At 48.0% G+C, this 70,119-nt stretch overlaps 1 protein-coding gene across 1 annotated transcript; it reads right to left on the reverse strand.

The window, feature by feature from the left end:
• Positions 1–14,358: 14,358 nt before the first annotated feature.
• Positions 14,359–23,555, reverse strand: GPR78 (G protein-coupled receptor 78). Its single transcript, XM_064151621.1, has 3 exons — positions 21,508–23,555; positions 20,927–21,040; positions 14,359–16,572 (listed from the first exon to the last, which is right to left on the reverse strand). The coding sequence occupies exons 1-3, from the start codon at positions 22,173–22,175 to the stop codon at positions 16,335–16,337; spliced, it is 1,020 nt and encodes a 339-aa protein (XP_064007691.1). The 5' UTR covers positions 22,176–23,555; the 3' UTR covers positions 14,359–16,334.
• Positions 23,556–70,119: the final 46,564 nt, after the last annotated feature.

Genomic DNA, 70,119 nt, shown 5'->3' on the forward strand with positions numbered 1-70,119 from the left:
ACCTTAGAGCACACTCTCACCATTTTGTCTTCACTCTCGGGCTGGGCTCTGGCTGAGCTGCATCTCTCTATCCTCACCTGCCACTCACCTTTGCTTCTTAACCTCTTGTCTGAACCTCCATTCTTCCTTAGGACTGGGGTAAGGTTGAGAGGGGCAGGGGGAAGGTGCAGAGGTGGTTGTGAGCCCCTGCTGGGGACTCAGGTTTCTGGGAGGGCTGCTGTGTTTCTGTATTGCTTTTAACGTGTGTGTTTCTGTATATAACTGTGTATACTGTAAATACCTGCTTGTATATTGTGCTAGCTGTAAATAAATAGCTCCATTTATATTCCCAGAGCTGGCTGAGACTAATTGGGTACTTCTAAAGTGTGTGTGTGGGGTTAACACCCAAACCATCACACTCTGGAAATTGAATGAGGCTTCTATTTACAGCTTAGATCAATATCCAAGCAGATATTTGCAGTATATACAGGTGTAGACAGAAATAGACAAGGGGAAAGGTTATACATAAACACAGCAGCCCTCCCAGAAACCTGAGACCCCAGGAGGGGCTCCCAGTTGCCCCTTTACCTTCCCCCACCTCTCTCAACCTTACCCCAGTCCCAAGGAAGTACAGCAGTTTGGCTAGGGGGTTAGGAAGCCAAGTGGATTAGTCAGAGAAACAGAGGGTGAGGTTGGAGAGAGAGATGCAGCTCCCCAGCAGGATTGGTGAGATACCTATGTTCTGGTTCTCTTTCTTACAGATCTCAGCAAGCCTCTGAGGGAAATAAACACCATCACTGTTTTCCTTTCACAGCCTGTCATCTGGTTTTTCCCACCAAAACTTCAAACTAGCACTACAGGTAAGTGTCTTCGTTTGGAAAAGGAGCAGTAAGGTAAGAAAATAAAAGAGCATTCCTTTCATGGGAGCTCAAAAATTGGATGTTGCAATCTGGCTCAGCTACATGAGGCTAAGAAGTGAAAAGGCTGACAGTAAAACGCTAATTTCAACTCAACTAATGGGAAATTTGAAGTTGTTTCTGAAGCAGGCTTAAGAAAGGAATTCCTCACTTCAAGTATTGCACTTACCTTTGTTCAAAGTCCCCTTGCAGCTTTTCTTTACAGCCCCGTTAGCTACTAGAAAGCTCCTCTCAGGTCTCTCAGGAGCTTTCTGTTTCCCAGGCTGAGCAATTCCAGCCCTCAACTGTTACCTGCAGAGAAAGCTTTCCAGACGTCTGCTCACAACGCACTTCTCATCTCTATCTGGAGCCAGCAGAATCCCTCCCCCAGACTTTGCAAGTGGTCACATGGACAGACCTCTCCACTGGAGCCCCAGGGTAAGCTTTTATAACATACCAGGAACCAGAGCCACCTGCGGCTCGTTGTCTGCACGCCTTAAAAACGGCAGCCAGCAGAGCAGAGCCACAGCAGCTTCGAGCTGCAGCTCCTCTTCTACTCTCCCCTCTCCCACCTCTTTCATACCCAATCTTTGCTTCATTCCTTCTTCTCTATTTCATCTATTATATACTCTATATCCTTCCTTCCTTCCTTCCTTCCTTCCTTCCTTCCTTCCTTCCTTCCTTCCTTCCTTCCTTCCTTCCTTCCTTCCTTCCTTCCTTCCTTCCTTCCTTCCTTCCTTCCTTCCTTCCTTCCTTCCTTCCTTCCTTCCTTCCTTCCTTCCTTCCTTCCTTCCTTCCTTCCTTCCTTCCTTCCTTCCTTCCTTCCTTCCTTCCTTCCTTCCTTCCTTCCTTCCTTCCTTCCTTCCTTCCTTCCTTCCTTCCTTCCTTCCTTCCTTCCTTCCTTCCTTCCTTCCTTCCTTCCTTCCTTCCTTCCTTCCTTCCTTCCTTCCTTCCTTCCTTCCTTCCTTCCTTCCTTCCTTCCTTCCTTCCTTCCTTCCTTCCTTCCTTCCTTCCTTCCTTCCTTCCTTCCTTCCTTCCTTCCTTCCTTCCTTCCTTCCTTCCTTCCTTCCTTCCTTCCTTCCTTCCTTCCTTCCTTCCTTCCTTCCTTCCTTCCTTCCTTCCTTCCTTCCTTCCTTCCTTCCTTCCTTCCTTCCTTCCTTCCTTCCTTCCTTCCTTCCTTCCTTCCTTCCTTCCTTCCTTCCTTCCTTCCTTCCTTCCTTCCTTCCTTCCTTCCTTCCTTCCTTCCTTCCTTCCTTCCTTCCTTCCTTCCTTCCTTCCTTCCTTCCTTCCTTCCTTCCTTCCTTCCTTCCTTCCTTCCTTCCTTCCTTCCTTCCTTCCTTCCTTCCTTCCTTCCTTCCTTCCTTCCTTCCTTCCTTCCTTCCTTCCTTCCTTCCTTCCTTCCTTCCTTCCTTCCTTCCTTCCTTCCTTCCTTCCTTCCTTCCTTCCTTCCTTCCTTCCTTCCTTCCTTCCTTCCTTCCTTCCTTCCTTCCTTCCTTCCTTCCTTCCTTCCTTCCTTCCTTCCTTCCTTCCTTCCTTCCTTCCTTCCTTCCTTCCTTCCTTCCTTCCTTCCTTCCTTCCTTCCTTCCTTCCTTCCTTCCTTCCTTCCTTCCTTCCTTCCTTCCTTCCTTCCTTCCTTCCTTCCTTCCTTCCTTCCTTCCTTCCTTCCTTCCTTCCTTCCTTCCTTCCTTCCTTCCTTCCTTCCTTCCTTCCTTCCTTCCTTCCTTCCTTCCTTCCTTCCTTCCTTCCTTCCTTCCTTCCTTCCTTCCTTCCTTCCTTCCTTCCTTCCTTCCTTCCTTCCTTCCTTCCTTCCTTCCTTCCTTCCTTCCTTCCTTCCTTCCTTCCTTCCTTCCTTCCTTCCTTCCTTCCTTCCTTCCTTCCTTCCTTCCTTCCTTCCTTCCTTCCTTCCTTCCTTCCTTCCTTCCTTCCTTCCTTCCTTCCTTCCTTCCTTCCTTCCTTCCTTCCTTCCTTCCTTCCTTCCTTCCTTCCTTCCTTCCTTCCTTCCTTCCTTCCTTCCTTCCTTCCTTCCTTCCTTCCTTCCTTCCTTCCTTCCTTCCTTCCTTCCTTCCTTCCTTCCTTCCTTCCTTCCTTCCTTCCTTCCTTCCTTCCTTCCTTCCTTCCTTCCTTCCTTCCTTCCTTCCTTCCTTCCTTCCTTCCTTCCTTCCTTCCTTCCTTCCTTCCTTCCTTCCTTCCTTCCTTCCTTCCTTCCTTCCTTCCTTCCTTCCTTCCTTCCTTCCTTCCTTCCTTCCTTCCTTCCTTCCTTCCTTCCTTCCTTCCTTCCTTCCTTCCTTCCTTCCTTCCTTCCTTCCTTCCTTCCTTCCTTCCTTCCTTCCTTCCTTCCTTCCTTCCTTCCTTCCTTCCTTCCTTCCTTCCTTCCTTCCTTCCTTCCTTCCTTCCTTCCTTCCTTCCTTCCTTCCTTCCTTCCTTCCTTCCTTCCTTCCTTCCTTCCTTCCTTCCTTCCTTCCTTCCTTCCTTCCTTCCTTCCTTCCTTCCTTCCTTCCTTCCTTCCTTCCTTCCTTCCTTCCTTCCTTCCTTCCTTCCTTCCTTCCTTCCTTCCTTCCTTCCTTCCTTCCTTCCTTCCTTCCTTCCTTCCTTCCTTCCTTCCTTCCTTCCTTCCTTCCTTCCTTCCTTCCTTCCTTCCTTCCTTCCTTCCTTCCTTCCTTCCTTCCTTCCTTCCTTCCTTCCTTCCTTCCTTCCTTCCTTCCTTCCTTCCTTCCTTCCTTCCTTCCTTCCTTCCTTCCTTCCTTCCTTCCTTCCTTCCTTCCTTCCTTCCTTCCTTCCTTCCTTCCTTCCTTCCTTCCTTCCTTCCTTCCTTCCTTCCTTCCTTCCTTCCTTCCTTCCTTCCTTCCTTCCTTCCTTCCTTCCTTCCTTCCTTCCTTCCTTCCTTCCTTCCTTCCTTCCTTCCTTCCTTCCTTCCTTCCTTCCTTCCTTCCTTCCTTCCTTCCTTCCTTCCTTCCTTCCTTCCTTCCTTCCTTCCTTCCTTCCTTCCTTCCTTCCTTCCTTCCTTCCTTCCTTCCTTCCTTCCTTCCTTCCTTCCTTCCTTCCTTCCTTCCTTCCTTCCTTCCTTCCTTCCTTCCTTCCTTCCTTCCTTCCTTCCTTCCTTCCTTCCTTCCTTCCTTCCTTCCTTCCTTCCTTCCTTCCTTCCTTCCTTCCTTCCTTCCTTCCTTCCTTCCTTCCTTCCTTCCTTCCTTCCTTCCTTCCTTCCTTCCTTCCTTCCTTCCTTCCTTCCTTCCTTCCTTCCTTCCTTCCTTCCTTCCTTCCTTCCTTCCTTCCTTCCTTCCTTCCTTCCTTCCTTCCTTCCTTCCTTCCTTCCTTCCTTCCTTCCTTCCTTCCTTCCTTCCTTCCTTCCTTCCTTCCTTCCTTCCTTCCTTCCTTCCTTCCTTCCTTCCTTCCTTCCTTCCTTCCTTCCTTCCTTCCTTCCTTCCTTCCTTCCTTCCTTCCTTCCTTCCTTCCTTCCTTCCTTCCTTCCTTCCTTCCTTCCTTCCTTCCTTCCTTCCTTCCTTCCTTCCTTCCTTCCTTCCTTCCTTCCTTCCTTCCTTCCTTCCTTCCTTCCTTCCTTCCTTCCTTCCTTCCTTCCTTCCTTCCTTCCTTCCTTCCTTCCTTCCTTCCTTCCTTCCTTCCTTCCTTCCTTCCTTCCTTCCTTCCTTCCTTCCTTCCTTCCTTCCTTCCTTCCTTCCTTCCTTCCTTCCTTCCTTCCTTCCTTCCTTCCTTCCTTCCTTCCTTCCTTCCTTCCTTCCTTCCTTCCTTCCTTCCTTCCTTCCTTCCTTCCTTCCTTCCTTCCTTCCTTCCTTCCTTCCTTCCTTCCTTCCTTCCTTCCTTCCTTCCTTCCTTCCTTCCTTCCTTCCTTCCTTCCTTCCTTCCTTCCTTCCTTCCTTCCTTCCTTCCTTCCTTCCTTCCTTCCTTCCTTCCTTCCTTCCTTCCTTCCTTCCTTCCTTCCTTCCTTCCTTCCTTCCTTCCTTCCTTCCTTCCTTCCTTCCTTCCTTCCTTCCTTCCTTCCTTCCTTCCTTCCTTCCTTCCTTCCTTCCTTCCTTCCTTCCTTCCTTCCTTCCTTCCTTCCTTCCTTCCTTCCTTCCTTCCTTCCTTCCTTCCTTCCTTCCTTCCTTCCTTCCTTCCTTCCTTCCTTCCTTCCTTCCTTCCTTCCTTCCTTCCTTCCTTCCTTCCTTCCTTCCTTCCTTCCTTCCTTCCTTCCTTCCTTCCTTCCTTCCTTCCTTCCTTCCTTCCTTCCTTCCTTCCTTCCTTCCTTCCTTCCTTCCTTCCTTCCTTCCTTCCTTCCTTCCTTCCTTCCTTCCTTCCTTCCTTCCTTCCTTCCTTCCTTCCTTCCTTCCTTCCTTCCTTCCTTCCTTCCTTCCTTCCTTCCTTCCTTCCTTCCTTCCTTCCTTCCTTCCTTCCTTCCTTCCTTCCTTCCTTCCTTCCTTCCTTCCTTCCTTCCTTCCTTCCTTCCTTCCTTCCTTCCTTCCTTCCTTCCTTCCTTCCTTCCTTCCTTCCTTCCTTCCTTCCTTCCTTCCTTCCTTCCTTCCTTCCTTCCTTCCTTCCTTCCTTCCTTCCTTCCTTCCTTCCTTCCTTCCTTCCTTCCTTCCTTCCTTCCTTCCTTCCTTCCTTCCTTCCTTCCTTCCTTCCTTCCTTCCTTCCTTCCTTCCTTCCTTCCTTCCTTCCTTCCTTCCTTCCTTCCTTCCTTCCTTCCTTCCTTCCTTCCTTCCTTCCTTCCTTCCTTCCTTCCTTCCTTCCTTCCTTCCTTCCTTCCTTCCTTCCTTCCTTCCTTCCTTCCTTCCTTCCTTCCTTCCTTCCTTCCTTCCTTCCTTCCTTCCTTCCTTCCTTCCTTCCTTCCTTCCTTCCTTCCTTCCTTCCTTCCTTCCTTCCTTCCTTCCTTCCTTCCTTCCTTCCTTCCTTCCTTCCTTCCTTCCTTCCTTCCTTCCTTCCTTCCTTCCTTCCTTCCTTCCTTCCTTCCTTCCTTCCTTCCTTCCTTCCTTCCTTCCTTCCTTCCTTCCTTCCTTCCTTCCTTCCTTCCTTCCTTCCTTCCTTCCTTCCTTCCTTCCTTCCTTCCTTCCTTCCTTCCTTCCTTCCTTCCTTCCTTCCTTCCTTCCTTCCTTCCTTCCTTCCTTCCTTCCTTCCTTCCTTCCTTCCTTCCTTCCTTCCTTCCTTCCTTCCTTCCTTCCTTCCTTCCTTCCTTCCTTCCTTCCTTCCTTCCTTCCTTCCTTCCTTCCTTCCTTCCTTCCTTCCTTCCTTCCTTCCTTCCTTCCTTCCTTCCTTCCTTCCTTCCTTCCTTCCTTCCTTCCTTCCTTCCTTCCTTCCTTCCTTCCTTCCTTCCTTCCTTCCTTCCTTCCTTCCTTCCTTCCTTCCTTCCTTCCTTCCTTCCTTCCTTCCTTCCTTCCTTCCTTCCTTCCTTCCTTCCTTCCTTCCTTCCTTCCTTCCTTCCTTCCTTCCTTCCTTCCTTCCTTCCTTCCTTCCTTCCTTCCTTCCTTCCTTCCTTCCTTCCTTCCTTCCTTCCTTCCTTCCTTCCTTCCTTCCTTCCTTCCTTCCTTCCTTCCTTCCTTCCTTCCTTCCTTCCTTCCTTCCTTCCTTCCTTCCTTCCTTCCTTCCTTCCTTCCTTTCCTTCCTTCCTTCCTTCCTTCCTTCCTTCCTTCCTTCCTTCCTTCCTTCCTTCCTTCCTTCCTTCCTTCCTTCCTTCCTTCCTTCCTTCCTTCCTTCCTTCCTTCCTTCCTTCCTTCCTTCCTTCCTTCCTTCCTTCCTTCCTTCCTTCCTTCCTTCCTTCCTTCCTTCCTTCCTTCCTTCCTTCCTTCCTTCCTTCCTTCCTTCCTTCCTTCCTTCCTTCCTTCCTTCCTTCCTTCCTTCCTTCCTTCCTTCCTTCCTTCCTTCCTTCCTTCCTTCCTTCCTTCCTTCCTTCCTTCCTTCCTTCCTTCCTTCCTTCCTTCCTTCCTTCCTTCCTTCCTTCCTTCCTTCCTTCCTTCCTTCCTTCCTTCCTTCCTTCCTTCCTTCCTTCCTTCCTTCCTTCCTTCCTTCCTTCCTTCCTTCCTTCCTTCCTTCCTTCCTTCCTTCCTTCCTTCCTTCCTTCCTTCCTTCCTTCCTTCCTTCCTTCCTTCCTTCCTTCCTTCCTTCCTTCCTTCCTTCCTTCCTTCCTTCCTTCCTTCCTTCCTTCCTTCCTTCCTTCCTTCCTTCCTTCCTTCCTTCCTTCCTTCCTTCCTTCCTTCCTTCCTTCCTTCCTTCCTTCCTTCCTTCCTTCCTTCCTTCCTTCCTTCCTTCCTTCCTTCCTTCCTTCCTTCCTTCCTTCCTTCCTTCCTTCCTTCCTTCCTTCCTTCCTTCCTTCCTTCCTTCCTTCCTTCCTTCCTTCCTTCCTTCCTTCCTTCCTTCCTTCCTTCCTTCCTTCCTTCCTTCCTTCCTTCCTTCCTTCCTTCCTTCCTTCCTTCCTTCCTTCCTTCCTTCCTTCCTTCCTTCCTTCCTTCCTTCCTTCCTTCCTTCCTTCCTTCCTTCTTCCTTCCTTCCTTCCTTCCTTCCTTCCTTCCTTCCTTCCTTCCTTCCTTCCTTCCTTCCTTCCTTCCTTCCTTCCTTCCTTCCTTCCTTCCTTCCTTCCTTCCTTCCTTCCTTCCTTCCTTCCTTCCTTCCTTCCTTCCTTCCTTCCTTCCTTCCTTCCTTCCTTCCTTCCTTCCTTCCTTCCTTCCTTCCTTCCTTCCTTCCTTCCTTCCTTCCTTCCTTCCTTCCTTCCTTCCTTCCTTCCTTCCTTCCTTCCTTCCTTCCTTCCTTCCTTCCTTCCTTCCTTCCTTCCTTCCTTCCTTCCTTCCTTCCTTCCTTCCTTCCTTCCTTCCTTCCTTCCTTCCTTCCTTCCTTCCTTCCTTCCTTCCTTCCTTCCTTCCTTCCTTCCTTCCTTCCTTCCTTCCTTCCTTCCTTCCTTCCTTCCTTCCTTCCTTCCTTCCTTCCTTCCTTCCTTCCTTCCTTCCTTCCTTCCTTCCTTCCTTCCTTCCTTCCTTCCTTCCTTCCTTCCTTCCTTCCTTCCTTCCTTCCTTCCTTCCTTCCTTCCTTCCTTCCTTCCTTCCTTCCTTCCTTCCTTCCTTCCTTCCTTCCTTCCTTCCTTCCTTCCTTCCTTCCTTCCTTCCTTCCTTCCTTCCTTCCTTCCTTCCTTCCTTCCTTCCTTCCTTCCTTCCTTCCTTCCTTCCTTCCTTCCTTCCTTCCTTCCTTCCTTCCTTCCTTCCTTCCTTCCTTCCTTCCTTCCTTCCTTCCTTCCTTCCTTCCTTCCTTCCTTCCTTCCTTCCTTCCTTCCTTCCTTCCTTCCTTCCTTCCTTCCTTCCTTCCTTCCTTCCTTCCTTCCTTCCTTCCTTCCTTCCTTCCTTCCTTCCTTCCTTCCTTCCTTCCTTCCTTCCTTCCTTCCTTCCTTCCTTCCTTCCTTCCTTCCTTCCTTCCTTCCTTCCTTCCTTCCTTCCTTCCTTCCTTCCTTCCTTCCTTCCTTCCTTCCTTCCTTCCTTCCTTCCTTCCTTCCTTCCTTCCTTCCTTCCTTCCTTCCTTCCTTCCTTCCTTCCTTCCTTCCTTCCTTCCTTCCTTCCTTCCTTCCTTCCTTCCTTCCTTCCTTCCTTCCTTCCTTCCTTCCTTCCTTCCTTCCTTCCTTCCTTCCTTCCTTCCTTCCTTCCTTCCTTCCTTCCTTCCTTCCTTCCTTCCTTCCTTCCTTCCTTCCTTCCTTCCTTCCTTCCTTCCTTCCTTCCTTCCTTCCTTCCTTCCTTCCTTCCTTCCTTCCTTCCTTCCTTCCTTCCTTCCTTCCTTCCTTCCTTCCTTCCTTCCTTCCTTCCTTCCTTCCTTCCTTCCTTCCTTCCTTCCTTCCTTCCTTCCTTCCTTCCTTCCTTCCTTCCTTCCTTCCTTCCTTCCTTCCTTCCTTCCTTCCTTCCTTCCTTCCTTCCTTCCTTCCTTCCTTCCTTCCTTCCTTCCTTCCTTCCTTCCTTCCTTCCTTCCTTCCTTCCTTCCTTCCTTCCTTCCTTCCTTCCTTCCTTCCTTCCTTCCTTCCTTCCTTCCTTCCTTCCTTCCTTCCTTCCTTCCTTCCTTCCTTCCTTCCTTCCTTCCTTCCTTCCTTCCTTCCTTCCTTCCTTCCTTCCTTCCTTCCTTCCTTCCTTCCTTCCTTCCTTCCTTCCTTCCTTCCTTCCTTCCTTCCTTCCTTCCTTCCTTCCTTCCTTCCTTCCTTCCTTCCTTCCTTCCTTCCTTCCTTCCTTCCTTCCTTCCTTCCTTCCTTCCTTCCTTCCTTCCTTCCTTCCTTCCTTCCTTCCTTCCTTCCTTCCTTCCTTCCTTCCTTCCTTCCTTCCTTCCTTCCTTCCTTCCTTCCTTCCTTCCTTCCTTCCTTCCTTCCTTCCTTCCTTCCTTCCTTCCTTCCTTCCTTCCTTCCTTCCTTCCTTCCTTCCTTCCTTCCTTCCTTCCTTCCTTCCTTCCTTCCTTCCTTCCTTCCTTCCTTCCTTCCTTCCTTCCTTCCTTCCTTCCTTCCTTCCTTCCTTCCTTCCTTCCTTCCTTCCTTCCTTCCTTCCTTCCTTCCTTCCTTCCTTCCTTCCTTCCTTCCTTCCTTCCTTCCTTCCTTCCTTCCTTCCTTCCTTCCTTCCTTCCTTCCTTCCTTCCTTCCTTCCTTCCTTCCTTCCTTCCTTCCTTCCTTCCTTCCTTCCTTCCTTCCTTCCTTCCTTCCTTCCTTCCTTCCTTCCTTCCTTCCTTCCTTCCTTCCTTCCTTCCTTCCTTCCTTCCTTCCTTCCTTCCTTCCTTCCTTCCTTCCTTCCTTCCTTCCTTCCTTCCTTCCTTCCTTCCTTCCTTCCTTCCTTCCTTCCTTCCTTCCTTCCTTCCTTCCTTCCTTCCTTCCTTCCTTCCTTCCTTCCTTCCTTCCTTCCTTCCTTCCTTCCTTCCTTCCTTCCTTCCTTCCTTCCTTCCTTCCTTCCTTCCTTCCTTCCTTCCTTCCTTCCTTCCTTCCTTCCTTCCTTCCTTCCTTCCTTCCTTCCTTCCTTCCTTCCTTCCTTCCTTCCTTCCTTCCTTCCTTCCTTCCTTCCTTCCTTCCTTCCTTCCTTCCTTCCTTCCTTCCTTCCTTCCTTCCTTCCTTCCTTCCTTCCTTCCTTCCTTCCTTCCTTCCTTCCTTCCTTCCTTCCTTCCTTCCTTCCTTCCTTCCTTCCTTCCTTCCTTCCTTCCTTCCTTCCTTCCTTCCTTCCTTCCTTCCTTCCTTCCTTCCTTCCTTCCTTCCTTCCTTCCTTCCTTCCTTCCTTCCTTCCTTCCTTCCTTCCTTCCTTCCTTCCTTCCTTCCTTCCTTCCTTCCTTCCTTCCTTCCTTCCTTCCTTCCTTCCTTCCTTCCTTCCTTCCTTCCTTCCTTCCTTCCTTCCTTCCTTCCTTCCTTCCTTCCTTCCTTCCTTCCTTCCTTCCTTCCTTCCTTCCTTCCTTCCTTCCTTCCTTCCTTCCTTCCTTCCTTCCTTCCTTCCCTTATTCTCCACCCTCTCTTATTGTCTCTAACTTCCACCTGCTCCTACATATTTTATTGAAGGCATCTAACTTAATTGCCTTCAGCTGTACCCTGTTAATGATGGTTTATAAAGCAGAGCTGGCCTAATTGCTTTTGTTTGTTCCTATGACACCTGACCTCGTGCTGTGCTTTCAGATCAGCCTAGAGGAGAGAGTCTTGAGCAGACCTCAGAGCCTACAAGAAAAGTGTGCCTGCAAGAAACCTGTTACAAGGGTAAGTGCAAAAATGTATTTCTGTACACTGGAGGTTCATTTTTCAACCTCCTCTTACTTCAGTTATTTTGGGGAGGAATACTAAGAAAATTTGAAGCACACTAAGTACATTCTAGAAATTTTGGTTATCTGATAAAATGCCACCTCTCCTAGATTCCTGTTTCTGGCATGTAGTATAAAGCTGCTCTGCTCTGATTTGAAGCCAGTGTCCCTTGTCCTATCACCCCAAGTCCTCTGGAGCACAATACTCCAGGTGAGGTGGCTCCCCGCTGCTCTTTTCCTTTCTGGGTGTATGGGGGGGGATTCTTCCTGCCTTCTAAGTTTGTCACATACACTCAACACTTCCCAAGAAGCTCATACATTAATGCTTCTTAATTAAGCATATTACTTAACCCTGGCAAAGGTGAGAATGGGTAATAATCTATTACATTAGGATAAACAATTTTTATGGTTCCTTGCAGAGAAAAATACATCTGAAAACTCTAAATCTGTAGTAACTGCAAAGCCTGGGTGGACTGAAATGCTGAGGAGCTACCAGCTGAGCAGTTTCACTTGTTGCTGCTGTTGTTGTTGTTTTAATTATCACCTCCTGCCTCTGCTTCTATATTTTATCATACCTCTGCTCCCTTATTTTTTTCCATCTGAGAAGTAATGTGTAAAATTTCCATTCAGGATCAGAAGTACTACTAAATGTAAGAAGGTGCAAACAAAGCTGCCTGGGAGAAGACAATGAGTGAAAATTGCCAACAGTGCATGCATTAATTGGGCTGCAAAAACTCTTCAGAGTTAGCTCTGGTACAGCTCATTGCAAAGTTGCCCATATTATAGCTGCTTTTTCAATGCTAACACTGCTAAGCTTTCAGCTTTCTTTTTGGTTTGACCATTTCAAAAGCAGGTGGGATAAGTTGTCTGCTACGTGGCAGGCTGTGAACTTCAGAATGCTATTTTTTTTGTACACTTGCCTTTCACCTGTAGTTTTACAGCTCTTGTATCTGGCCAGTCACCTCTTTGGCTGCTGTGCTCTGGGCAATAAAATGTCAGGTGGATGTCCCTGCAGCTCGCTCTGCTATTCAACACAGAATATTACCTTCAGCATTGCATTTCAACAGTGTGAGATACCTTCAATTAGTGCTGTGTGCCATAGGGGAAATATCAATGACCTGTGGTAGACTCAGAGGTTCTTCCTTCCTGAAAGAAACACGTGGCTACTTGTGAGTTATTCTGGATGAATTGCAGTTAGTAGGATCAGTTGTCTTTACCAGCAGTAGAAAACATATCACAGTATCATCAGGGTTGGAAGAGACCTCACAGATCATCAAGTCCAACCCTTTACCACAGAGCTCAAGGCTAGACCATGGCACCAAGTGCCACGTCCAACCATTCAGAGTGTTGGCTTAAATATTTTCAGAGCCTGAAAAAGTTGAGCTCTTACAGTTCTGGTTTCACAATCCTTTAAAGCTGTAATATAAAAGAAGTACACATGAAGTGCTTAATGCCATTAATAACTAAGTTTGTGCACAAGTCTGTTAAGGAGAGTGAGAGAAGCAGGATAAATCTCCCTCAGCCTTGCCCAAAGTGGATGGGTTGATTTGTTTTCTTGTTGGGAGTGTCCTTGCAGTGAGCTGTGCTTGTGTGCTTGTGATGGTGAATGGGAATCAGAACTGAAGATGATTTAGTTATGCTTTATTTCATTTCTGAAGGCATCTGGTTAAAAACCTGATGAGCATGGGCTAGAGTGATTAGCAGTTCTCAACACTCAGAAACCACATTTAACCATCTGTGCCCTGTGACAGATCACACACTCCCCCCAACACGCTCTGCAACGTGTTCCCTTAGCATAGGGAACATACAAGAAGCCTGCCTGCAACCAACACGTGGTGCATGCATTGCTGACTTATGGCAAAGAAGCCCTTAGTTTGTGTCCTGCACCCTCCTGAAGCCTGAGGTCAAAGAGAGGAGAAGCAGGGATCCACAGAACGGATCTGTGTCACCTTCCTAAGCCACAGGGATTGTCAGCTCAGAGGAGGAGCTGGTGGCCTGTACAACGCCAGCTGACATTTTGCTCTCCCCTTTTTTTGGCACTGAAACTTATTAATGTGTTTCAGCCTTTCTTAAGGTGATCTCTGCCATTAAATATTAATTGCTTGCCTGAAATAGAAGGCAGAACCTACCTCTAATTTACTTGTGTCATTAACACCTCCCACAAACCAGGTGTCCTTCTGAACCGCACTGAACGGGCGGTTTGCTCTTCCTGGCCCTGAAATATGCTTTGTGCTTTGGAGATAGACACACAGTAGCTTCTTCACTCTGTGTGCACAAGTGTACATAATTATTTGGAGCAGGGGAAAGCTTATTTCAGTAGAGGATTATTACCTTTAGGTTGTTCCCTTGTTTTTAACATAGTTTGTTTTTTTTCTTTCTTAACATTTATTAAGCTTTCCTTTTTCTATTACGAGTTGAAGACCATTTCAGTTTATAGCCTTTTCTCACATGCATAACAAAAAGAAACCAACCCACTCCTTTCCCCCCCTCCAACCATCACCACCAACTCTTTTCCTTCATCAGCTCCTCAGCTGGCAGTGTTAGTGTCATAAGAGTTTGTTGCTCTTCTTCTTGTTCCAGCTGAATGATTTCTAACTGTTATGTTTTGCTGACTTCACTATGATAATGTAATAATGTCCATCACTGTTGGTTCTTGTCTAGTTCACATTGACAGAGCTATGGATAGGGCTGGGTGATAGGTTGGACTGGATGAGTGTGGAGGTCTCTCCCAACCTGTGTGATTCTATTCTATAGCTTGATCCTATTCTATGGTTCTATTCTATTCTATAGACAATATGTTCTCCAGGTGATGTGGTCAAACCTCCTCACCCATGCAGGACATTGCCTTTGGTTTGGGCTGTTTAGGGCTTTGAAAGCACTTTATCTAGATGGGTTTGTGCAGCTTGTCACAGGTAATTTCATTCAACAAAGCTCAGTGCTGCTAATTTTTTCCAGAGGGCTCAGATTGTAACTCATGTTTGTCAGGAGCGGGCTCGCTCTACAGTTCTGGTGCCATGGTCTAGTTGACTGAATAGGGCTGGGTGCTAGGTTGGACTGGCTGAGCTTGGAGGTCTCTTCCAATCTGGTTGATTCTATGATTCTATATGAGTGCTTGCATGGAAGAACTTTGGTTACCACCTGCTTAATCCATGTAATAAGCCTAACATTGTAATCAGTTCCAAAATGAAGTTCACTGCTAGGGTTACTCACATGAGGGCAGAGTAAATATGTCTTCAGCAATCACTGAAGACATATTTACTCTCAGCAGGTTTGTTTGTAGGATTTACCCACCTCATCACTTGCCAGCTTTTTGGTGAGGCTAAAGAATTTGTGGAGTCCAAGTCCACAGAACCTAAGGTGCTTCTCACCACCCACCCTTGCAGAGGGGCACCTTCCACTAGCCCAGGTAGCTGGAGGCCTCATTGGATCCTGGAGGGGGCATCTGCAACCTCCCTGGGCAGCCTGTTCCACTGCCCTCAGTGTAAGGAATTGCTCTGAATCTCCAGGCTAAATCTCCCCTCCTTGGGCTTCAATGCATTCCCTCTCATCCTATTACTACAACTCCTTGTAAAAAAATCCCTCCCCATCTTTCCTGTAGCTCCCTTCAGGTACCAGAAGGCTGCTCCGAGGTCTCCCCAGAGCCTTGTCATCTTCAGGCTGATCAGCTCCAACTCCCACAGCTTGCTGAAATGCAAAACTGGGACAGGAGGTTCCGTAGGGGTGAGGTGTGTGAAGGGAGTCGTGAAGGCAGCGAAGAGGAAATGATTCCACAGACAACTTTTTCTTTTTTTCCCCCCCTGAAATACTGTATTTACACAAAATTGGAGTACAAATACTTTACCAAGAAGACAAAACCGTTGTAGTACATTCAATTTAAACACAGGCAGAACTAGAGATGCAAAACACAGAGGCTAAAGGTACTTGCGTGGGGAAGAAAAAAAGGGCGAGGTGAGGAACCTAAAAAAGGGAGGAGGGAAGAAAGGCATCAGAAAGGCCTCAGAGATTAAAAGCAGGAGATAAGAGAACATTGTGTTTGGCAGGCAGCAGCACCTTGCCATGCCTTCTGTGGGACTGCTCGTTGTGGAAGGTGGATAAAACCTTCTGGATGTGCTGACTGCTCAGCACAGACGTAACGAAACGCTTCTGTGTGGAGCTTTTTGTGTGGGGCTACGGCTGCCAAATATAAAGGTGATGACGTTTGTGTCTAACTGCACGCTTGTATGTTTGGTTTCAACCAGGAACAGACTTCTCTCAACGCTTCACAGGGTCAAGTCCATTGATAGATAAAAAATAACTCTTTTTTTTTCTTACATCTTGTCCCACCCTCTCTTAAAATATACCTTTAGAATCGCTTTCATTTCCCACTCAGTTACAAAATAGCAGCTTCTGGAATGTCAGAGACTATTTGGATTCACATCTTCTATAAGCAAAAGGAATACTGTTCAAAAAAATAATTCCCACTTTTTTTTTTCTCCCAAAATAAATAAATAATTTATTCCCAAATAAATAAAAGAGGAAAAAAATATCTATAATGACTTGATTAATATTAATAGATAAAGCAGCTTTGAGTTTCTGGGTGTCTAACAGGTCTCGGTCACCTCTTGGTCTCGGTTAAAAGGGCCAGGTTCACTGCGAGAGAAAAGATTGTACTGGAGTATGACAATCCACCAAATCTAGCCCATGCATGAAATATTTTACACCTTATGTATCCCTTGGAAATAATTCAACTGTTTTTAGCCTGCTCCTTGCAAACAGATAGCTTCTGAAGCCGTAGATGTTAACCGCGGCGGTGTCTGTGGCTTCTCCCGACGGATTGGTTTTCAGTTGTTTAGCTTGTCTGGGGAGGCTCGCTAGCTCAGAGATGGAACTACTCTGCTACTTAATGAAACTCCATGGAGGTCTTTGTTGGGTTTGCTGCAAGTGTTGTCATCACATACCACGGAAGAGCTAAAGATTAGTAACTCAGATATGTGGGCTTTGGTTATGCTTGCTAGAATACTGGCATGTCAAATGGATGTACCGCTTCCTACAGGCTATGTTACAATCATGATGCTTAGTAAGAAATAATCAGGACCACAACCTCAGATTCAAAGTGCTGACTCACTTGAGGCACCGATACAAGAAACCGATCGATTCGCAGAATGGTAGAATGGGAAGGGTTGGAAGGGACCTCCAAGGGTCTGCTGGTCCTACCACCCCCACCACCAGAGCAGGGTCACCCAGGGCAGGTCACACATAAACACATCCAGGAGGGTTTTGAAAGTCTTCAGAGAGGGAGACTCCACAACCTCTCTGGGCAGCCTGTTCCAATTAAAATGCTTATTTGTAATGTGCCAACCTATCAGAGCAGATCCTGGGCTGCCAAGTTGCACAGACAGCAGGGAGGACTCTGAACCTCTCCTTCCGACCTGGGGATTCTTGTGGTCCCAGAAGACGCCGGAACATCACGTTTGATGTGGAATGCTCCGAGACATATGAAGTCTTCGGCTGTGAAACTCTAAAAGCTCTCTAAGCTTCTCTAAAGCCTCCGAAGGCTTTACTTGACCCTTCGGGCCTACTCCATCCACTCGGGATCAAGGCTTTGCTGAAGACCAAGGAAGAGCCTTTTGTGGAAGTCCACGATGAACTGCGCCCCATCGATGCGGCATTCACCCCCTGGAGGCACTGTCACCGCTGTCAGCATGAGAGGGAAGAGGCAGCTTTCCAGCAGCAGCAAAGACTGGTGTCTGTTGCAGGAGAATGTTTTGCATGTTGTTAGTTTGTTCTGTGCAAGCAGTAATCATTCTCGGTGTCTAGGGAGCTGTTGTAGCCCGAGGATGGATACAGGTCCCTCTTCAGGATCCTGTTGACCATGTTGATCAGAACTTTCTTGTACTGCTGACGTAGAAGCGAGTAAACAAACGGATCTGAGGCAGCCTTACTGTAGGTGAGGCACTTGCTTATAATTCCCCAGTAGTAATTTATGGTAACGAAAGGAAGGAGCTCTATCAACCTGTTAAACATTAAAGAGAGGAAACACTTCAGTGTCAGATTCACGCTGAGCCTGGCGCTCAGCTTGAGCTTCATCAAACATTAAAGCAGCACTTATTTGCCTACAGCATGCGGTCCCTGCAGGAAAAGAGCCCTGTTCTTACTCCTGGGATTCACTAAAGGCAAAGGCCGCTTGGAGATGATCTGTGAGGTCTCTTCCAACCCTGATGATACTGTGATACTGTGAGATAAGAATTGTTCCCTCTATGGCAAGAGAGAGAGGGGGTCTGTTTTCAGTGTCAGCAGTCTCCTGCACCAAAGGAAAGAGTGCTGCAGTTTCTTGCTCCTTCGCTGAACTCCAAGAGTTGTGCCGGTAAGCGGTCAAAAGTCAAAGTCTTGGTGGCAAAGTTTGCTACCCCTCTCTTATGGCAAGCTTGCCACACATACACGTGACCGAGGGCACCCAGGATCAGTCAACTGAGCTTCCCAAGTACTACTGTCCGGTGATGCTCGAGATGTTTCGGCGCAAGCCTCTTGGTATCAGACTGCTCCTCTCTGAAGCTGTGGGGCTCCTCTAGGTCCTGTATTGGATCTGCCCCACCCATGTGGAGGTTTTGGATACTAAGCAACGTCTTGAATGTCACCAGAAACCTGATTCTAGATCGCTGAACTGCCCCCTCAGATACAGACCCTGCGTTACAGCGCTGCTGTGAATGCTCACATGTGCAAAGAGGATTGAGGTTAGACCACCACAGCATGAAGAATGACACAGAAGTGCCTTGGAGATCTCTGGGTAGCCCCTGCAATGCCATAGTGTGCCTAGGAGCTCAACTCTATCTACTTACCTGCAAACACATCAGTGTGCACTTAGCTAACTGCTGGTGTGGCCAAAGAAAACAAGGAGATGATGCTTTTATCATCATTACAGGACCAGGCAGCTCTCTCCAGACCTGCGTTTCCTGGCCTGTGCTTCACGGATAATTAGTGGCTTCAGCACCTCAGTCGAGATGAGTGCATTAATCATGGGGTGGGGGGAAGAACTGCAAGTAAGCTAAAGCTTTTTCCACAGAAGTCAAAACAAACCCTTTAGACTCTTCCAGCATAGAGCTGACATATGACTCTGCAGTGGGCAATGGGAGGAACGGGGTGAGAAGTTCTGTTACCTGCACATCTTTTGCAAAGCCTTTTTGCAGCAACAAGAACATTACTACTTTGCTATATTCATGCCTGAAGAAAACAAAAGTTCCATGAGACAAAATGACTCTTTTCTGTACCCTAAACTGTTGCTGTTTGAAGATCTAAGGCCAGAAGCTTTCTCAAGGCTTGAACAACCCTCTGGCCTCTTTCCAGAGCTCTCAACTTGCAGAATGTTGACTTCTGAAGCTGTTCTATTCCCTTTGCACAGGAAAACCACCCTAGAGCCACTAGAACTGACTGTGTGCGTGTCAAAGTGAAATCCTTCCTATGGCGAGTGCACTTAAAAACCAGAAGACTTCTGTTTGAAGCTGCTGAGATTCAAACCAGAGAGAACAGGAGATAATAAATAAATAAGAGAGTAAAGATAATGTAAGAGAATAAATAAATGCACAAGAAATGGCACTTCTTGAATGGTTGCTGAAGTTTCTCCCGACCTGTGTGTCACCCTAGTACAAGAAATGTACATTTGCTATGTACAGGACTGATGCTTTTATAAAGTCACTGAACAAGAAGAGTAAAGGATCTCTGAGCCATGAAAACAGATGCATTGCTGTGCATTCCCTTTAATGTATTATGGGCCCAAATATAATTGTGCTGAAGCCAAGAGAAGACAAATTACAGAGATTTTAAGAAGATAAAGAGCCTGGCCAAATCAAGGCAGCCTTAGAAATATCCATCTGAGTGCAGCTTGATGTTGTTGTCTTGTTTTCAGTGCTGCTACAAAAAAGAAAGAAAAAAAAGGAGATGAAATTCATCTGTCAGCTCCTAGTGAGCAGATGAATCTGTTGTTAATGATCACAGATGAAGCTCTTGGTAACGATCACAATTTCATTCACGTTTTGCAATGAGGAGCTCACAGCACAACCTGAGTCACCAGGCCAAAGAGTGAGAAAACAGGGAAGATATCATTCAAGTAGAGATTGCTTCAGTTCAAGCCCCATAAAGAGTAGAGTAAGGGAGGAGTGGAGAAGTGGACGCAAGCCCTAACCTCACCTCCACCGTCACCTTTAATCTGGCGCTGCCTGAACACGCTCTTGCCTTTGGGCCAAAGAGCCTCTGAGGATGTCCTCTCCAGATGCCCCCCATTTTACTGCCACTGAGCTGATTCAGTGCTTGTGATGGAGACAGAAGCTGCACCTTGACACACACATTTCATAGACTCACAGAACTGCTTGGGTTGGAAAGGACCTCCGGGATCACCGAGTCCAACTGTCAACCCGACTCCACTGTGCCCACTGAACTGTGTCTCCAGTGCCATGTACTTGTTCTTTGGACACCTCTAGGGGTGATGACTCCACTGCCTCCCTAGGCAGCCTGTTCCAATCCCTGAATGCTCTTTTGGTGAAGATTTTTTTCCTGATAGCCAGCCTAAACCTCCCCTGTTGCAACTTGAGGCCATTGGCCCTTGTTACTTGGGAAAAGAGACCCTTGTTACTTGGGAAAAGAGACCAAACTCCCACCTCGCTCCAACCTCCTTTCAGGTAGTTTTAAAGAGTGAGAAGATCTCCCTTTAGCCTTCTCTCCTCCAGACAAAACAACCCCAGTTTCCTTAGGCAGTTTACATAAGCCAAGGCTCACCCTTCTCCCTAGTGCCACATGAAGTACCAGTTGGTCACACGGAGAAGATGCTCCATCTGACATTTGCCAGATGCAAGGTCTGAAGAAGGAAGCCACTGTTATTTTAGAAACTCATGAGGAATATCTCTGCTCTGAAAGCTGTGGCAGTGCTGGGATTTGCTGAGCTTGGTGATGTTTAGATGGAAAGAAGATGGGAAAATCCGCTTTGCTTGATTATATCCGGATTAGGACAAAAGAGAAGAGCAAATTACCCTCCGTGTGCTGAAGAGTGGTCAATTAACCTTTTAGCTCTGTGATGTAATGTTAATATTTGTAATAATCCTTTTGACTACAGGGAACACCTGGAAAAAAGCAGTTATCCAGGCAAACAGTTGGGAATTCCTTTCAACATACAAGTGGCAACCGATCCTAAAGGCCAAAGGAAGGCTGCCAGTTTTCTGCAGTGGCCTAAAGTTGTCCCCCTACCTAAGAAAAAGACAGTGATAATGATCATCAATGACCTCCACCTATGTGACTGTGTAAGATCAGTACCCTAAAGCTGGCTGGTTTCTGTAAACTGCTGTAGCTGCAAACCTCACCTATTTGGTATCAAGCTTGGGAAAACCCCGCCCAAGGTGGTTCTGCAGACAAGTGCACCTTTCTCAGCAGGAGCCAGTGCTCTTCGAGGGTGTCTTGAGCACACTCTGAAGTGGGAAGTATTTTAAAGTCACTTGTGGAAGAGATAGCCTGGTTTGGCTTAGAGATGAAAGGCTGAATCTTGAGGTGTTGTGTGATTCAGTGAAGTTACTCTGGCTTCCAGCTCAGTCATTTATGCGAGATGTAAAAATAATAACCATGTGCTGTCTAAAGACTGGCAAGTGAGGAAGGAGAATGCTGCCTGACTGCTTCAAAAGGTGCAAACCACCAGAAGTGGGTGGCAGTGATGCCGGCCAGTTGAGGAGCATGCTGTTTCCTATACATTCCCTAAGTCTAATTGCTGCTTTTTCTCCTGGGAGGCAACTCTTGTGCCTCACCACAAAGCCATGCTGTACCGTTAGCAATTTATTTACAGCCATTGATGTTCCCAGACACAGAGATTACCTGACAAATCACCAGCCTGGATTCATTTAAGTTATGGCACCTCACTTTCAAACAGCAGCAAGCTTGGTCTTATGCCCTAAAAACCAAGACTACACAAACAAACCCTCAGGGGGAAAAAAGACAGAAAACAACCAAAACCACAACAAAACAACAAAAAGAACAGAAAAGCTGTCTGCTTTCCTCTCTACTCCTCAAGTCGTGCTCATAAGGAAGGGTGGCAAGTCTTTTAAACTGCTTTCATCTCCCACTGGCATGTAATTAATTCCTGGTACTTGTCCTAAAAGCCTCTTGCACTTGGCAGCGGCACCCAGACCTGGCTGCAAGGAGGAAGGGAGAGCCAAAGACTGTTTAGGTCAGGATGTGTTTTTGTGTGTATGTGTGTGCTCTGCCCCACAGAATCACCCCCAGGTCCTCATCAGGCTCTGTATCAGCTGTAGCCCTCTCTCTCCCTCACTGAGCATCTGTGCATCAAGGGACATACCAGTTTGGGAAAGTCCCCCACCCCAACAGAAGATACTGACCTGGTGATAATGTAAGGACCGAAACAGATCACGAAGGACCCTATAAAAATGCTGATCTTCTTGGTTGCCCGCTGCCGCCTCCGCTTCTGCTCGTTCAGACAGCGCTGCTTCACGCTGCGAGGGGAGAAGAGCAGCCCCTGGGTTAAGGCAAGGAACCGGGAGGCGAGATCCCAGCCCGAGGGAGAGACGAAGGACTCGCTGCCAACCCGAGAGTCTCCGCCCCGGGAGAGGGGAGGACAGCCCCGGCCTCCGAGCGTAGCTGTTCCCACGGGAGGACGGCCCCAACCCCACCGAGCCTGCGGATAATCTCGCTCGCCAAAGCGGCAGCCACCTGTCAAAGGGAGCTCGGACAGGCGGGAGCGCCCGGCGAGTGGGGCTAGCGCTTAAATAAGGCAGGCTACAAAGGCACGAGGCACCTGGCACTACGAGCAGCGTTTGAGACTAGAGGCAGAAGCGCTCGGCCTGCGGCTGGGACAGGCGGGAGAGCAGGCAAGGTCGGTGGGGAGGCAGGGACATCCTCCCTGCCCCGGGTACCTGCCGCGCCTGTCCCGGGGCTGCGAACACAAACACGCACGCCTTACCTGGGGTGGATATCCACCAGCAAAACCAGAGTCTGCATGGTGATAATGTCTATCCTCTTGCAGTGGAACCGGGCAACTTTCAACACCTTTAAATAGGTGAAACACAAGATTACCAGCGACAGCATGAAACTGGTGGAGTGAAAGACGATGGTGAACACTGTAAACCTTCTCCGCTCCGTTTCTTCTTTCAGGTGCAAGGTACAAGAGGCGTAAACGCTGCTGTAATCTACCCACGAGTAGAACAAAGACACCAAGGGGAAGGTGAGGGAGTGGAGCCACGAGTAGCCCATCAGTATCACAGCGTCCTTGTACCGCATCTTGCTGGTGTAGCTCAAGGGGAACACCACAGCGATCCATTTATCGATGCTGAGCGCTGCCATGCTCAGCATCGTGTTGGAAGTCAGGAAAGTTTCCAGGAAACCCACCGCTTTGCAGACGCAGCCCCCGAGGGGTTGCTGGTTCCTCAGGATCCCCAGCAAGGTAAAAGGCATGTTGAGGACGGTGAGGAGCAGGTTGCAGAAGGATAAGTTCACCAGGAAAACCCCGGCCACCTGCTTGCGGATCTCCGTACTGTAGACGAAACATAGCAGCACCAGGAGGTTGGAGAGCAGAGAGACAACCAGCACCAGCACGAGCAGCAGCGCCAGCAGCACGCCTGCCAAGTCCATCTCTCAGCGGGTCGCCTGGAGCTGGCGAGGGCAGGAGAAAGGAGGCATCCGAGCCGGCACCGCAGCCTCGCCTGCCGCCGCCCGCAGCCGTCCGCGCATGTTGCCGGGGAGCAGAGCCGGGGGCCAGCGAGGTGTAGGGACAGGAGCGAGGGGCGGGGTGCAGAGACAGAGGGGTGAGGAGAGCGGGGCTAAGGGGCCGGCAGGGGCGGGAGAGGACCCCGGGGGTAGCGGGGATAGGAGTACCTAATAGCGGCGGCAGGCAGTGAGGGAGCGGGGTCCAGGAGAAGCGGGGCTGAAATCGAGAGTAGGGGCTCAAGGGCAGCCAGCAACGGCGCAGCACCCAGGAATCGGAGACCGAGCTAGCGGGTCCGGGTCCGGGATAGCGGATCCGAGGATAGCGAAGGTGGGGGTCGAGAGGTCCGGGACTAGGGAGATCCGGGGGTAGCGGGGTCCGAGGTGGCGGTGCCGGTGGCACAGCGCTCTGCGCTGCGCGGGGCCAGGCGCTCGCTGCGCGCTGTCCGCGGTGCTGAAGCGGGCGATGCCCCGACGGCCGCGCCTCCCGCTCTTTCAGGCCGGGGTCTTCGGCCCCTCTCCTCCCGGAGGCCCCTCCATGTCCCGCCGCGGCTGCCCCCGCTCCGCACCGGCCTCCCTCAGGCACTGAGCATCTTCCCCCCGTGCCCAGCCCCTGAAATACTCCAGCCGCGGAGCCTCCCGCAGCGACTCATGCGCAGACGAGCGGCTGCGAGGCACAGGCTCAGCCAGGGATCCGGGAGTCGGTCTGAGCCGCTCCCGGACCGCAGACGACAGCAACAGGAAGCCCCAACTTTCTGCTAATGCGCAGCTCAGAAAGGATCAGATCTGGCGACGAGCTGCTGATAGTTTCATGCCTGAGCTGTGTGCGCAGGGTGAGGCCATCGGCTGCATCCAGCAATCCTGGAAGCTGTCGAGAAGCTAGTGGCTGTGCTCCTTGAAGGGTGCCTCCTCTCCCTCTGAGGCATTACTTCCCCTTTTCCCCACAGGCATAATCATACATTCATAAACTTATTAAAGTTGGAAATTACCTCCATGATCATCAAAGTCCAACTGTTAACCAAACTTTGCCAAGTCCACCACTAAGCCATGTTCTTACAAGCCACATCATAGAATCACTTCACTTGGAAAAGACCTTTAAAATCCAGTCCAACCATTCTCTGAGTGCTGAGGCTCATGCTAACCATCTCTCTCAGCATCATATCACTGCTTCTTTTCAACACCTCCAGGGATGGGGATTCAACCACCTTCCTGAAGAGCCTACAGTGCCTAAAAGAATTGTGGTTGTTCTTTGGGTATTCACATTGTCCTCACAGGCCAGCAACTGAGATGAGTTGCTTGACTAGAGACTGACTGCTCACACTGGACTCACACTTTTAAAGCAGCACTTGGCTGAACAAGTGTTTGTATTAGGGTGCTGATGGTACAATCTGTAAAAAGCTAAAGCCTCTTAGAAAAAAAAAGAAAGGAAAAGGAAAAAAAAGGGGAAAGGAAGAAAGAGGAGAGGAGAGGAGAGGAGAGGAGAGGAGAGGAGAGGAGAGGAGAGGAGAGGAGAGGAGAGGAGAGGAGAGGAGAGGAGAGGAGAGGAGAGGAGAGGAGAGGAGAGGAGAGGAGAGGAGAGGAGAGGAGAGGAGAGGAGAGGAGAGGAGAGGAGAGGAGAGGAGAGGAGAGGAGAGGAGAGGAGAGGAGAGGAGAGGAGAGGAGAGGAGAGGAGAGGAGAGGAGAGGAGAGGAGAAAAATACAAAGGGGAGAAAAAAGAGGTAAGTTTTGGTGCATCAAAACACTGGTATGGAAAAAAGCTGCCATGTCTAATCACTGTCACATTTCACAGTTCATCGCCAGAACTGACATGAAGAAAAGGGAGAAGAAAAGGTAGCTTTCCTACTATCCAAAATAACTACTAATATCCTAAGGAAATCCTGCATTGTGCACATTGTCCCTACGATGTAGCCTTGTCACGCAAGTGTGACCACTGTGTGAATAACTGCACATAAAACTGCTTGAAAGAGCCTGAAGGCAATGGTTGCCTGTTTGCTTGGCTGTTTGTTGGCTTTTTTTTCCCCCCTCAACAGCAGTGGTAAGTTTTGAATCAAGCCCTAAGTGAAAAGCTTGCTGTGGTGAGTTGCATGTCTTAAGCAAAGAGCAAAGTGACAAGATGTGAGATGTGTTATTTGGAGAAGATCCAGCATCCCTCAAGATGGAATGAAAATGAGTGGTTTCTTTGATCAGAAAGCTGTCATTGCCAAAGTTAAAAAGAGCAGGTGCAGTTGACAAGGTTTATATTTGGCATACAAAAGTCCAATACGGATCTGTGTAAGCAGCTGAGAACTAGATCTCTGTACAATCATGATCATTCCACTTATCTCAGAGTCCAATTCTTGCATTTCTAACATCAGGGAACAACCACACACTAAAAAGAAGGTTGGAAAGAGCTGAACAACATGTACCTGAAGCTGGCTCTACTCACACAGTATTGGAACTTGCCCAGAGAAGGGCAACAAAGCTGGTGAGAGGCCTGGAACACAAACCCTATGAGGAGAGGCTGAGAGAGCTGGGGGTGTGCAGCCTGCAGAAGAGGAGGCTCAGGGCAGACCTCATTGCTCTCTATAGCTACCTAAAGGGAGGCTGTAGCCAGGTGGGGGTTTGTCTCTTCTGCCAGGCAAGCAGCAACAGAAGAAGGGGACACAGTCTCAAGTTGTGGCAGGGGAGGTCTAGGCTGGATGTTAGGAGGAAGTTGTTGGCAGAGAGAGTGATTGGCATTGGAATGGGCTGCCCAGGGAGGTGGTGGAGTCACCATCCCTGGAGGTGTTCAAGAGAAGACTGGATGAGGCACTTAGTGCCATGGTCTAGTGGATTGGCTAGGGCTGGGTGCTAGGTTGGAGTGGCTGATCTTGGAGGTCTCTTCCAACCTGCTTGATTCTATGATTCTATGCAGAGCAGAGGTCCTGCATTTAATCCCTCTCTCATAGCAGCAATTCTGAAAGTTCCTACTAGTCAGAACCCACCTATGACCTACCTTTCATTTAATAGCATCACAAGGTCATGGAGCTTTTCCATTTGCCATCTGAGAATAGAGGCTGGCTGTGCAGTGATGCCAGGTGGGGTAGGTGGTTCTTGATATCATCAGAGGGCCAACCTAGATGTGCTGTTCTCTTACTCTGGTAGATGCTTGAGAAGATGTTTCATGTTGGATCCAGCTTCTCTCTCTCTCTCTGCTGAAAACACACACACAATTCCATTGTACAACCTTTTCAAATGAGGAACTAATTGTTTCTGAAAACTAATGCAAAAAGAACACAGCAAAAAAAGACAAAGAAGCCAAAAAGCAAAGAAAAAGTGACAAGCAGCAGAGAGCCAAGGGAAAAACTATTCTACTTTTCACACATACAGTGAGTTGTATGGTCCTCTGCAACAAGTTCTGTGTCCACTACAAGAAAGGCACTGAGTTGCTGGAGTGAGTCCAATGAAGTGTAACAAAGCTAGTGAAGGGTCTGGAGAGGAGCAGTTGAGGGAACTGGGGTTGTCTAGTCTGAAGAAGGAGAAGCTGAAGGGAGACCTGATTTCTCTCTAGAGTTCCCTGACAGGAGGTTGGAAGCATGTGGGTGTCAGTCCAGTCTCTTCTCACTAGCAGCAGGGGTTAGGATGAGAGGAAATGGCTCAAGTTGCACCAGGGGAGATTTAGGGTTGGATATTAGGGAAAGTGCCTTTAATAAAAGAGTGCTCAGGCATTGGAACAGGGTGAAGTTGCTGTGTCTGGAGATGTTCAAGGGAAGTGTGGATATGACACTTCGGGGCACTGTCTAATGGTCATGGTGGTCTTAGGTTTATAGTTGGACTTGATGCCCTTAGAGGGCTTTTCCAGCTGAAACAGTTCTATGGTTCTGCAATAATATCCTGGGCTCAAAGCACCCAGCAGGGGTGACACTGTTAGGTTTTGCCCCTTTGTTTTCAGTAGACCTCTGTCAACGTGACAAGTTAAGCATATGCAGAACTTCCAGTGGAATCTGGGTCCTCTGCTGACCTTTTCCCACTGACAGACAGCAACCCCCAACACTTCATACCAGCCACCTTCCAGTCTGATGTTTAAATGCTGATTTACAGCTTACACAGCTGAAAACAGTCACCTGGGTGAGACCAGAAGGCTTGAACCTGTCACTGCAGGTTTGCAAAAGCAGACATCTGCCACCTTAGCCCTTGAAAACACCCACTCATGCTGCCCGTTTGCATGCAAGCAGACCCATGTAAATCACTGCAAATGCTCACAGGGCTCATACTCAACATAGAAATGCTGGATGGTTTGGGTTGGAAGGGTTGTCTAATGATCATCCAGTTCCAACCCCCCTGCTATGGCAGGGACAACTCTCACTAGCCCAGGTTGCTCAAGACCTCATCCAATCTGGTGCCTTCAGGAAGGGGACATCCCCAGCCTCCCTGGGCAGTCTGTTCCGGTGTCACACCACTCTCACAAAGAACTTCTTCCTAATCCAGTCTAAATCTCACCTTTTCCAGCTCAAAGCCATTGTCCTTCATCCTATCACTACCAGCTCCTGTAAAAAGTCCCTCTCCATCTTTCTTGTAGCCCCTTTCAGGTACTGAAAGGCCACTATAGGATCTGTATTTTCCCAGTTGAGATCTTACAGCATTTGCTTTCACAATCAAAGCTGCTGCCTTAGTTGAGAATGGGGACTATGGAGGCTGCTGCAGTACAAATAAACAAGAAAGACCTGAGGTGCTTGTCATTAATTATACCTTAAGAGACATAGACTATTCAGTTAGCACAGATTAGGTAAGTGCTTGATACTTTTATTCCAATAGCTACATCATTCATTAAAGCAGCACATTCATCTGTTCTAAATATTGACCACAACTTATTGGATGCAGTGGTTAATGGACTGTATTCACTGGGAAGGAAGAGGAGATGATTCAAATTCCTTTTTAGTTTCACTCCAGGAGAGATGTGTCATGCAAATTTCAATGTAGATCACAACTGAGCATAATTCAGCTCTAATCAATGCATTCTGCCCTGGCTAGGAACACATTTAATTTGCTTCTAATTTTAAGAAAGGGCCATGAAAGAAGGAGATCTTAAAGAAATTAGAGCAGATAATTTGCAAGAACAGAGAAAAGCAACCCCTTCTTCCAGATCCTCTTATGGGTGGTAAAGAGAGGGAAATGAAATTACATTAATCAGTGGGGGAGTGAGGGGGGGAGGAGAGAATGGAATGACTCATTGAAGTGATATTAAGAGCAAAGCTTCTCACTTCTAGACCACTTGCTAAAAAGTGACCCATTCCAGAAGCAAGCAAGAATGGTTAATCCCCAGGAGATGATTTGGTATGCTCTGTAAACAGATCTGGTACTCCTACATCCCAAAAAGCACTTGAAATAACCTCTCACCACCCTGATGGCAGTGGTTGTGTTATTGTTGTCTCATTAGTTCTAGTTAATGAAGCTTTAGTGAACCTAGAGTCCTTCAGACCACCAAGACTCTGCAGCAATTTAGGGCTTCTTGTTATTCCCTCATCAGTTTTTATTCTCTCTTTTCAGAGTCCTGCTTGATTATGGTTTGTCACACTTTGACTTTCATGGCCCACTCTGAATACTGGGTTCAGTTTTGGGGCTCTCACAACTGGCAAGGCACTGAGGTGCTGGACTAGGTCCAGAGAATGGCAACAAAGCTGGTGAAGGGTCTGTGGAGCACATCTGGCGAGGAGAAGCTGAGGGAACTAGGGTTGTTTAGCCTGGAGAAAAGGAGGGTGAGAGGTGACTTCAGTGCTCTCTGCAAATCCCTAGAAGGAATCTGCAGTGAGGTAGGTGTTTTCTTCCTCTCTCTAGAAACAAGTGATAGGACAAGAGGAAATGGCCTCAAGCTGTACCAGGGGAGGTTTAGGTTGGATATCAGAAGAAACTGAACCAAAAAGGTTCTTAAAGGCTGGAACAGGCTCTCCAGGGAGGTGGTTGAATCCTCATCCTGGGAGGTGTTTCAAAGAGGCAGAGATGTGGGTGCTGAGAGAAATAGTTTAGCCTCAGCTTTGGCAGAGTTAGGGAATGGTTGGACTGGATGATCTTGGGCATCTTTTCCAGCCAAAAGAATTCCAGGGCTCTGTGATTCTATGAACTCTAGTGTCTTTGAGCAAGCACAGCATGTCTTTGAGCAAGCACAGCATCCTTAACTGCTGGCCTAACACATCTTTCCTTCCTTCTGGAAAGCTAAGACAAAGAAGCAAGCAGCCAGCAGTAAGGTAACAACTGTCATGCTCTTTGTCTCTCCAGAAAAGATGTGAGGCCTGACTCATCCTCTGACAGAATTCCAGTGTCCATATTTGCCACCTATGGAATAGCTTTCCCATGAAGATCTTCCTGAAATGTTATAAAGCCAAGTTGAGAGCTCTACACATTCCTCCTGCTTTGCAATGGAAATGGAAATGGGAAGGGAAGATCAAAAGAAAGACAAAGCTGATGACTGAAATGACTTCCAAATTGCTCAAATGAAGAATCTCACTGCTCAGAAAATAACCTTACACTTGTATGAGAACTATGCACTTGCAAAACTCAGCTCAAGCAAGCTAGACATAGTGCTCCAGCCAACCAAAATTGATCACAAAATCATCCAGGCAGAAAATATTTGATTTTGGAGGGCAGAGATGAGGTTTGAAGAACAATGTAAAAATACTATGAGGATAACTGGTGAGACCACATTGTGAATATTGGGTTCAGTTTTGGGGCCCTCACTACAAGAAAGACTTTGAGCTGCTGGAACACATCAAAAGAAGGGCAACAAAGCTGGTGAAGGGTCTGGAGAACAGGGCTGGTGAGGAGCAGCTGAGGGAGCTGGGGTTGTTCAGCCTGGAGACAAGGAGTCTCCAGTTGTCTCAAGTTGTGCCAGGGGAGGTATAGGCTGGATGTTAGGAGGAAGTTCTTCACAGAGAGAGTGATTGGCATTGGAATGGGCTGCCCAGGGAGGTGGTGGAGTCACCATCCCTGGAGGTGTTGAAGCAAAGCCTGTTTGAGGCACTTAGTGCCATGATCTGGTTGACTGACTAGGGCTGGGTGCTAGGTTGGCCTGGCTGATCTTGGAGGTCTCTTCCAACCTGGTTGATTCTATGAGCCTGATTCGAGGCTGAGGGGAGACCTCACTGAAAGGAGCTTGGAGCAAGGTGGGGATTGGTCTCTTCTCCCAGGTAATAAGCAATAGGACGAGAGGAAGTGGCCTCAAGTTGCTCCAGGAAAGGTTCAGTTTAGACAGTAGGTAAAATGTCTTCACTGAAAGGATTGTCAGGCAATTGTGAGGCTGCCCAGGGAAGTGGAGGAGTCACCATCCCTGGAGGAATGCTAAAGATGTATAGATGCAATGCTGAGGACATGGCTTAGCAGCCACTTGGCAGTGTTAGGTCAGACAGTTGGACTCCTAAGGGTCTTTTCCAACCTAAATGTTTCTATCATTCTATTCTTGATGCTTCTTAATAGAAATGGAACCTCACAGGTACTAGAGGGTGAAAAGAAAACAACAACATGTTCACAGGATTCACAGTGGTTTCAGCCAAGCCACGATTCTGACACTGAGTGTGTATGGAGGCACATCAATGCCTCCTCCTTCCCCCACCGCTTCATTTTGTCTTCCTCTTTCACAGCATGCTGCAGCAGGCAGAGCCAGAATTGCAGATTATAACATTCAAACTTGAAATAAAGCTGGATGGCTCTTTTTTTGTTCCCAATACACTGCCCCCCCCCCCCCCCCCCCCCCCCCATTATGGTGCAAAAAAGAGAATGCAGAAAAGCTGCTCTTCTGCTGATGATGTCAGCAAAGTTGGGGTCAGGAAGTAAGCAAACAGCTCCTAGCTTTCACACCCAGCAGCTTTACAACCATCATGCAGGGATGAAATATTAAAGGAGGAACACTCCTCAGGCAAATGGCACAAGAACCTCAATGTTCTATAGCTCAGTGTCAGCTTCTTCCTCCATCTGACTCTTACGAGGAGCCACATGGAAAAGATAAGGCATGATAGGGGCAAGTTACTGCTGGAGAGATTCCCACTGGACTCCAGAAGAAAATATTTTCCTGATGAGAGCAATCAGACACTGGAATCATCTCCCAAGGGAAGCAGTGGATTGCCCTACACTGGACAAATTAAAGTCTCAGCTTGACAGGGTGCTAGGCCAGATCATTGCAAGTACACCATCACCTAGAAAAGTTAGACCAGATGATCCTTGGGGTCCTCCCAACCTGGCATTCTCTGAAAGTACCTAGACTGTGCAGGTCTTCCCTCAGACCAGTCCTACAGCAGAGTTATTCCTGATAGGATGGAATATTCAGGCCATACCCAAGGATGCTCTGAAAATACCTGGACTGTGCAGGTCTTCCCTCAGACCTGCAGCAGAGTTAGTCTTGATAGGATGAAATATTCAGGCCATACTCAAGGATGCTCTGAAAGTACCTGGACTGTGCAGGTCTTTCCTCAGACCTACAGCAGAGTTAGTCTTGATAGGATGAAATATTCAGGCCATACCCAAGGATGCTCTGAAAGTACCTGGACTGTGCAGGTCTTTCCTCAGACCTGCAGCAGAGTTAGTCTTGATAGGATGAAATATTCAGGCCATACTCAAGGATGCTCTGAAAGTACCTGGACTGTGCAGATCTTTCCTCAGACCTACAGCAGAGTTAGTCTTGAAAGGATGAAATATTCAGGCCATATCCAAGGATGCTCTGAAAGTACCTGGACTGTGCAGGTCTTCCCTCAGACCTACAGCAGAGTTAGTCTTGATAGGATGAAATATTCAGGCCATACCCAAGGATGCTCTGAAAGTACCTGGACTGTGCAGGTCTTCCCTCAGACCTACAGCAGAGTTAGTCTTGATAGGATGAAATATTCAGGCCATATCCAAGGATGCTCTGAAAGTACCTGGACTGTGCAGGTCTTCCCTCAGACCTACAGCAGAGTTAGTCTTGATAGGATGAAATATTCAGGCCATACCCAAGGATGCTCTGAAAGTACCTGGACTGTGCAGGTCTTCCCTCAGACCTACAGCAGAGTTAGTCTTGATAGGATGAAATATTCAGGCCATACCCAAGGATGCTCTGAAAGTACCTGGACTGTGCAGGTCTTCCCTCAGACCTACAGCAGAGTTAGTCTTGATAGGATGAAATATTCAGGCCATACCCAAGGATGCTCTGAAAATACCTGGACTGTGCAGGTCTTTCTTCACACCTACAGCAGAGTTATTCCTGATAGGATGAAATATTCAGGCCATACCCAAGGATTCTCCATTCTACCAAGGTACAAATCTCCTGCAGTCTAGAGAAAAAGTAAAATGGTGAGTAGGTTCCTGCTGAATCCCAGCAAGAGCTCACACAATCTCCATCCATTTCCACCTATTTTGTCCACTCCTTTGAGGCTTTGGTGCATCTACAGATTTGCACCTGACAGGAATAAAGCTTTAAGTGCCTTTTTCTTGCTCCTTTTGCACAGTGGCTCACACCAGCGGTGCTGTACAACACCAGCTTGCTATAAACCTTATCCAAGCTGCAGGCATGGAGATGAAATTCCCAGGAGTCTTTTACTGGCATTTTTTCCACAAGTGTGACAATGTTTAATACTTCCAGGGGACAGCAAACAGTAAATGGTATTTTTCAGAAACTGCTGAGGCAATTCATTTACTGTCACAGTGAAGTTTCAGGAGCCAGCATATGAAAAAACAGCCAACACACCAGTATCAATTCTTCTGCTGTACTGCAGAAATTCTCCTTTCCCTGCCTTCTTTGCTCAGTTCTCACCCCCATCTTACCTAGGTTTGGCTTTGAGTCAGAGCAAACCCAAAGTTAGTCCTTTAAAGCCACCAGGAAAACCAACACAGTGGGAATGAAAGCAAACAAATATGCCAAGAGAGCCAATGGCATCCTGCCCTGGATCAGGAGCAGTGTGGCCAGCAGGACAAGGGAGGTTATTCTGCCCTGTGCTCAGCACTGCTCAGGCCAAACCTTGGGTGATGTGTCCAGTTCTGGGCTCCTCAGTTCAAGAGAGATGTTGAGATATTGGAAAGTGTCCAGAAAAGGGTGACAAAGCTGGTGAGGGGCCTGGAACACAAACCCTATGAGGAGAGGCTGAGGGAGCTGTGGGTGTGCAGCCTGCAGAAGAGGAGGCTCAGGGCAGACCTCATTGCTGTCTACAACTACCTGAAGGGAGGCTGTAGCCAGGTGGAGGTTGGTCTCTTCTGCCAGGCAACCAGCAACAGAAGAAGGGGACACAGTCTCAAGTTGTGGCAGGGGAGGTCTAGGCTGGATGTTAGGAGGAAGTTCTTCACAGAGAGAGTGATTGGCATTGGAATGGGCTGCCCAGGGAGGTGGTGGAGTCACCATCCCTGGAGGTGTTGAAGCAAAGCCTGGCTGAGGCACTTAGTGCCATGGTCTGCTTGACTGGCCAGGGCTGGGTGCTAGGTTGGACTGGCTGTTCTTGGAGGTCTTTTCCAACCTGGGTGATTTTATGATTCAACGAAGCTGTAGAGCCAGTATGAAGCTTGTGCAGAGCTTCTGCATTTTAGTTGTAGCTATTTGTTGTGCAAAATACTTTCAGCCTGGGTTTTGGGGGGCTTTTTGGTTGTTGTTTTGGGTTTTTTTTTTGCTGTGTGTTGATCCTTTCTCCCTAATATCAAGTGACCTCCCTGGGAGGTAATCTACAGATGCAGCTCTCTGTGTGCTTGGCTAAGCACAGCCACTCAAAAGGCCTTTCTCCCTAATATCAAGTGACAGGGCAAGAGGAAATGGCCTCAGAGTTGTGCCAAGGGAGGTTTAGGTTGGATATTAGGAAAAATTTATTTCCTGCAAGAGTGGTCAGGCATTGGAACAGGCTGCCTAGGGAGGTGGTGGAGTCACCATCCCTGGGGCTGTTCAACAAATGCGTAGGCATAGCTCCTAAGGATGTGGTTTAAATGGCTGTGGTCTGGTGGGCTGAGGGTTGGGTCATTTCCAACAAAACAGTTCTATGATTCTATAAACTCAGCCAGAAAAAAGCCCCACTTTGTGTGGTGGAAGGCCTGGTCTGATGGAGATGGCTCCTGAGGGATGGAGATGGCTCCTGAGGGACGGAGATGCTCGGAGCGAGCTTGCCCTTTGGAAGGCAATAGAGGAGTGCATGCACACAGCTGAGAGCTAATTCCTCATCTCTTTGCTCAGAAGCAGTTTAAACAGACACTGAATCAAAGGAACAGGGCTAGTTGGACGTGTGGGATGGACAAGTCACTGGGGATTGAACTGAGACATGCCCAGAGCAGCCACAGTAGAGAAATCACTCTGGCATTAGGGCACAGTACCTCTCAGCTCTGCAGATCCCCTCCCGTGGGATGCATGTGTCACATAACTTATCCTCTCCCAGACATGCAGCAGACCAATCCCCATAACTCAAGACAACAACCCTGTGTTGTGCAGAGCTGCCCCTGGTGCCCTGCCCTCCATCTTTCAACCTTCCAGTGTTAATCTTTCTGTGGCAGGTTCCTGCTTGGATACCTTGAGCAATAGTTTGCCTTTCCCTAAGCTGTCGCTGCAGAGAGGTTTCTTCACACCCCCGCTAACAGGTACAGCTTCTGCTGCTGAAGGTAATCAACTGGCACCATCTGCTTTGAGGAATAAATAGCAGGATATTTTCTCCAGCAACTCTGTAATATCTAGGTACTGTCCTCCCATCACACCCATCCCTATTCCTCCCATCACACCCATCCCTATTCCCCTGCCTACCCACCCACCCCCCCGCCCACCCTTGCCTCCATCCGCAGGAACGTGTTCTTGCAGGGGAAGAAAAAAGTCTGGCTGAGAAGCAGCTTGGGTCTAAGAACTGCAATTGACAGGTGATGAATAGGGCTGCACTATGCTCCTTTCATAGCAGCCCTCTCTGGGGCTGAGACATTTGAAAGCCAGCATAGGTTACAGTGATCTCAGAGGCGCCTTTCACACCCTGACCACCCAACCCCCAAAAGCAACCCCCCCTTTCATTAGGGGAAAGAAAGAGAACCAAGGCACTGCCAGGCCGAAATTCACATTGTACAACACAAACTGTGCCCTGCCCTAGCAGGGGCTCCCTCAGCAAGTGATGTTGCTTAGGAACAACAATCACATGCAGCCCCAAATTGTCCCCTACAGTTGTGCAGGCAGAGAGGTTCAGCCTCCCACCAGAGGCGTGGGTGTGAAGTTATCACTCTCCTCCACGAGCCTCACCCTTGCCTGTACCTGGGATGGACTTTCATCTAGAACAGATGGGACACATCAGTTCCCAGTCCTGCCAGGGACTCCATTGCCCACAGAGTTGCTAAAGTCAGTAAGAACTTCAGGAGAGCCCAGGGAAATGCAATCCAAACACAAACTGGCCCTCTAAAGCCATACTTCCTATACTTACTGTGCAGAAAGCCACAGGAAGGGCTGGATTCTTGCTTCATTTCCATGTAGCAATTTTAGTACATTGCTTCCCCAAACCTTGGATCCTGGGGGGAGGATGATGGGCATGTGGGTCTTTCACAGGTAGATAAATAAGCAATGTTACCTGTTCCTTGTCTCCTTGAGAGTTCTGGGAGGTCGGCTACAGCTGAAGCTCTCTGTTGTGCCTGGCTAAGCACAGCCACTCAAAAGCACCACAAATCTTAACCCTGTGCTGTCTGACCCTCACTAAAGAGCCCAGTGCAAAGCAATTATTCTCAGAACACCATTTTTTCCCCCTTCTTATGCTGATGAAGTCCCCCTGAGTTACATAACCTCTGCCACTTCCCTCGAGGTCTGTTAACAGATTATTAACTTGTTCTGAGCTCTAAATTGTTGGCTTTGGTACTTCTGTTCATTTCTCTATGCTTCTGAAGGTCATTTAGGGTTTTGTCTCTTTCCTGGATAACTGTTTTCATTAACATAGCAGTAGTCTTGGAAACAGCTAGGCAGAGCTTTGCATCCATCATCTAGCTTCATGCAATGAGCTGAGCAAGTAAAAATACCCTGAGCTGTTGGTGCACACAGAGCAGTGCTGGGCAACTGGATGCCCAGAGCTCTCTCTGACACTCCAGTACACATCCAGCTGATGATACTTTTGACACAGCAACATGAAAATAAAAAGGGAAAAACAGCTGAAAAAATGCCTTTATCCCCAAGGAAAAAAAAAGTGTTGCAGGAGCTGGGAAGGGCCTCTCACTAACTGAGTTAATTCAGGTGCAAATCTAGGGGAGGAAAATCTGGGGTTTAACTCTTTAGTCTGCTTGAGTAATCTGGGGGAAAACCACCGACAGCAACAACAAAAGGCCTTGTTTTAAGCCAAGTTGGGGGCTGAGCCTGCAAGGGGCAGTAAGCAAATAGCTGAGTAACAGAAGACAGCCACTTGTTGTCTATGCTTTAGTGAAACACAGAGCATAGAATTGTTTTGGTTGGAAAAGGCCTTTGAGATCATGCAAACATTTGGAAAGTCTTCATTTCACCCTGACATTGAGGAGCAACAAACCCAACCTCTTGAAATGCTTCACAAAATTGATTTCTGCCTATTGCTGACCAGCAGCCATCACCCTATATCCCCAGTATCTTGCATTTTACTGGCCCTCCCTACCCCAGCTCCCACTCACCTGCACAGCCTGCTGTGTCCTGCCTCATATTTACACCACCAAATCTGCAGGCAAGAGAGGTGAATGTCCTTCTGGCTTTGTCTCTGCCTCTGAGGTGCCAGCCTGGTGTCCTTATGGAATCAGAGAACAATTATACCTCTCAGTGCTACTCAAGTAACCTGTGGAATGAGCAAACTTCCTTAAAAATCACCTTCTGTGAGCACGAGACGTTGGCAAATTGGGATGTGTGCCTGATCATGCAAGGTTAGTGATGGGAGAGAGGCACCACAGGGGAGAGGAAGGTGGCAGCAGATGATCTCTGAGGTCCCTCCCAAACTGATCCATTCTGTGATTCTATGATGACATAAAAATGTGCTTAAAAGTCTTTTGAATGTGGTGCTTTAAGAGATGGTTTAAGGGTGAACTTTGTGCAGTAGGGATAGCAGTTGGACTTCATGATCCTGGAGGTCTTTTCCAACTGGAATGTTTCCATGATTCTGAAGGGAGGCTGTAGCCAGGTGGGGTTGGTCTCTCCTGCCAGGCAAGCAGCAACAGAACAAGGGGACACAGTCTCAAGTTGTGCCGGGAGAGGTCTAGGCTGGATGCTAGGAGGAAGTTCTAACATTGGAATGGGCTGCCCAGGGAGGTGGTGGAGTCACTGTCCTTGGAGGTTCACAGGCTCACAGGATGTTAGGGGTTGGAAGGGACCCAAGGAGATCATCCAGTCCAACACTCCTGCCAGAGCAGGACAATCCTATCTAACACAGCTCATGAAGGAACACATTCAGACAGGCCTTGAGAGGTTCCAGAGAAGGAGACTCCAAAATCTCTCTGGGGAGCCTGTTCCAGTGCTCTGTGACCCTTACAGTAAAGAAATTCCCCCTTGTGTTGAGCTGGAACCTCCTGTGCTGCAAAAAAAGACTGTTCAAAGGTGTTGAAGCAAAGCCTGGCTGAGGCACTTAGTGACCAGATCATAGGCATTCTCTTTTCCCTTTTTAGGTTCAGCTGGTCCTGCAGCTTTCCAGCAGCTCTGCTGAAGCCTCAGTTTCCTGGTTCCCAAAGGCACTCAGCAAGATTAAACTGGAGTGACTAAGCACATCCCTTGCTTTTCCAAGCAGGTCTAGAGGCAAGGACAAAACCTCAGTCTGGTTAAACTAACAAAGCTCTCCTCTGGTTTAAGTAGCAAAAAAAGGGGGGAAAAATACCATGAAAAGCAAATAATGAAAGCAGAAAATTGTCACCAAAATGCTGAATGTGGAAGAAGAATCTCTGTTAGCTGGGAAAAATCACGATGGGATGGTCCAGCTGAAGGTTGTTTGCCTTAGCAGCTTAGTTGCAGTTTATTTCTCACTGCAGTTTGGTTTATGCATTTTAAATGTTCTTTTACTTCACTGGTCCTTTGTCTTCAGATGATAAAGGCAAAAGTGGGGAGAGAAGAGGGGGGAAAGAGGGAGAAAAGGGGGGAAAGGAGAGGAAAGAGAGTAAAGAAAGAGAAAAGAGATGAAAGGGAGAGAAAAGAGGGGAAAGGGAGAGACAAGGGGAAAAAGGGGAGAGAAAGGAGGAAAAGGAGAGAAAGGGAGAAAGGGAAAAAGGAGAGAAAAGGGGGGAAAGATTGAAAGGGGAAAGGGAGAGAAAGGGGAAAGGGGGAAAGGGGGGAAAGGAGAGAGAAGGAGAGAAGGGGGGGAAAGGAGGGAGAAGGAGAGAAAGGGAGAAAAGGAGGGAGAAGGAGAGAAAAGGGGGAAAAGAAAGAAAGGGGAAAAGGGGGAAGGGGGGAAAAGGAGAGAGAAGGAGAGAAAGGGGGAAAAGGAGGGAGAAGGAGAGAAAGGGAGAAAAGGAGGGAGAAGGAGAGAAAGGGAGAAAAGGAGGGAGAAGGAGAGAAAAGGGGGAAAAGAAAGAAAGGGGAAAAGGGGGAAAGGGGGAAAAGGAGAGAAAAGGAGAGAAAGGGGGGAAAGGCGAGAGAAGGAGAGAAAAGGGGGGAAAGATAGAGAAGGAGAGAAAAGAGGCAAAAAGAGAGAAGGGGGAAAGGGGGGAGGTTGGGAAAAGAGAAAAAATAGAAAAGGGGAAAAGAAGAAACAGGGAGAAAGAAAAAAGAGGGGGAAAGGGGGTGAAGGGAAAAGGAGGGGAAAGCAAAAGAGGGGGAAAGGGGGGGAAGCAAAAAAGGGGAAAAAGAATAAACAGAGGAAAAAAGAACTAAGTAAATATAGGGAGGAAAATAAGGAATAGAAGGAAAAAACAATGCAAAGAAAAGAGGAAAAGAAGAAAAACCAGGGGAAAAATAAAAGAAAGAATTCAGAATTCTAAGTCCTTTATTTTTTTTCCCTTTGCAAATGCCTCTGTTTGGCCACATTGAGAATAAACTGCAGCATCCCAAGATCTAGTTCTCACACCATGGATTGCCTTTAATTATTCTCAATTTGCAGCATTAGTGCTGGAAAGCAGAGAGGGACATATTCAGAGGCCTTTTCAGCTGGCTAAGCAGTAATGGGTGATGATTAACAAGCAAACCTCTCCACCTTGCCAGCCCAGGCTAAAAGCAAATTGGTTATTTGGCCAATGCCTGGCTTCATTTTCCACATCTCTGGAAAAAAAAAGAAATGAATAGAAGTAGCAATGGAAGTGTCTAAAGGTAAATTGTATTAATTAAGGGGCTTAACATAGGCACTTCTCTATTTTTTTTGGTGTTGCTTGGATTAAAGTTCAATTTCAAAGCTGGTTCCTGACCACTCTGTGAAGCTGGACACATTGAAATTCTGTTTGTTATGAAACTGATGGGGTCAGAAAAGACCTCTAAAGTCATCAGGTCAAACTTTCCCCCAACTTTCCTGTATCATGTTGCAAAGCTTTGCATAATGTGCTTGAATAGTGTCTATCACAGAATCATAGAACCAAGCAGGTTGGAAGAGACCTCCAAGATCATCCAGTCCAACCTAGCACCCAGCCCTAGCCAGTCAACCAGACCATGGCACTGAGTGCCTCAGCCAGGCTTTGCTTCAACACCTCCAGGGATGGTGACTCCACCACCTCCCTGGGCAGCCCATTCCAATGCCAATCACTCTCTCTGGCAACAATTTCCTCCTCACATCCAGCCTAGACCTCCCCTGGCACAACTTGAGACTGTGTCCCCTTCTTCTGTTGCTGGTTGCCTGGCAGAAGAGACCAACCCCACCTGGCTACAGCCTCCCTTCAGGGAGTTGTAGACATTAATGAGGTCTGCCCTGAGTCTCCTCTTCTGCAGGCTGCACACCCCCAGCTCCCTCAGCCTCTCCTCACAGGGCTGTGCTCCAGGCCCCTCACCAGCTTTGTTGCCCTTCTCTGGACATGTTCCTGCACCTCAACATCTCTCTTGAGTTGAGGGCCCCAGAATTGGACACAGGACTCAAGGTGTGGCCTGAGCAGTGCTGAGTACAGGGGCAGAATCTGCAAACTGACTGATGCAATGAATCATATCACAGAAACATTGAGGTTGGCAAAGCTCCTCAGGATCACCAAGTCCAACCTGGAACCCTACTCTACAAGATTCACCTTAAACCATAGGCCCAAACACCACATCCAAATGACCGTTAAACAGATCCAGAGTGAGTGACTCCACTGCTTCCCTGGGAAGCTCATTCCAGTCCTTGACCACTCTTTCCATGAACTTTTTCCTAATATCCAAGCTAAGCCTAGCTAGGCTCAGCTTGAGGCCATTCCCTTTGATCTGTCTCCAACTACCTTTGAGAAGAGACCAGCACTAGCCTCACCATAATGTCCCTTCAGGTAGTTGTAGACACTCCTCTGCTCTTCTGTCTCTCTTTGCATGTCTTATTGTTGAGTCCTTTGGTGGGTTTGATTTTATTTCAGCCCAAGTGAGTTTTGTTTCTCATCTCTTGTTTTTCTACAAGTCCTACTTTTAGAGCTCTAGACCTCAAAAAGATTAACAGAGAGAGTGATTTCCCATTGGAATGGGCTGCCCAGGGAGGTGGTGGAGGCACTGTCCCTGGGGGTCTTCAAGAAAAGCCTGGCTGAGGCACTTAGTGCCATGGTCTGGTTGGTTGGACAGGGCTGGGTGCTAGGTTGGACTGGCTGATCTTGGAGGTCTCTTCCAACCTGGTTGATTCTATGATTCTATGATTCTATGAACACACCTGTGCAAATCAACATAGATATAATTTTCCCCCTCTTCCCCAGATTTGGGTCTCCTTTTTTTAGCTGATATTGAAGGTGTTTATGCTCTTGCTATCATGCAATGAGGTTTGATTAGCTGCAGTCCCTGCAGTGTGTGCCACTAGACAGCTATCGTTAGCGCGGGAGAAAGGAGGAGTCTTCATCACTGCCACATGTTTACAATCTGTCAGGCAGTTTTCAGCCCACAGGAGTCTGCTGCTATCCAAGCCAATCTGAATTAATTTGGCAGCAAGATTTCATGAAGCACAGTGCCAGTGTTTTACTGAACCCTAAACATGTAACAGCCTCGATTTTCCCTTCACACGTTTACGTTCCAATGAGTGCAGAGGGAAATTTTCAGGGACATGAGGGGCTGAGCATGGAACCCATTGCCTCTCACTTACAGTTTCACTTTGATTTACAAAGGCATTTAGGAAGGCACTTTCCACTGGTGTCCTGTTGTGACTTGGGAAAAATCATGCTTGCAGCAAAAGAAACACCAAAACCAAACCATATCTCAAAGCAAGGCTTAGTCTTGGAATCATAGAATCAGTCAGGGTTGTAAGGCTCCACAAGGATCATCTAGTTCCAACCCCCCTGCCATGGACAGGGACACTCTACCCTAGAGCAGGCTGCACACAGCCTCATCCAGCCTGGCCTTAAACACCTCCAGGGATGGGGCCTCAACCACCTCCCTGGGCAACCCATTCCAGCCTCTCACCACTCTCATGCTCAACAACTTCCTCCTCATGGCCAGTCTGAATCTCCTCACCTCCAGCTTTGCTCCATTCCCCCTAGTCCTGTCACTCCCTGACAGCCTAAAAGGTCCCTCCCCAGCTTTTTTGTTATCCACTTCAGATCCTGTAAGGCCACAAGAAGGTCACCTCAGAGCCTCCCCTTCTCCAGACTGAGCACCCCCAACTCTTTCAGTCTGTCCTCACAGCAGAGCTGCTGCAGCCCTCTGAGCATCCCAGTGGCCCTTCTCTGGACACGCTCCAGCATCTCCACATCCTAACTTTTCTCTATACAGTGCCCTCCTGGTTATGCTGTGAGAAGAAAATAAACTACCTGGTAGATAATTTCACCCCCAAATGATGTTTCATCTCTTCTTAGGAAGAAAATCAACCAATCCAAATAGCTTTTTTCCCTATCTGCTATGCAAACAGGTAGTAATTAGCAGGGTCATTGTTTCAGGGTAAAACTAATCTCCTCAAAGGTGCTTTTATCTCTCATTTGTAGGACTGGTGAAGATTGTCCTAACTTCAGTGGTCCCTGCAGGAAAGACGAAGCCAATGGCACAGCAGAATTCCAGGACTGGAGTGTCAGTGAGGAATATGCTTCAGATAGGATATTGAAGAGCAGGAGTTAATAGAGGGTAAATACAATGAAACAATTCCCTGAGAACAGAGTGTGGGTGAGGACAGAACTCTGACAGGGCACAGCTATCCGACTGGGAAGCACTGCTGGAACCAAAAGTAAGAGTTTAGCAAGAGTAACTTGAATCACTGTGGCTCTTCAGGTGACTGTAACTAACTCCATGCAGGGATTCATTATCAGCATGCAGCTCAAATAATGGACTTCACTTTTATTTTCACCAAGTTGCCTTCAGATCTTTCTGGCAGTATGAAGAAGGTCAGCTGTGAACTGAGGGTGCAAGCAATCATTTGACACCTCTTTAGCTTCCCAGAGCAGCAGAAAGAGGCTTTGACACAGATAGGAAGCAACAGCCTGGTTTAAACTGTCAAATAGAATAGAAAATGTTGAGGAGATACCAGTGGTGATCAGAGATTGAGGTGGAAATCTGAGGATCCTGGTGGGCACCAAGTTGAACATGAACCAAGAATGTTCCCTTGCTTCAAAGGCAGCAAATGATACCCTGGGATGCATTAGAAAAGCTTTGCCAGTAGGTCATGGGAGGTGATCCTTCTAGATGGAACCAGTGAGGCCACATCTGGAATGTGGTGTCCAGTTATGAGATCCCCAGTGCCAGAGAGGCAGGTAGAGAAACTGTGTTTAGGAAGCCTCCTGGACATCCACTTCATAGCTCCAATGGATGCTGATCACATCAGTGCATACATGGCACAGGATACAAGCCTGAACAGACCAATGTCTGCTCAGCATCTCAGTGCTGGAGATCTGATCTACAGAGTGTCCAGAGAAGGGCAATGAAGCTGGTGAGAGGCCTGGAGCACAGCCCTGTGAGGAGAGGCTGAGGGAGCTGGGGGTGTGCAGCCTGCAAAAGAGAAGGCTCAGGGCAGAGCTCATTGCTGTCTACAACTCCCTGAAGGGAGGCTGTAGCCAGGTGGGGTTGGTCTCTTCTCCCAGGCAACCAGCAACAGAACAAGGGGACACAGTCTCAAGTTGTGCCAGGAGAGGTCTAGGCTGGATGTTGTGAGGAAGTTGTTGGCAGAGAGAGTGATTGGCATTGGAATGGGCTGCCCAGGGAGGTGGTGGAGTCACCATCCCTGGAGGTGTTCAAGAAAAGCCTGGCTGAGGCACTTAGTGCCAGGTCTTGTTGACTGGCTAGGGCTGGGTGCTAGGTTGGACTGGCTGATCTTGGAGGTCTCTTCCAACCTGCTTGATTCTATGATTCCATGATCCTCTGTTCAAGTCTGTGCCCATTACCTCTTGTCCTGTCGCTGGTTTCCCTGTGATCATCCACCCAGGAAGGTCTTTCCTCCACTGAAAACACATCAAATTCATACATTTCTTCCTTTCATTTACCCCTTCCTCTCTATTATTCTTGCTGTAATACCAGCACATTCTCCTGTATCTGGTCCGCTTTGGGCATCATTGGCTCCTGTTAGCTGGCCACAGAGTGAAAGTTTCAGAGCAGCTAAAAGATGTTGGCAGGACTCATGCAGACCATAAAAATAATAGTAATAATAGCAGTCTCTTAAAAGCCAGTGTTTGAAAGTGGGCATGTGAACAGAGGAAAGAAATACCCACTGCTAAAACGCTCCTGCTTCTCTAATTTGACATTTTCCCTCTCAAAATCACTACCAATTTTCTAGTCCTCACACCAGATTTTCATAGTTTGTTCTTTTCTCATTTATTAACATGAAAAGCTCTTGGGTTTTGCTTGCTAGTGCCAAAATATGCCAGCCTGAGCATGTGCAAAGAGACCTGAGCTGGCTGGCTTTAAATCCACAGCAGCTGCAGAGCCTGGTGCTGTGCCTATGGCTGCAAGGAAGCACCTTGCATACAATCATTGAGGTTGGAAAAGCTCTCTAAGATCATTAGGTCCATCTGGCAACCCAACACCACCATGACCACTAAACCATGCCCACAGTACCATGCCTTACATGCATTTTTAACACCTCCAGGGATGGTGACTCCATCCAGAGTCACCTCCAGAGAGGCTGAGCCCCAGGGAGACAGAGAGCAACTGTTCCAATGTCTGATCAACAGTGCAAATGTGTTGGTCCCAGCAGTGCAAGCCTGACTGTGTGACTGACCTACAGTCTTCAGCAGAGCTTCTTCTGCCTGGTTGTCCTCAGTGGACATTGATTTAGGTTCCCTGTCCTTCTTTTCCTTAGAAATAGCAAAAGCTTAACTATAGCTGAGACTTCTTCTCCTCTTCCATCTTCTGTGGAAAATTTGGTGAGTGCCAGGAGGCTGGAGCCAGGCTCTGCTCAGTGATACCCAATGACAGGGCAAGGGGCAGTGGTGGAAGATGAGGCATAGGAAGTTTCCTGTAACCATGAGATGGAATTTTTTTCAGTGTGAGTGTGACAGAGCCTTGGAACAGGCTGCCCAGGGGAGTTGTGGAGTCTCCCTCTCTGGAGATATTCAGAACCATCCTGGATGCATTCCTGTGTGCTCTGGTATAGGTGATCCTGCTCTGGCAGCGAGGTTGGGCTGGATGAGCTTTTGAGATCTCTTCCAGCCCCTGGCACTCTGTGATCCTGCAGTTCTGTAAAGTTGGATAAGGCAAGTCAGTAGATGGGAAATGAGAGACAAGAAGCATGGCAGCCCTTCCTTAGGAAACCATTTAAAATGCTAAGACAGAAAACAACCAGGTAGATGCCAGGAGAAGGGAAAATGCCTTGCTTTGAACACTCTAAGGAAAGCAGCATATTTTCTCAGGTTTGCTTTTGTATTCCCTGGTCTGGAGGAGGAACTCTGAAAATTTACCAGCAGGGAAGAGTAGAGAGGGACTAGGAAAGAAGTAATGGACCCCATGTCACTATCTGCTGGATATGCTCATTTAGGGTATGACTTGTTTGACTCTGTAAGACACAAGTTTCATGAATTCCCTGGGATATTGCAATCAGGAGCTGTTCTCAGCCATGCTTTAAAGCACTAGGCAGCAGACAAGGGTGTAGGAGGCAAAGCATCTCATTTGGGTGCTAAGGGCAGAACAGCCAGAGCCAAGGAGATGAAGAGCAGCAGGGTGACAGAAGGAGAACAATAAGTCTGCTTATTAAATTGGTACCATCTGAGACAATCAGAGGTGACAGAAGCTGGATGAATTAAAGACAGCAATCAAAATAGTTCTTGGTAATTGAAAAGCCACCAGGTTAGCAGCAAAAAGTCATAGAATCATATCATAGAATCAAACAGGTAGGAAGAGACCTCCAAGATCCAACCTAGCACCCAGCCCTGTCCAATCAACCAGACCATGGCACTAAGTGCCTCAGCCAGGCTTTGCTTCAACACCTCCAGGCACAGTGACTCCACCACCTCCCTGGGCAGCCCATTCCAATGCCAATCACTCTCTCTGTCAACAACTTCCTCCTCACATCCAGCCTAGACCTCCCCCAGCACAAATTGAGACTGTGTCCCCTTGTTCTGTTGCTGCTTGTCTGGGAGAAGAGAACAACCCCACCTGGCTACAGCCTCCCTTCAGGTAGTTGTAGACAGCAATGAGGTCTGCCCTGAGCCTCCTCTTCTGCAGGCTGCACACCCCCAGCTCCCTCAGCCTCTCCTCACAGGGCTGTGCTCCAGGCCCCTTACCAGCCTTGGTACCCTTCTCTGGCTGGCCACATTCCAGCATCTCAACATCTCTCTTGAACTGAGTGGCCCATATATGGGACATCAACACTGGGGAGGAACCAGATCAGCTGCCAGCACATGGCCACAACATCATGGCAAGAGGTCCTTTACAGTCACAGACTGACACATTTGACTGCAATTCCACAGCACACTTCCCCCCCCTCCCTTATAAAGCACTTTCCCCTTCACCTGTCACTCACTTGCCTTCTGTTTTTCCTTAGGTCACTGCTACAGAAGGGCTCTGGTGTACATTAAAAGCCTCACCACCTGCAGCACTGTGTCAATTGAAGGAGCTCTGCTTCCCTTCCTTCCTGCAGACATTTGCACCCTGGATTGTTTTCACTGCTTCTTGACATGACACATTCTCAGGGATGCTGCTGCAGACACACATAAACCTCCTGATGAACTTCTGTTAATAACTGTTATTGACTTCTTTTCCACTGTGTTAGAAGAAACTCCATAGCTCAGAAGAAACATTTTTCCCTTATGTGTAGCTATTAATTATATTTTTTAATGTAATTCTTTTTTTTCCCCCCACCCCCATCTTTTTTTCTTGGTTTGGGTTTCTTTTTGGTGTGTGGAAATCATCTGGTAAGGAGCTGCAAGCAGCTTTTCCCTGCCCCAGTCTAGTTGGCTGCAAAACAATATTGAAACAGCTCTTTTTCCAAGCCAATGACTCCAGTTTGGATGCAAACACAGGGCTCTCCCCGTGCCTTCATGCTTAGAACAGAGTCTGGGATGCAGCATGTGGGGTCTCACACCCACTGTACTTTCTCATCTGCAAGATCTGAGTCTGTGACTCCCACCCAATGGTGGCATCTTTTATTTTGTCAGCTGTGAGGGGAGTTGCTCCTGGCTCCTAAGACTCTTTGAGAAGGCATCTGGAGGGCCATAAGGTTCTCTTTGTTTGTTTTCATTCCCCAGGCAGTTCTTCAAAGACAAAATTTAACTTCCAGAATAAACTGGCAAGAGGAGTTTTGGGACTGACTGTATGTATCTTCATCCCTGAAGGTGCTCAGAGGATGTGTAGATGTCACTGGATCAGGAACAGTGTGGCCAGCAACACAAGGGAGGTTATTCTGCCCCTGTGCTCAACCCTGCTCAGGCCACACCTTGAGTGCTGTGTCCAGTTCTGGGCTCCTCAATTCAAGAGAGATGTTGAGGTACCAGAAGGTGTCCAGAGAAGGGTGCCAAAGCTGGTGAGAGGCCTGGAGCACAGCCCTGTGAGGAGAGGCTGAGGGAGCTGGGGGTGTGCAGCCTGCAGAAGAGGAGGCTCAGGGCAGACCTCATTAATGTCTTCAACTCCCTGAAGGGAGGCTGTAGCCAAGTGGATGTTGGTCTCTACTACCAGGCAAGCAGCAATAAAACAAGGGGACACAGTCTGAAGCTATACCAGGAGAGGTCTAGGCTGGATGTTAGGAGGAAGTTGTTGTCAGAGAGAGTGATTGGCATTGGAATGGGCTGCCCAGGGAGGTGGTGGAGTCACCGTCCCTGGAGGTGTTGAAGCCAAGGCTGGCTGAGGCACTTAGTGCCATGGTCTGGTTGATTGGCCAGGGCTGGGTGCTAGGTTGGACTGGATGAGCTTGGAGGTCTCTTCTAACCTGGTCGATTCTATGATGCTATGACTGTTGGGAGCTTTGCTTCTAAGAGGAATCCAAAGAATATGAAGGACCATGGGAAGAAGTTCTGCTTGTAAGAGAAACTGAAGGATTTGGGAGCTTTGCTTTTAAGAGGAATCCAAAGAATATGAAGGACCATGGGAAGAAGTTCTGTTTGTAAGAGAAACTGAAGGATCTGGGGGAGTTTTGCTTTTAAGAGGAATCCAAAGAACAGCGAAGATGATTGGGAAAAGTTGTTGGTTTCAAGAGAAAGCCAAAGACCATCAAAGGTTATTGAGAAAAGCTTTGTGTTTCAAGAGAAATCCAAAAGATATCAAAGGTTACTGGGAAAGGTTTTGCTTCTAAGAGAAATCCAAAGGTCATGAAGGATTATTGGGAGGTTTTGATTGTAGGAGACCTCCAAAGAATGCCAAGGATTATGGGGAGGACTTTTGCTTCTAAGAGACACCCAAAGGATTGTGAGTTTTGCTTTTAAGAGAGGAGATCTTCTGAGCCACCAGCCCCAGAGAAGCAGTTCCTCTTGTTGCTGGACGAAATGTGTTCTTCTCAGAGCTGTTTCTGAGTCCTTGACACAAGCAGATTCTTTCAGCTCTGTCCTGGCATAGATTTCACATATTACAGGACCCAGAAGCGTGTGGGGAAGAACTCCTTTTATCACTCAACAGCATGCTGGTAGCTAGAAGTTGTTAGCAATAAGTGATGCAATTAAGTGTTTCTTGGAGTGATCTTCATGCATAATTATGGTTCCATTTTGAAGGACACATCACTAATAACCCTGTACCTGCTCTGTAATTAGGTGACTCCCTTGTGTTTCTGATGCACCCACAAGCTGTTCGAGCTGCTCCGTGGCACTGTAAAAAGCCATCTCTCACTGAGCCACAATAGACACCACCTAGCCAACACAAAATGTGCCTTAAATACTGCTTCCAGAGTTAGCAGCAAGCAGAACAACTCTGACTGCTGCCTCCCACAGCAGTAGAATTGCATTTCAAGCTCGAACATCTTGTTGCTTTTTCAACAAGCATTTTAATCACAACACACAACCTTCTGATACCTCTCCTGTGCACAAAGTGGGACTTGTTTTTGGGGCTCTTTAGCCTGGAGGAGAGAAACTTATCAATGGTGATCGATAGCTAAAGGATGGAGGTCATGAGGATGGGGCTGGGCTCCTCTCAGTGGTGAAGGACAAGGGGCAGTGGGGACAAATAAGAACACAGAAGGTTTAGCTTGAACTTAAGGAGAAACTTTTTTAATTCAAGGGTGCTGGAGCACTGGACCAGGCCAGCCAGAGAACTCGTGGGGTTTTCTTCTTTGGAGACTGCCTGAGTTTTAACAAGCCCAAGTGCCAGGTTCTGTGCTTCGACCACAACAACCCCAAGCAGTGCTACAGACTGGGGACAGAGTGGCTGAGAGCAGCCAGGCAGAGAGGGACCTTTTGGGTACTGAACATGAGCCAGCAGTGTGCCCAGGTGGCCAAGTAGACCGATGGCATCCTGACCTGGATCGGGAATAGTGTGGCCAGCAGGACCAGGGCAGTCTTTCTGCTCCTATGCTCAGCAGTGGTTAGGCCACACTTTGAGTACTATGTCCAGGTCTGGACTCCTCAATATAAGAAAGATGTTGAGGTGCTTAAACATGTCCAGAGAAGGGCACCAAGGTGAGGGGACTGAAGCACCCCTGTGAGGAGAGGCTGAGGGAGCTGGGGTGTGCAGCCTGGAGTTGAGAAGGCTCAGGGCTGACCTCATTGCTGTCTACAACTACCTGAAGGGAGGCTGTAGCCAGGTGGGGTTGTTCTCTTCTCCCAGGCAACCTGTGACAGAACAAGAGGGTACAGCCTCAAGCTGTGCCAGGGCAGGTTTAGGCTGGATGTTAGGAGGAAGTTGTTGTCAGAGAGAGTGATTGGCATTGGAATGTGCTGCCCAGGGAGGTGGTGGAGTCGCTGTCCCTGGAGGTGTTTAAAAGAAAGCTGTGTGTGGCACTTAGTGCCATGGTTTAGTTCATTAGAAGATGTTAGGTAATAGGTTGGATTCTATGGTCTCAAAGGTCTTTTCCAACCTGGTCAGTTCTGTGACCTGTCCCTGTGCAACCTGCTCCAGCTGAACCTGCTTTAGCACCTTTCTACAACAGTGTCGTGGTGGCCTCTTCTGCCAGGCAACCACCAATAGAACAAGGGGACACAGTCTCAAGTTGTGCCAGGGGAGGTCTAGGCTGGATGTTAGGAGGAAGTTGTTGTCAGAGAGAGTGATTGGCATTGGAATGGGCTGCCCAGGGAGGTGGTGGAGTCACTGTGCCTGGAGGTGTTGAAGCAAAGCCTGGCTGAGGCACTTAGTGCCATGGTCTGGTTGACTGGCTAGGGCTGGGTGCTAGGTTGGACTGGGTCATCTTGGAGTTTTCTTCCAATCTGGTTGATTCTATGTTTCTATGATTCATCTATCTAGACTTCTGCAAAGCCTGTGATGCTGTCCCCACAACATCCTTCTCTCTAAAGTGGAGAGATTTGATGGGTGGGCTGTTGACAGAGTCCCTTCCAATCCCATGCATTCTGTGACTGTCTCATGTCTGTTGTGTGCCTCAGTGCTGTGTCTCAGCCCTGAATCTGAGTGCAGTTGATGTAGGTACCACAAACATTAGTAAGAGTCCTGATGACGAAGGCAGAGTGCTGCTCTGTGAGTAATTATAGGTTATTCAAATACCAGAATTCCCTAGTTAATATCAGAAAAGTGACTGAGAACAGCTATAAACATAAACAGATGGATGTGGTTGCCTCCATCCTGGTATCAGCATGTTCCTGAAAGCAATTTGAATGAGAGAAGTGATGCTACCTGAGCTGGATTTCAGATGATGCCTATGACTGGCTGTTTACACCCAAGCTACTGAGATAGCCTGATACTACTCTTCACACAATCACAGCTTGTTTCAGTTGGAAAAGGCCTTTAAGGTCATTGAGTCCAACCCACAACCCAATACCACCATGGCCATCAAATCATGTCCCCAAGTGCCATCTCCACACCTTGTCTGAACACCTCTATGCATGGTGACTCCACAGCCTCCCTGGGCAGCCTACTCCAATGCAGTTCTATTTATCCATCAGAGGTAATAACCAAGGGTAAGTGAGGCATGATGATGCTCATGAAAATGAGCAGACCCTCTCAGCTGCCTGGAAATGCTTCCCCTCACCCAAAGAAATCTGCTGAAAATCACTAACAGTGGAGTAAATTCTGTGTCCATTTCTGGGCTCCTCAATTCAAATGCTGAGGTGCTGGAAGGTGTCCAGAGAAGGGCAATGAAGCTGGTGAGGGGCCTAGAGCACAGCCTTGAGAGGAGAGGCTGAGGGAGCTGGGGGTGTGCAGCCTGCAAAAGAGGAGGCTCAGGGCTGACCTCATTGCTGTCTACAACTACCTGAAGGGAGGTTGTAGCCAGGTGGGGTTGGTCTCTTCTGCCAGGCAAGCAGCAATAGAACAAGGGGACACAGTTTCAAGTAGTGCCAGGGGAGGTCTCAGATGGATGTTAGGAGGAAGTTGTTGTCAGAGAGAGTGATTGGCATTGGAATGGGCTGCCCAGGGAGGTGGTGGAGTCACTGTCCTTGGAGGTGTTGAAGCAAAGCCTGGCTGAGGCACTTAGTGCCATGGTCTGGTTGATCGGACAGGGCTGGGTGCTAGGTTGGCCTGGATGATCTTGGAGGTCTCTTCCAACCTGGTTGATTCTATGATTCTATGAAATTCCTTCACTGCTCTTCCTCCTACTCAGCCGAAAATAAACTCACTGGGAGGAGAATGGTGAGAATTTGTGTCTGACAAAACATTTCCAGCTGTCAGAAACAAGGGAGTATCATTTACCTGCGAGTTAGAATGCATAGACCAAGAGAAGAAACGCCCTGAAGCTGAAAACTTTAAGGTGGAAGCAATGAGTTAGACACAGGGCTCTGCAAAGCCTTCATTCTCAGCCTGGTTTATGCATTTGCCTTTTAATATTAGTATCAAGATTAAATCTCTTTGAAAAATACAGCCCCTGCTGCCTGTGAGCCTGAGACAGAAATTACATGCTAATGTTCTGATGCCTGCATTCTATTTCTTTTTCTTCCTATTTTAATGTTGATTTTTTTCCCTTCATGCAGGAAATCAGACTGGGTGATCACAATGGTCCTGCCAGGTTTAAGATATGAATGGAAATGAACAAATCTAACATTATAATGGGAGTTTGAAAGGCAAAGAAATGGAAATTCAAACCTAGGACAGCACAACATTGAATGTCTGAGCATTTAAGTCTCCTATACCCCAGCTATTTTGTCCTGTCATTTTAAAATGAGTTGGTTCCAGTGTCTGCACTTAATAACTTTCTCACATAACAATTGATTTCTTCAAAGCAACTAAAAAAAACCCCAAGCCCATGACTCCACTGAAACAAACCATCAAAAACAGTCAGGCAGAGCTTTCCTGGCGTGCATCAAGCAAAGTGTGGCCAGCAGGTCTAGGGAGGTGCTTCTCCCCCTCTGCTCTGCCCTAGTGAGACCACACCTGGAATGCTGTGTCCAGATTTGGGCTTCTCAGCTCAGGAGAGACAGGGACCATAGCACGTGGCCAGCAGGTCTAGGGAGGTGCTTCTCCCCCTCTGCTCTGCCCTAGTGAGACCACACCTGGAATGCTGTGTCCAGATTTGGGCTTCTCAGCTCAGGAGAGACAGGGACCATAGCATGTGGCCAGCAGGTCTAGGGAGGTTCTTCTCCCCCTGTGCTCTGCCCTAGTGAGATCACATCTGGAATGCTGTGTTCAGGTTTGGGCTCCTCAGTTCAGGAGAGACAGGGACCATAGTGATTGATGGTGATGAGCTGTTGTGCTGAGGGATTGGGTTTAGTCAAGGACTTGTCAGTGTGAAACTAATGATTGGACTGGATGAGCCTGAAGGGCTTCTCCAGTCTAAGAAATGCTGTGATTCTGTGACCTGCTGGAGAGAGTCCAGTGGAGAGCCATGAGGATGACTGTGGGACTTGAGCATCTCCCCTATGGAGAGAGACTGAGAGCCCTGGAGCTGTTTAGTCTGGAGAAGAGAAGACTGAGAGGCACCATCCCTGGAGGTGTTCAAGAAAAGCCTGGCTGAGGCACTTAGTGCCATGGTCTGGTTGACTGGATAGGGCTGGGGGATAGGTTGGACTGGATGATCGTGGAGGTCTCTTCCAACCTGCTTGATTCTATGCTTCTATGATCTGATCAATGTATACAAGTACCTGAGGGGTGGGTGCCAAGTGGCTGGGGCCAATCTCTTTTCAGTGGTCAGCAGCAATAAGCCAAGGAGCAATGGAGAGAAACCAAAACAGAGAAGGTTTCACCTCAACATGAGGAGCAACTTCTTTACAGTGAGGGTGACAGAGCACAGGAGCAGGCTGCCCAGAGAGGTTGTGGAGTCTCCTTCTCTGGAGACTTTCAAAACTCTCCTGCAGGCATTCCTGTGCAAACTACCTTGGATGATCCTGCTTGGCAGGGAGGTTGAACTTGATGATCTCAAGAGGTCCCTTCCAACCTCAAAGGTTCAGTGATTCTGTGATTCCTTCAACAGCATGAGGGTTCTGTCTACAGATTGAGACTCCTCTGGACTCAGGACTATTGAAATCTTGCATCAGTCCCTGGGACAGCAGACTGGGACCTGAGGGACACATGCAGGTGGATTTCTGTGATAGCTGGAATGGGATAATGGCCCAAGTGGGGTTTGGTGAAGATGCCAGTCAGAAGTGCTTCTTGCTGGCTGCTGGAAATCATAACCTTTCCTCATGGTAGCAGCTAATGAGTCTGCTTTGCTCTTCAGTGCAACTAATTCCACAGCTGACCAATACTTGAAGCTTCCCTAGGAACCCTACTGGGCACTGAATTTCCAGGAAAAATCTATTCCTTTATTTTCTCAGTAAACATAATTAATCACCTACTCTATATCCCACCATTAATTTCTTTTAGCTGCACATATAAGCACAATTAACCTGAGCATCAAAAGAAAGGACTAGAATTACCTGAATGTTTACTGCACTCTGAAAGCAGGGAGCTTGGATCAGTATTTTCAGAATGATTAATTCACTCAGCAGCTCCTTAAATTGTGGTACCTGGGCTCCATCTCTCCCTCAAACCAGAGATGTGGGATTTTTTTAACTAACAGAATCATAGAGCCATAGAATCAAGCAGCTTGGAAGAGACCTCCAAGCTCATCCAGTCCAACCTAGCACCCAGCCCTGTCCAATCAACCAGACCATGGCACTAAGTGCCTCAGCCAGGCTTTGCTTGGACACCTCTAGGGACAGCAACTCCACCACCTCTCTGGGCTGTAAGTGGATGTGTCAATCATGTAAGAATTACCAAGCTTCTTGAAATCTAGACATATATAAACAGCCTTGAGTTTCTTCTCAGTGACACCAACCTAACAGTGATTATTTCTCCTGTAACAGCATTTCAGATTATGTGTTTTGGACTAGCTCAGTGACAGCAATACTGAGCATAGTTTCCTTCTTGGTTTAAGTGTTAATAATCCATAGAACAAATACCAGTGCATGGCCAAGCATCTCCTTAGCAATACTTCCCAAAGTAAATTGATCTGGAGCCTGTATCATGTCTAATAGTACTGAGCCATGTCCATCCCTGGACTTATGTTTGATGCAGTATTGCTGTGCATTTCATAACAAAGCCTGGCTGAGGTACTTGATGCCATGGTCTGGTTGATTGGACAGGGCTGGGTGCTAAGTTGGCCTGGATGATCTTGGAGGTCTCTTCCAACCTGCTTGATTCTATGATTCCATGGTGGAGTCACCAACCCCGGAGGTGTTCAAGAAACACGGTACATGGTACTTTGTGACATGCTTTGATGACCATGGTGGTGTTGGGTTGATGGTTGGATTTGATGACCTTAGAGAGCTTTTCCAAACCAAACCATTCTGTGATTCTGTGATCTAATTAATGAGACACCTCAGACTAAAGCCTCTGCCCCAGGAACTCACAGATTTCCAAAATGAATAGGTAGATGTGAGGAGGTTTTGCACATTTGCTTCTCATGTTATTACACATGAAAAAAGAAGTCTCACACAGAGAGTGATTGGCATTGGAATGGGCTGCCCAGGGAGGTGGTGGAGTCACCATCCCTGGAGGTGTTCAAGAGAAGACTGGATGAGGCACTTAGTGCCATGGTCTGGTTGACTGGCTAGGGCTGGGTGCTAGGTTGGACTGGATGATCTTGGAGGTCTCTTCCAACCTGCTTGATTCTATGATTCATTCTAAGATCCCAGCTCCAAAGGCTTAACCTTCAGTACAACAAAGAGGGTCACACTCTCTTTCCTTTTCCTCCAGTGGTACCTTTTTCTATCAAACTCCCTTTGACTTCTCAAATGGAGATTGCAGAAGTACTTTGGTAATGGGAACAAGTGCAAAATAATTTAAAGACATGAAGAAAAGGTTTTATAGTGTTCCTGTTGGTGAAGGGTGAAATGGAAGCAGCAAGTAGAACAAATAAAGAAATGCAGTCAATTAAATGGAAGCTGAACATGTCAGCTGCTGAGCCTGGTATAATGAATGCAGACATATCTAACCTGCAGAGCACTAACAGCATCATCACCAAATAAAACTTTTGCCTTTTAACCTATTTTTTAGCTTTTTTTTTCCCCCTAGAAACCTCCTGAATTAATTAATCACTTTCAAGATGAGGAATAAGGATGGAGATGGAGACAAATAATTCAATACCACGGGATCCTTTCTTGCAGAAAAAGTAGGGAAGTGATGGCCAGGGTTAGAGAGGTGCAAAGGCTCACAGCTTGATGTCTGCACTGCCCTTAACAGCAGAATGCCTCTGAATCAATACTGCTGAAAAGCACAAAGTGGGAAGGTTGGAATGGACCTCCAGAGATCATTGAGTCCAAGCACCCTGCCAGAGCAGGGTCACCAAGGGCAGGCCACACCGGATCAGCTCTATCAAGTCTGAGGCAGATTTGGAGAGTCTTGGTTTGTTGCAGGCTTTGCACTGTTCTCTAGCAGAGACTGCTGGAAAAGACAGCAAATGGTGCAGCTGGGTTGACATTTCTTCTGATAGCCACTGCCAGGGGATGAGTGAAACAAGATTTAGTCTGCAGAGCAGGAGGCTGAGGAGGGAATCACAGAACCATAGAATCAAGCAGGTTGGAAGAGAACTCCAAGCTCATCCAGTCCAACCTAGCACCCAGCCCTAGCCAGTCAACTAGACCATGGCACTAAGTGCCTCATCCAGCCTTTGCTTGAACAGCTCCAGAGACCTTCTTGCTCTCCACAAGCCCCTGAAATGAGATTGTAGGGAGGTGAGTGTTGGTCTCTTCTCCCAAGTAAAAAGTGCTAAAACAAGAGGAAATGGCTTCATGTTGCACCAGGGGAGGTTGTACTGGATATTAATGGATAACCACTATGGGAAATTAGGTTGGATATTAAGAACAATGTCTTTGCTGCAAGAGTGGTCAGGCATTGGAACAGGCTGCCCAGGGAGGTGGTGGAGTCACTATCCCTGGAGGTGTTCCAGAAACCTGTGGACATGGCACTTTGGGATGTGTTTTAATGGCCATGGTGGTGTTGGGTAGATAATTGGACTGGATGATCTTAGAAGGCTTTTCCAACCTTACAGAGTGTATGATTTTATTCTATACATTGTTTAGCTGAAAGTAGTCATTTCTGAGGTGCTGCTGTTGACATCACGGACAGTGGTAACCTGCTAAACCTGAAAGCAAGTTTAACCCCAGCTGGTTCTTCACTCTTGCTGTTACCTTATTGCTATCTCTTAGTTTACAGCAATGGTAAAGCAGTTGATGGTTTCTAACCTGCTTTTCATCTGGCACTGGGAGAATTTAAGTAGGGCTAAGGATATTGATTTGGAAATCAGTGAAGTGCTGTTAACTTTTCACATACTTGCTGCCACCAGAAGAAAGGAGGCAAGCTGAAAGCAGTCCATGGTGAGAGTCAGCAGACCACAGGAAAATGCCTCCCTGATCTTTCGTGTGTGATGCTGGGCAAGATTCCTGTCACCTGATGGGAAAACTTTAATCAGAGCACACTGCAGTGCTGGACTGCTGCTGCCCAGAGCAGGACAGCTGATTTAAATACCACCAAAGCCATCCACTGCAAACACAGGTATGTTGGATGCTTTTGATTCCATTGATTTTAAAATGATGGATGTCAGCTTTCCTGCCCTACTTCATTACCTACAGCTATTAAATGACTGTTCCCTGACACTCTGTGGGTTACAAGTTCCTGGAGAGAAACCTGCTGGTTGGATGTGTCAGGACTTTGTATTTAGAGGTTATTATGAGATGTTGCAAACCCTTTCCATGCTGTGGCAAGTAAAGGCAGAGGAACTGAAAGGGTTGTAAAGACCTGGAACAGCTTGCCCAGGGAATTAGTTAAGTCCCTATCCCTGGAGGTATTTAAAAGGCTTGTAGATGTGTTGCTAAGGGACATGGTTTAATCATGACTTAGTCATGCCAGGTTAATGGTTGGACTTGATGATCCTAAAGGTCTTTTCTAACCAAAACAATTCTGATCCTGTGAGCTGGGTGTTCTTCAGCTTGACATGCTCAGTGCAGGGCTCCCTGCAGGTGCAGGAGAAAGGTTGTGATGATCTTTGTAGTTCTTACTCTGAAATTCTCAGACAAAAGAGATCACTTTTCTGCCCCCTGGACTCTTGATAGGTAGTAGGAAGTACTAGCAGAAAGCACTGTTAAATCACCAAAGATTGGCACCCAGGGAGCAGAGGCAGCTGGAAGAATCAGAAGCAGCCCACATGGCAAAGAAGCATCTGTGGGAGGGCAGAGAGGAATGGTGCAGAGGGACTGAGGGCAAGGAGGGGAAAAAAAAAGTTTTACATTACCTTTTTTACAGAATTGTGCCAGCATTTTACCCCAGAAATGGTTACCTATTTACACCTGCAGCTGCTGTGGTTGCCATTCACTACTGAGTGTTTACAGAGAGCTTCACAAGGCCAAGTGCAGGGTTCTGCACTTTGGCCACAACAACCACAAGCAGCACTACAGGCTGGGGACAGAGTGGCTGAGAGCAGCCAGGAAGAAAGGGACCTGGGGGTGCTGGTAGATAGTAGCTGAAGATGAGCCAGCAGTGTGGCCAGGTGGCCAAGAGAGCCAATGGCATCCTGGGCTGGATCAGGAACAGTGTGGCCAGCAGGACAAGGGAGGTTATTCTGCCCCTGTACTCAGCACTGGTCAGGCCACACCTTGAGTGCTGTGTCCAGTTCTGGGCTCCTCAATTCAAGAAAGATGTTGAGGTGCTGGAAGGTGTCCAGAGAAGGGCAACAAAGCTGGTGAGGGGCCTGGAGCACAGCCTTGTGAGGAGAGGCTGAGGGAGCTGGGGGTGTGCAGCCTGCAGAAGAGGAGGCTCAGGGCAGAGCTCATTGCTGTCTACAATTACCTGAAGGGAGGCTGTAGCCAGGTGGGGTTGGTCTCTTCTGCCAGGCAAGCAGCAACAGAACAAGGGGACACAGTCTGAAGTTGTGCTGGGGGAAGTACAGGCTGGATGTTAGGAGGAAGTTGTTGTCAGAGAGAGTGATTGGCATTGGAATGGGCTGCCCAGGGAGGTGGTGGAGTAGCCATCCCTGAAGGTGTTGAAACAAAGGCTTGATGAAGCACTTAGTGTCGTGGTCCAGTTGATTGGCTAGGGCTGGGTGCTAGGTTGGCCTGGCTGATCTTGGAGGTCTCTTCCAACCTGGTTGGTTCTATTCTATTCTATTCTATTCTATTCTATTCTATTCTATTCTATTCTATTCTATTCTATTCTATTCTATTCTATTTTGTATTTGTCAGGACACCACCACCACCACCAGCAGCAGCACAAGTGTGGAAATTCCTGACTAAAAGCAGCTTTAGAGAATGTCAAAATGACCTTACCATGTCTGCTTGCTTGTTTGTTCTTCCACTTTGGAAATGCCACTTTGCTAGAGAGATGCTCGTGGGTTGTGTGTGTCACCAACGAGCTCCTACACTCCCACCCACCACCTAAAGCCCTTTCACAACACCTTTCACACCAAGCTCCAAAGAATTGATGTAGTGAATTGCAGCAGTGACCCCAGCACTTCCCTGCTGCTGTACAGCCTGGGAAAAGCTCTGAAGTGGTTTATGCCTCATTACCAGGAATTCAGATGGGGTCAAATTCACTTCCTCAGCACTCAAAACCTTTACTGCCCAGCATGTTTCTTTACTTGCAAGTTTTAGAATCCACTTTTCACAGCACATTGAGCAAACAGAGCTCAAATAAATGAAAATAAGCAATAAAAATAACAAATAGATAGTTAGATAGATAGAGGCAGCCAACAAGAAAACCCAACCCAATCCCACCTGCAGGCTTTACCTGCTTTGTGGATGCTTTAGCCACACTATTCATGGGGCACAAATCTCACAGAATCACAGAGAGTTAGGGGCAGGAAGGGACCTCGTGTGCTAATTTGAAGCTAGCTGGAATGTTTTGGTGAGAAGAACTAGATTACAGGCTGTGAGAAGAAAGCAATGGTGATGTCTGCTTCACTCATAGGCTTGCTGAGATGGATAAGAACAAGAATGTAGATACAGATAACAGAGTCACTGCTTGGGCTTTGGCCTGAACTTCTCTCTCTGACCTAACCTGCTGTCTTTGTGACTAATCCACCTGCTTCCTAACCCCCCTGGCCAACCCTCCAATCTTCCTTGGGCACAAGGCAATGTTCTAGGGTAAGGTAGAGGGGTGGGAGAAAGGTGGAAGGATGGTTGGGAGCCCCTCCTAGGGACTCAGGTTTCTGGGAGGGCTGTTGTGTTTCTGTATTACCTTTTACCTTGTCTATTTCTGTCTATAGCTGTATAGATTGCATTGTACATTGTGCTAAGCTTCATTCAATTTCCAGAGGCACTGACTGGGTGATTTTGGGTAACACCCAAACCTTCACACCTCAGAAGCTCATCCAGTCCAACCCCCCTGCCAGAGCAGGGTCACCTATAGCAAATCACACAGGAACACATCCAGGAGAGCCTTGAATATCTCCAGAGAGGGAGACTCCACAACCTCCTTGGGCAGCCTGTTCCAGGGTTCTGTTACCCTCACAGGGAAAAAAATTCTTCTTCATGTTTCCATGGAACTTGCTATGCCTCAGCTTCCACCCCCCATTGCCCCTTGCCCTGTCATAGGACACCACTGAGCAGAGCCTGGCTCCAGCCTCCTGGAACTCATCCAAAAATGGAAGAGGAGTAGAAGTCTTGGCTATGATTAAGCCTTTACTAGTTCTACTAAGGAGAATAAGGAGACAGAACCTAAATCAATGTCCATTGAGCACAAACAAGCATCAAGAAGCTCTGCTGCAGACTGTAGGTCAGTCACACAGTCAGGCTTGCACTGCTGGGACCAACACATTTGCCCTGTTGCTCAGGCATTGGAACAGTTGCTCTCTGTCTCTCTGGGGCTCAACCTCTCTCTCTAACCTAATCTGTTGTCTGTGTGACTCATCCATCTGCTTCCAAACACCCCTGGCCAACCATTCGAGCTACCTTGAGCATAAGGCAAAGTCTTGTGTAAGGTAGAGGGGTGGGAAGAAGGTGGAAGGGTGGTTGAGAGCCCCTCCTGGAGACTCAGGGTTCAGGGAGGGCAGTTGTGTTTCTGTCTAGAATGTAAATACCTGCCTGTATCTTGTGCTCATTGCTGTCCACAACTGCCTGAAGGGAGGCTGTAGCCAGGTGGAGTTGGTATCTTCTGCCAGTCAACCATCAACAGAAGAAAGGGACACAGTCTCATGTTGTGCCAGGGGAGGTCTAGGCTGGATGTTAGGAGGAAGTTGTTGGCAGAGAGAGTGATTGGCATTGGAATGGGCTGCCCAGGGAGGTGGTGGAGTCACCATCCCTGGAGATGTCCAAGAAATGTGTGGACATGGCACTGTGGACATGGTTTAATGGCCATGATGGTGTTGGTTGGAAGGTTGGGCTCAATCTCAGAGGGATTTTCTATCTTGAGTGATTCTATGACCTTAAGAGAGAGCAGTTGTTTTTTTTTTTTTCCTTGAAACAGGATGAAAATAGCAAAAGGTCTCTCAGCAGTTTGAGGCAGCTCTCCTAACCTTCCAGTTTATCTATAATTCAGCACACTGCAAGACAAGATGAATTTTGACAAATGAAAATAAATAATGCATGCTTTCAGAGAAAAAGGAAGGCCTAAGAACAAGAAGCAGCCTGCTCATGGAAAAAGAACCATTAACCAAAGGCACCAAATTGCTCCCCAAATATAAGAGGATATAAGTGCAGAATCATAGGATCATAGAATCACAGAATCAGAGAATCAGTCAGGGTTGGAAGGCACCACAAGGATCATCTAGTTCCAACCCCCCTGACATGGGCAGGGACATCCTACCCTAGAGCAGGCTGCCCACAGCCTCATCCAGCCTGGCCTTAAACACCTCCAGCCATGGGGCCTCAACCACCTCCCTGGGCAACCCATTCCAGCCTCTCACCACTCTCATGCTCAACAATTTCCTCCTCACGGCCAGGCTGAACCTACCCACCTCCAGCTTTCCTCCATTCCCCCCAGTCCTGTCACTCCCTGAGAGCCTAAAAATTCCCTCCCCAGCTTTTTTGTAGGCTCCCTTCAGATCCTGGAAGGCCACAGGAAGGTCACCTGGGAGCCTCCTCTTCTGCAGACTGAGCTGCTGAGTGTTTAGCATGTTTCACCATTGCTCATATACCAAACCAGCAACCAAAACCAGCCTGCTTCTTCCTTTGTGGAGCTCCTTGACTGCCTTCTTACCTTCATAGAACCTTCATAGAATCAAGCAGGTTGGAAGAGACCTCCAAGATCATCCAGGCCAACCTAGCACCCAGCCCAAGACAGTCAACCAGACCATGGCACTAAGTGCCTCAGCCAGGCTTTGCTTCAACACCTCCAGGGATGATGACTCCACCACCTCTCTGGGCAGCCCATTCCAATGCCAATCACTCTCTCTGACAACAACTTCCTCCTAGCATCCAGCCTAGACCTCCCCTGGCACAACTTGAGACTGTGTCCCCTTCTTCTGTTGCTGGTTGCCTGGCAGAAGAGACCAACCCCACCTGGCTACAGCCTCCCTTCAGGTAGTTTTAGACAGCAATGAGGTCTGCCCTGAGCCTCCTCTTCTGCAGGCTGCACACCCCCAGCTCGATGCTGAAAGGATTGTGCCTCTTTGTTTTCCCCTCTATTACACACCAGATGATTAAAAAGTGAGGTAAAATATGAATGTGCTCTGCAGAACAGGCTCTAGGCTGAATTCATCAGGCAGGGCTTAGAAATGTAACTATTCTCTCGACTGCCTTGTGAAACACTTCTGCTTCCAGACCCATTTTATCCAAACTGAGAGATCTGAGAAGGAATCAGCCAATGACCAACTCCTTCAGTTTTATATCCAAGCTATGTGCTAGCTGTTAGATCTGTGCAATGAAGTGCAGCCAGCTGTTCCTTCCCTCTGGCCACAGTGAATTATCAGTTGCTGCTTATCTGAATTTGTCACCCCTTAGAGGGTTTCATTAAGGCAAATGACAGAGTGAGAAACGAATGCTTGAGATGCCAAGTCCTCAGCTTGCAGGTCTGTTACTCAGACACATCTGTTTGGGCAATAATGTAATTTCAAAGGCATTAAGCCTTGTATCAGAACAGCTTTACAACTCTGAACCCCTATAAAAATAGCACTTCACAGATGTGGCCCAAAATTGATTAAGCCATAAAGAATGCAGACTGCAGGGACAATCCTCCCAAGAGCACGAAACAAAATGAACCATCAGGTGTTTGGGAAGAGATCAGCACTTCAGACTCTGTGATAATCCATTGGTATCCAGGGGAAAATTTAGACAAGTCTTAGATGTAAAGGCCAACTTCAGGGCTGAGAGCTGAGCTCCTGGAAGAATTTGACTTTGTTTGCAAACTCAGCCTGCCTGTACTCAGACCTCTCTTCACGTGGTGAGAGCTTGATTCAGTATTTCCAAAGGAACAGTCTTTCAGCACACATTATTCAGTGCTGAATGCATGATTATTGGTGCCTCCAGAATCATAGAGTCAAACAGGTTGGAAGAGACCTCCAAGCTCAGCCAGTCCAACCTAGCATCCAGCCCTGTCCAATGAACTAGACCATGGCACTAAGTGCCTTGTCCAGGCTTTTATTGAACACCTCCAGGGACAGGGACTCCACCACCTCCCCAGCAGTATGCACTTGCAGCATGAAGGGCCAACCTGGGCTGCATCAGGAGAAGTGTGGCCAGCAGAGTGAGGGAGGTGATTCTCTCCCTCTACTCTGCTCTGAGACCCCACCTGGAGCACTGCATCCAGTTCTGGAGCCCCCATTACAAGGAGGATATGGAGATGCTGGAGTGTGTCCAGAGAAGGGCCAGGAGGATGCTCAGAGGGCTGCAGCAGCTCTGCTGTGAGCACAGACTGAAAGAGTTGGGGCTGTGCAGTCTGCAGAAGAGGAGGCTCTGAGGTGACCTTCTTGTGGCCTGCCAGCATCTGAAGGGGGCCTCCAAAAAAGCTGGGGAGGGACTTATTAGGCTGTGAGGGAGTGCCAGGACTGGGGGGAATGAAGCAAAGCTGGAGATGGGTAGATTCAGACTGGCTGTGAGGAGGAAGATGTTGAGCATGAGAGTGGTGAGAGGCTGGAATGGGTTGCCCAGGGAGGTGGTTGAGGCTCCATCCCTGGAGGTGTTTAAGGCCAGGCTGACTGAGGCTGTGTGCAGCCTGCTCTAAGGTAGGGTGTCCCTGCCCATGGCAGGGGTTTTGTAACTTAATAATCCTTGTGGTGCCTTCCAACCCTGACTGATTCTATGATGTAATGACAGTGCAGAAATAAGGAACTGTTCTTTACTTGCCAAGACATTACAGAAAAAAAGCCCCAAACCCCAAACTTTTGCTGCCCAAGAAATAAATACAACTTCATGTAAAGTTTTCCCAAATGTAATGGAGATGAAAAGCAGCAAAAAATAAAGTAGGATGATCCCTGCTTGAAAGGATATTTGCTTGACTGCAGGAATGCCAATAAACTGCAGCAGTTCATCTCTGGTTTACACTTGTCTGATGAGGCACCTTGAAAGCACAGGGCAATAACTTCATTGTCATATCTGAGATAGGAAATGTCAGTGGCTGAGTTCACCAGAAAAAACATTCTGCAAGAAGCTTTACTGGGCCAGTCAGGAGAGCTCTCATCTGCTTCCTTCAGTCATTGAGAACAACTATGTGAAGTCAAGGGAGGTTCTTCTGCCCCTGTACTCAGCACTGCTCAGGCCACACCTTGAGATACAGTGTACCCTCAGGAAGTCTGCTGATGATACCAAAGTGGGAAGATGAGCTGGCACACCAGAAGGCTGTGCTGCCATTCAGAGAGGTCTGGGTAGGCTGGAGAGTTGAAAAGAGAGGAAGCAAATTAAGTTCAACAAGGAAAAATGTAGAGCCCTACACCTGGGCACTGGAATGGGCTGCCCGGGGAGGTGGTGGTCACCATCCCTGGGGCACTTCAAGGCAAGGTTGGACATGGCACTTGGTGCCATGGTCTAGCCTTGAGCTCTGTGGTAAAGGGTTGGACTTGATGATCTGTGAGGTCTCTTCCAACCCTGATGATACTGTGATATACTGTGATACTGTAATAACCCCATACACCAGTACAACACAGGGGCTGATCTGCTGAACAGCAGTTCCATGGAGAAGAGCCTCGAAGACCTGGTTCACAATTTTCATAACCCAGCTGGATGCATTCCTGTGTGGCCTGTTCTGTGATCCTAATTTGGCAGGGCAGTTGGACTAGATGATCTTCAGAGGATCCCTTTCAACTCTGACCATACTGTGATTGTGTGAAAGGTAATTGGAGCACAGAAGACAGGAAAGTGCAATTTGCTGAGAAGACTTAAGCTGTGTATAATCAGAAACACTGAAAGGAACAAGGGGACACAGTCTCAAGTTGTGCCAGGGGAGGTCTAGACTGGATGTTAGAAGGAAATTCTTCACAGAGAGAGTGATTGGCATTGGAATGGGCTGCCCAGGGAGGTGGTGGAGTCACTGTCCCTGGAGGCATTAAAAAAAAGTCTGACTGAGGCATTTAGTGCCATGGTCTGGTTGACTGGCTAGGGCTGGGTGCTAGGTTGGACTGGCTGATCTTGGAGGTCTCTTCCAACCTCATTGATTCTATGACTCTATGAGTGCTGTGTCCAGTTCTGGGCTCCTCAAGTCAAGAGAGATGTTGAGGTGCTGGAAGGTGTCCAGAGAAGGGTGACAAAGCTGGTGAGAGGCCTGGAGCACAGTCCTGTGAGAAGAGGCTGAGGGAGCTGGGGGTGTGCAGCCTGCAGAAGAGGAGGCTCAGGGCAGACCTCATTGCTGTCTACAACCACCTGAAGGGAGGCTGTAGCCAGGTGGGGTTGGTCTCTTCTGCCAGGCATCCAGCAACAGAACAAGGGGACACAGTCTCAAGTTGTGCTGGGGGAGGTCTAGGCTGGATGTTAGGAGGAAGTTGTTGTCAGAGAGAGTGATTGGCATTGGAATGGGCTGCCCAGGGAGGTGGTGGAGTCACTGTGCCTGGAGGTGTTCAAGGAAAGCCTGGCTGAGGCACTTAGTGCCATGGTCTGGTTGATTGGCCAGGGCTGGGTGCTAGGTTGGAGTGGATGATCTTGGAGGTCTCTTCCAACCTGCTTGATTCTATGATCCTATGATACAGGATCATAATTTCCCTTAGATTCCCCTGACCCAGCAATACAGAACCATTATGGGAAGAACAGAAGAAATGTCCCATTTTTTCTCTGTCAAGATAGTGCTGAGAGCAATGACTAAAGCTTTCTTTACCACTTACAAAATGCAGGCTGAGGGCAACACCCAAATGGTACCAAATGCTGTGTCCAGTGTAAATGAAGAGGAACAAATTCATTTCCAGTATTCCTGCTTGCTGAGCTGCTCAGTAAAACACCAAAGCTGAGTACTTTGTTCTGCAAGGTGCAGAACTCTATCTTGCTGGCTGGAACTGGCCAAAGCAATTTCAGAACAGCTAATGGAGCTTACAAGATCCCAGCAAGGATAGCTGCTGCAGTTAAACAACACTCTGGCAAGGCAAAGGCCATGCCTAGCCTTAAAAAAGAAAGGTGGAAAAGAAAATACTGATTAGGTAAGCATTTCTTAGCCAGAATTGAAACAAACCAAGAAAAGCAGCAGAGTTGTAAAGTGAAATATTTTCTTACTCTGCCAGGAGGAAAAAAGAAGTAAAGGTCTTTGCATCACAGGACCATCAGTTTTTGCAGATGGAAAGACAAAGTAGATACCTAGGTTTGGGTAGGTCTATCAATATGCCCTTAGGCCAGGCTGCCAGCCTTCTAAATGGGAATGCTAAGAAAGAGTTGAGGTACTCGTTTCCAGAGAGTAATTCGTTGTGTTCACTGACAGTGTGGAAAGACTTTTCCAGCAGAGTTCTCCAAAAGTCTGCACAGCACTTCACTTCCTCAGCCGAGAGATGGATGGCCAGCTCGCCTATTCAAAGTGCAGAGGAAGCCAGAAATGGCTGGGATGAGCCTGGAGGATAATCACCCTGACAGGCTGGAGGGATGGGCCAAAACTGGGATGAATTTCAGCAGTGTCCCAGGAGCATGTGCTGAGCTGTGCAGAGTCTCTACACTGAGCTGTGCCAGCTCTCTGCCAACAGCAGAGTGTCCCAGGATTGTGCACTGAGCTGTGCCAGGTCTCTGTCACCAACACAACCTTCCATGAGCATACACTGAGCTGTGCCAGGTCTCTGCTATCACCACGCTCCCCTGAGACCAAACACTGAGCTGTGCCAGGTCTCTGCTATCACCACACTCCACTGAGACCAAGCACTGAGCTGTGCCAGGTCTCTGCTATCACCACACTCCACTGAGACCAAGCACTGAGCTGTGCCAGGTCTCTGTCACCAACACAACATTCCATGAGCATACACTGAGCTGTGCCAGGTCTCTGCTATCACCACGCTCCCCTGAGACCAAACACTGAGCTGTGCCAGGTCTCTGCTATCACCACACTCCACTGAGACCAAGCACTGAGCTGTGCCAGGTCTCTGCTATCACCACACTCCACTGAGACCAAGCACTGAGCTGTGCCAGGTCTCTGCTATCACCATGGTGCTCTGAGACCAAACACTGAGCTGTGCCAGGTCTCTGCTATCACCACACTCCTCTGAGACCAAGCACTGAGCTGTGCCAGGTCTCTGCTATCACCACGCTCCCCTGAGACCAAGCACTGAGCTGTGCCAGGTCTCTGCTATCACCACACTCCTCTGAGACCAAGCACTGAGCTGTGCCAGGTCTCTGCTATCACCACGCTCCCCTGAGACCAAGCACTGAGCTGTGCCAGGTCTCTGCTATCACCATGATGCTCTGAGACCAAGCACTGAGCTGTGCCAGGTCTCTGCTATCACCACACTCCACTGAGACCAAGCACTGAGCTGTGCCAGGTCTCTGCTATCACCACACTCCTCTGAGACCAAGCACTGAGCTGTGCCAGGTCTCTGCTATCACCACACTCCTCTGAGACCAAGCACTGAGCTGTGCCAGGTCTCTGCTATCACCACACTCCTCTGAGACCAAGCACTGAGCTGTGCCAGGTCTCTGCTATCACCATGGTGCTCTGAGACCAAGCACTGAGCTGCGCCAGGTCTCTGCTATCACCACACTCCCCTGAGACCAAGCACTGAGCTGTGCCAGGTCTCTGCTATCACCACACTCCTCTGAGACCAAGCACTGAGCTGTGCCAGGTCTCTGCTATCACCACACTCCCCTGAGACCAAGCACTGAGCTGTGCCAGGTCTCTGCTATCACCATGGTGCTCTGAGACCAAGCACTGAGCTGCGCCAGGTCTCTGCTATCACCACACTCCCCTGAGACCAAGCACTGAGCTGTGCCAGGTCTCTGTCACCAACACAACATTCCATGAGCATACACTGAGCTGTGCCAGGTCTCTGCTATCACCATGATGCTCTGAGACCAAGCACTGAGCTGTGCCAGGTCTCTGCTATCACCACACTCCTCTGAGACCAAGCACTGAGCTGTGCCAGGTCTCTGCTATCACCATGATGCTCTGAGACCAAGCACTGAGCTGTGCCAGGTCTCTGCCACCAGTGCAGTGTCCTAGGAGCATGCACTGAGCTGTGAAATTCAGCAAGTGCAAAGTTCTAGAGATGAGAAGCAGTCAAGTGGGCAGTGAGAGGAAGCACAGCCTGTGGAACTGGTGTGCAGTTGCAATATCATTCAGAAGTAGAGTGGAGAATGAGAGCAAAAGCAGAAAGAAGCCACAAGACTGACAAGAATCTGGTGGGAACTGAGTTCAGAGAGACTCTTGAAAGCCTTGCAAGACCATTCCCATGTCCCTTTTGTGTATCTGTGTTGCATAAAGACAAAGACTCTTCAGAGAAGGCGCCAGGAAAACTCTTCACTTGCAAGCTCTGATTTACAAGGGAATTCAATTCACTGCTTGTGGAAGTCACAGCTTCCACAACTTAAAGGTTGGGCAGACTCCTGTAGAGAGGGATAAATGGATTGTTGATCCTGTGTTTAGGTAAGGGATGGATTAAATGGCCTTCCCATCTCATGCTCAACTTTGCTAAGCACAGTTCCTGGTGTCAGATGTGAATATCTTCAGTATGTGCTCAGCACTGCTCAGGTCACACCTTGAGTGCTGTGTCCAGTTCTGGGCTCCTCAATTCAAATGTTGAGGTGCTGGAAGGTGTCCAGAGAAGGGTGACAAAGCTGGTGAGGGGCCTGGAGCATAAACCCTATGAGGAGAGGCTGAGGGAGCTGGGGGTGTGCAGCCTGCAGAAGAGGAGTCTCAGGGCAGACCTCATTGCTGTCTGCAACTACCTGAAGGGAGGCTGTAGCCAGGTGGGGTTGGGCTCTTCTCCCAGGCAAGCAGCAACAGAAGAAGGGGACACAGTCTCAAGCTGTGCCAGGGGAGGTCTAGGCTGGATGTTAGGAGGAAGTTGTTGTCAGAGAGAGTGATTGGCATTGGAATGGGCTGCCCAGGGAGGTGGTGGAGTCACCATCCCTGGGGGTGTTGAAGCAAAGCCTGGATGAGGCACTTAGTGCCATGGTCTGGTTGATTGGCCAGGGCTGGGTGCTAGGTTGGCCTGGCTGATCTTGGAGGTCTCTTCCAACCTGCTTGATTCTGTGATTTGCCAGAAAATGTTCTTTGGTGGATCAGCTGTAAATAATCCTTCACTGGGGTAAGAACATCCTACTGACCTACTCATTCCCTTATTTTGGGAGTGTTTGTGAAGTTATCAAAGTGTCAGGAGCAGTGTGGACGTACAGGTTGTCAGCTGCCTCACAGTGACCCCTGCCAGGAGCCCCCCTGCAAGGTGAGTTACCCATTTTGAATCACAGAATTATGGAGCTTGTAAAAGACCCTTAGGATCACCAAGTGTAAACGTGGAGAAGCAAGCTCTCCCAAATATCTTTGTGTTCTACAAGATTAAGGGGTGCAACTGGACAAGTTCCACAGGGCAGCTGATATTTTTAAGTGCACAACCTTTCTTCCCTCACAGTAATTTATTTATGTAGCCAAACCCCTGGGCATAGTGGAGGTGGGAGGTGAGGAATTTAAGACTCACATAGCCTAAATAATTCATTTGACCTGTAATACCACACTGAACCATCCAACGTGCACCTGGACAGCTACCAAAGCCTGCACAGAAATGTACAGCAGAGGCAAGCTCACATGTGGGTCACCTTGTTTGGAGGTCACAGAGCCATTTTCACTACTCCTGTGAGCTGCTGTTACAGTTATCTAAGCATTGCCCTTGTACACAGTCAAAAGAGAGATTTCATTTCTCAAACAGAAAGAGAAGGGACAGAATACTCTGTCCTTGGGGAACAAAACTCAACAGGTGGAGTTGGCCTCTTCTCCCAGGCAACCAGCAATAGAACAAGGGGACACAGTCTCAAGTTGTGCTGGAGGAAGTATAGGCTGGATGTTAGGAGGAAGTTCTTCACAGAGAGAGTGATTGGCATTGGAATGGGCTGCCTAGGGAGGTGGTGGAGTCATCATCCCTGGAGGTGTTCAAGAGAAGACTGGATGAGACACTTAGTGCCATGGTCTGGTTGATTGGCTAGGGCTGGGTGCTAGGTTGGACTGGATGAGCTTGGAGGTCTCTTCCAACCTGCTTGATTCTATGATTCTATGAACTTTACAGCAGGGATTGGTGGTCATAGCATGAGACATTGCCAGGACACATCTCAGGTATATTCCTGGAAAGCCATTTCTAGCTTCTTTCTTTAGTTGATTTGTCATGTCTGTGCCTTCATTTAACATCCTATCTTCCCATTTCAGCTGAGTATTTCCAAACCATTTCTCTAAGTTTGTCAAAAACATTTTTCTTCCCAGCATAAATGGCTTCTCTGGTGGCAGCAGCTATTGGGTTTGATTTACATATTCATAAAATCATAGAATCAACCAGGTTGGAGGAAACCTCCAAGATCATCCAGTTCCAACCTATCACCCAGTCTTATCCAGTCAACTACACCATGACACTAAGTGCCTCATCCAGGCTTTGCTTGATGAATGCATTAGAGAGAACTGCACCTAATGGCAGTGACAAACCACACAGGAACCTCAACGCCTTACCTGGCATGCTTACATGATAGTGAGAATCACCCAGGTCACAACATTTACTCAAGGAACAAAAGAAAGCCCTTAAAAACCTGTGGTTCTGTTTCATAGAATCACAGACTCACAGAATGGGCTGAGCTGGAAAGGACCTCCAAAGGTCATCTCTTCCAATACCTCCCACAGTCTGCAGGGACAGTTTGTTGGGTACCACACAGTAAGAGCACCATAAAAACAGGAGAGCTGTTCACAGGGTATCTTGCTGTCCTGTACAGTGGACATAAATGGCTTCTCTGGTGGCAGCAGCTACAGTGTTTAATTTATATATTCATAGAATCAACCAGGTTGGAGGAAACCTCCAAGATCATCCAGTTCCAACCTATCACCCAGTCCTATCCAGTCAACCACACCACGACACTAAGTGCCTCATCCAGGCTTTGCTTGATGAATGCATTAGAGAGAACTGCACCTAATGGCAGTGACAAACCACACACGAGCCTCAAAGCCTTACCTGGCATGCTTACATGCTAGTGAGAATCACCCAGGTCACAACATTTACTCAAGGAACAAAAGAAAGCCCTTAAAAACCTGTGGTTCTGTTTCATAGAATCACAGACTCACAGACTCACACAATGGGCTGAGCTGGAAAGGACCTCTAAAGGTCAGCTAATCCAATCCCTCCAAAGATCATCTAGTCCCATCCCTCCAAAGGTCATCTACTCCAATCCCTCCAAAGTTCATCTACTCCAATCCCTCCAAAAGTCATCTACTCCAATCCCTCCCACAGTCACCTTAGACAGTTTGTTGGGTACCACACAGTAAGAGCATCATATAAACACGAGAGGATATCTTCCTGTCCTGTAAAGTGGACGTATCTACTACCTTAAAAAAACCACCTGAGAAACCCAGCAACTTTGTTGCCCTGCTTTGTTCAAAGCACTTTTTGACTGCAGAGGCTCTTTGAGTGTGAAAGATTCAACAGAGCACTGCCATGCTGCCTAGAAAGCAGCCAGGCTTTCATATGCAAAT

Source organism: Pogoniulus pusillus, chromosome 11 (assembly GCF_015220805.1).
Source record: "Pogoniulus pusillus isolate bPogPus1 chromosome 11, bPogPus1.pri, whole genome shotgun sequence".
NCBI classification, from domain to species: domain Eukaryota; kingdom Metazoa; phylum Chordata; class Aves; order Piciformes; family Lybiidae; genus Pogoniulus; species Pogoniulus pusillus.

What these genes read in the sequence shown, in the direction of transcription:
- GPR78 (XM_064151621.1), bottom strand. Translation starts at nt 22,175, where the DNA reads ATGGACTTGGCAGGCGTGCTGCTGGCGCTGCTGCTCGTGCTGGTGCTG. An exon ending in CTGGTGGATATCCACCCCAG is followed by an intron (nt 21,041 to 21,507) that starts GTAAGGCGTGCG and finishes CTCCCCTCGCAG; the next exon opens with CGTGAAGCAGCGCTGTCTGA. An exon ending in GGTCCTTACATTATCACCAG is followed by an intron (nt 16,573 to 20,926) that starts GTCAGTATCTTC and finishes AATGTTTAACAG; the next exon opens with GTTGATAGAGCTCCTTCCTT.